At 43.5% G+C, this 65,662-nt stretch overlaps 2 protein-coding genes across 3 annotated transcripts in view; both read left to right on the top strand.

Annotated features, from left to right (window-relative positions):
• Nucleotides 1-38,596: 38,596 nt before the first annotated feature.
• On the top strand, nt 38,597-52,337 carry SRGN (serglycin). The gene is made up of 3 exons (XM_004386386.2): nt 38,597-38,754; nt 48,221-48,368; nt 51,436-52,337. Exons 1-3 carry the CDS (start codon nt 38,679-38,681, stop codon nt 51,683-51,685), a joined length of 474 nt encoding a protein of 157 aa, XP_004386443.1. The 5' UTR covers nt 38,597-38,678; the 3' UTR covers nt 51,686-52,337.
• Nucleotides 52,338-59,578: 7,241 nt separating this feature from the next.
• Nucleotides 59,579-65,662, top strand: part of VPS26A (VPS26 retromer complex component A) — a 35,924-nt gene continuing 29,840 nt past the window's right edge. Inside the window, exon 1 of one of the 2 annotated variants that reach the window (XM_004386385.2) lies at nt 59,579-59,689. In XM_004386385.2, the coding sequence (XP_004386442.1) occupies nt 59,687-59,689 (3 nt within the window). In that variant the 5' untranslated portion in view covers nt 59,579-59,686. Of the gene's footprint in view, nt 59,690-59,922; nt 60,040-65,662 lie in introns of those variants that run through there. The other variant, XM_004386384.2, reaches the window with a different exon arrangement.

Below are 65,662 nucleotides of genomic sequence, written 5' to 3'. Positions count from 1 at the left end.
TAACAATCTCACAACACATCAACAATATCCTTACTCAACCTTGGGTTCCCTATCACCAGCTTCCTTGTCCCCTTCTGCTTTCTGGCCCTTCTTGTGTATATTTTTAACAACAAATAAAATAAAAAAAAATTTATAGGAAAAAAAGAATGGGCAGGGAAGTCTTTGCAAGAATAAGCTGTAATTCATGTTTCCCCAGGTAGGCTCAAAGGCCCTAGAGGACAAAGACATATCTAATGCTAATGTAGTGATCCATTTTCAGCTACTTGAGAGACTAGAGTTCCAGATAACATTGATGAGTAGCTTTTGTGAGCAAGCCATTGCCAAAGACTCTGAGTAGTGGTTGGTAGTTTCCCAGCATCTTCTAACCCAAAGGAAGGGGCAGAACAGAATGCTTAGTGTATGCCAGGCACTGCTGTAGACTCTAGGGACACAATGATGAACATGACACAGACTTTGCCCCCATGGAGCTCATGTCCTAGAAATGGAGACAGACAGTCAACATATAGGTATATAATATAATGTCAGGTTGTGGCAAGTTGGGAAAGGGGATAGAGAGGTACAGAGTGGCAGAGGTGGTGGGCTGTTTTTGATAGGATGGGAAGGCTAGTCTGAGGTGACATTTAAGAATAGAACTGAATGAGGTGACAATGAGTCGCAAAAGTACCTGAGAGTGGAGAATTCAGAGCAGAGGCAAGAGCAAGTGCCAAGTCCCTGAGGCAGGCACATGCTTGATGAGTTCAAGGAACACAGGGAGAGTGCAGGGGATGTGGGCCGCCCACCCAAAGGGGCCAAGACCAGGATGGAAGTGTGAGGAGGCCTAGGCTGGGACATCTGGCTGGGGGTGGCATGGAGAGTTTTCCAAGGCCTCTGGCTCACAGATTTCCCTTCCTCCATCCCCCACTTCCTCCATTGTTTAGCTGGGGTGGAGGCTGGTTACCCATGGCTGGAGCTAGAGCAGTCCAATAGCCATTGTCACACTGTCTTTTCCAAACAATAATAAGAACAGAATTGAGTCTTTTCTTTGCTACTTGCTCTTGAAGCTCAAGGTCCTCAAACCCCATCCCCTATTTCTTCCTTGTTTCCCCCAGGGATTTGCCTGAGACTTTTCACTTTGCCTCCTTCACCTCCTTCAAGTTTTCTCTCAGTTGGAATCTTCTCAGCGAGCTTCCCTGACCACCTTATTGAAGAGGAGTGCACCCCACTTCCACAGCCCATCCATTTGTTTTGTACATTTCCCCCATAGCACTCAGCACCTTCTAATACACTGTATAATTTCCTTAAGTATGATGCTGTTGCTTATTGTTTTCTCTCCCCTTTCGCCCCATCCCACTAAAATGTAAACTCCATGAGGGCACAGATTTGCACCTTCTGTTCACGGATGTATCCCAGGCACCTAGAACAGTGCCTGGCACATAGTAGGCACTCAAAAAAAATTGTGGTCTGAAATGAATAAATGAGTGAATGGGTTGGGGAGCTGAATCCTAAACTAGAAGAGTCCAGAGAGATCTTCCCCCTGCCTCTTCCCCTGTAGGGAACTGACTTGCAAGACACAGAGGGGAATTTTTTAGAACACTTCTGAGAGTGTGCCAGGCTCAGTGCCAGAAGCAGAGCCTGCCGTCAAGGAGTTTGCATTCTGATTTGCAAAGCTTCAGGGGGCGCCATATTCATAGAACACCATTGTGCCCTGGTGTTGCGCAATGCAGTCGCCTGGGGTGAGGTAGGTGGGGAAGGGCTGTGGATGCGGGATGTCTGACCTCCTCTTCAGAGTGGGCGCCCACAGCTCCCTCCTTCCATTTCCCATCTCTGAGCAGAAGTGCACCTTCACTCCCCCATGGTAGCTGTTTGGCTTGTGGATTTCCTGTCTGCTATATTAGCCTGCTAGGGAAGGGACAACCTACACTTCGAGAAAGTAAGAAGGGCTTGGACTGGAGGAAAGCAGTAGTTCTCTGAGCTTCAGCTGAGTGCAAGTCAACCATCGGCTCTGTGCTGCCTTTTCACAATTTTGCCCCTGTTATTAGTATTTCGGCCACAGGCAAGAAAGGGGAGACCCATCGATTCCCCTAGGCACTCCTTTAGAACTCTTCTTCAACTTAGCCAAGCCACTTGGCCTGTGCAGACACAGGGGATAGAAACCTAAGCCATACACAGTCCCTGTCCTCTTGGAGTTCAGTCTTCTGAGGAAATCAGAGCTAAGAACTCAGTGTAGGAAGAGATTAAAAACCTGATAAAGGTTCAGAGTTGGAGGCTGGTGTGGGTGTGTGGAAAAAATCAGAAACAAACGGATTAATGTTAAACAATGCCTCCACACGCTCACATCCATTCCTTTGCTGTCTAGGTGGGCTGCTGAGTGAAAACAAGGCTGGAGCCAAGGCTGTTTAGTGCAGAGGAGAAGTAGAGGGGCAGGGAGGGGTGTCTGCCTCGTCACAGTGAGAAGACACCATTTCCAGGCAGCTCAACACAAAAGCCTTTGGCCCGCTTTCCTTTCACATTTCAGTGATGGTGTGCACTCTGGGGTCACAATGGTTTGGTTTTCAGTCAAACCCTGAATCCTTTCTCTGCCTGAGGAGAAAAGTCCTGGATAGAAAATAGGCTGGAGCCCTTCCCCACCTACCTCACCCCAAGGTGACTGCATTGCACAACTCCAGGGCTGGCCAATTCACAAATGTGTCCTTTGGGTCCATTCACTGTGGGCATACACACTTATGAGAGGCGCACACACCGGTGACCAGATGGTGAGAGGTGACAGAGTGTCACTGTGGTGGAACCTGACCTCTTGGCCCAGCACCTAAAACAATGCTTTGCTAAGCAACAAGAATAAAAGTTGTGGGTGATAGGAGTCCTGGAAGGCAAACAGCGTACTTTTAACAGCTGTCTGAGCTGTGAGTGGGGAGGTCACTGAGTAAGAGCCTGCATAAAACCCTGTCAAGCAACAGATCCAGGAAATAGCCACCATCTTGCCCAGAGTCAGAGAACAGGCCCTCAGAAATGACCTTTTTTCCTCATCTTTTTTTGTTTTTTTTAAATTGTAGTAAATATATATGTAAGACAGGGCTAGAGTCATAGAGCCATTTTTTCTTAGCCTCAAGACAGCCCCTCACCCAGACCATTTCCTGGAGTTTTTCCCTTCTCAGAACCTCCTTGAAGAGAAACAGCCAGGGGCTGGCCAAAACTGACTAAAACCAGTCCTGCCCCCCATCTTGGCACTCCAAATGACCCTTAACTCATTAACTGTCTCATGCATGGTACATTCTCCGCCCCTGGTTGGAGGGCTAACATGCTAATCAACAAAAATGGCTAGCTTCCTCCTGCAAGGGGAATCAAACCCAGGCATTAGAAAATGCTTACTCATTCTAAAACAATCCATGCCTGCGTGCATGGCATTATGTATTTTGAAACTGATCCTGCCTATATAAACCAGCCTCAACAAGCTGTGATGGCACACAGCCCCAAATGTCTCCTTGCTTGGCCAACTAATAAAGTTGCTTTTCATTCTTCCCAACTCTGTCTCTTTTTGGCGCTGATGGAGTCACGCTGAGCAGAACCCAGACTTCCTGGCAACATATGTAATAAAATATTTGCCACTTCAATAATCTTCACATTTTTCCCCTCATCTTTTGGGATCAGGAAACTCTTTCAGTCTTTGGTGAAGGCCACAGACCCTTCTTACCAAGAGAATACTTGTGTTATACACAATTCTGCACACTCTATCAAAGGTTCACATCTAAGGGGTGGAGAATCCCCATGTTTGGAAGACGAAGAAACAAAGCCAGAGAGGTGGAATGATTCCTCACACTCCCAGGTCCAGTGGCAGAGCCCAGGTCTCCTAGGTCTTAGTCTGATGCCCCTTCCCCTTCTCTTTACCGCCTCTCAAGAGGAGGAAGTGGGATGGGTGAAGGAGTAGGTCACACTTCCGGTTGTACTTCCGGTTCCACTTCCTGTCTATGTCAGGAAAACTGGTAAATATAAACATGCCTCCCTACTCCCATAGTAAGGGACCATTCCGAATGATGCAGAAGTGTCCATGACATCACAGGTACAAAAGGCAGCAGAGGTATGAGGATTTTCTCAGCGTTTTTACCCTTCTTCTGATTTCTTGATTCCAGAGCAAAAGACTAGCAGGTTTTCTCCCTGAGGCCATAACCTTCTTCCTCCTGGGGAAGTTAAAAAGAATCCTCTAACCTCTTCTTTATCCAAAACCTTCCTCAAGCAGAGAAAAGTTTCAAGGTTTTAACATGAACCGAACCACCGTGACCCCAGAATGTGCATGCTGGCTGAAATCTGAAAGTAAAGAGGACCAAAGGCTTTTGTGCCGGGCTGCCTGGAAATGTCTTCTCACCATAATCTCAGCAGTCCAGGACTTGGGGCCAGACTCCTCTCCACAGGAACGCACCGGAAATAAGTAGGGGATTGCCCACGGTCACCCAACTACCTTGACCTATGAATAAGAAAGACAGAGTGGGGAAAAGTGCTTCTGGTAAGCTGAATTCCCTCCACAGGCAGAGCTGACCTAAATCCCCAAATGGCTCAAGAGTGATTCAGGCTGGAGAGAGCTGTGCCCGTGAAACTGAAAAACCTGCCGCTATCGAGTCGATTCTGACTCATAACGACCCTAAAGGACAGAGTTGAACTGCCCTGTAGGGTTTCCAAGGAGCACCTAGGTGGATTCGAACTGCTGACCTTTTGGTTAACAGCCGTAGCTGTTAACCACTATGCCACCAGGGTTTCAGCTGTGCTCGTAGACCCTCAATTTTCTGAGTCAGTGCTGATTTCACAAATGCTAAATCTGTTGTCAAGTTATACTTCTGTTGTGTTCTGGTTATTGATTCAGAACATTTGTGGTTACTAAGGATCTGGGTGCTGCAGAAAACCTCTTTAAAGTGTTAAAAAGCAAAGATGTCACTCTGAGGACTAAGGTGCTTCTGGCTCAACCTGGTATTTTCAATTTCCTCATATGCATGCGAAAACTGGACAATGAATAAGGAAGACCAAAGAAGAGCTGATGCCTTTGAGTTATGGTGTTGGCAAAGAATATCGAATACACCATGGACTGCCAGAAGAACGAACAAGTCTGTCTTGGAAGAAGTACAGCTAGAATGCTCCTTAGATGTGAGGATGGTGAGACTTCTTCTCACGTACTTTGGACCAGTCCCTGGAGAAGGACATCATGCTTGGTAAAGTTAGAGGGGTCGGCAAAAAAGAGGAAGACTCTCGATGAGATGGATTGACACAGTGGCGGTAACAGTGGGCTCAAACATAGCAATGATTGTGAGGATGGCACGGGACCAAGCAGTGTTTCATTCCATTGTGCGTGGAATCACTGAGTCGGAATTGACTCTATTGCAACAACAACAACAAGAGTCTGGGGCAAAGTACTGGGGTATCTGGTATGGGCAGGGCTCAATGTTTCTCTTGGGAATGCATAGCTTTAAGAGTTCTGTCCCCGACCTTCACTCTCTAGGACCTGATTGGTTTCTGTTCAGAATTAATTCAGGGTGGACCAGTTCATTTCTCTTCTCTGTTTTCTCTGTTCCTTCTCCATTGCCCAATTTTCACCACCATCAAAGGGAAGCCAAATCCCTCTTCCTGCCTCCACATCAAAGTCAAATTTTACTAATTTGGGGCAAAATATAGATTGATAGTGAAGACTCTGTCTTGAAAATATTTGGAGAAAGGAATCTGGATAAGAATAGTTTTTAATTAACATGTTTGTTGAATAAACTGAGGTCTTAGAAAAGTTAGTTCTCTTAAATCATAAAAAATCCCCCTCTGCCATTGTTTACATAACTCTTTTGCTCTATCTCAGAAAGAGTTCTAAGAAAAGGTAAATTCAGCTTGGCCTCTTCCAAAATGAGTGAGGTTTCTCTGAGCGTAGAATACTTTTGGGTGGTTTTTCTGTGGAAAATTCAACACTCCAGGAAGCTCAAAGACAATAAGCCTTGTAGACCACCTGCCCCACACAGCTGCTACCTATTGGAAATGCCACAGAGAAAATGTTAAAACCACTTTAAAAAATACACATGGCTTTTGTTTTCGGATTCCTGTTCATTGCAATAGAAAAATCCTTTTACCCCGCCTGTTAATACGAATAAGCAACTCTTCCTTAATGAAGCTCACTTGAAGAACAAACACCTTTCAAAGGCATTTTATTATTTCGCACACACACTTTTTTTAAATTGTACTTTAGATGAAGGTTTACAGAACACGTAGTTCCTCATTAAACAGTTAATACACATATTGTTTTATGACAATGGTTAACAATCCCATGACATGTCAATACTGTCCCTTCTCAACCTTGGGTTCCCTATTACCAGCTTTCCTGTCCCCTCCTGTCTTCTAGTCCTTGTCCCTGGACTGTTGTGTCCCATTAGTCTCATTTTGTTTTATGGGGCTATCTAATCTTTGGCTGAATGGTGAACCTCGGGAGTGACTTCATTACTGAGCTAAAAGATGTCCAGGGACCATACTCGCGGGGTTTCTCCAGTCTCTGTCAGGCCAGTAAATCTGGTATTTTTTTGTGAGTTAGAATTTTGTTCTACATTTTTCTCCAGCTTTGTCCAGGACCCTCTGATGTGATCCCTGTCAGAGCAGTCAGTGGTGGTAGCCGGACACCATCTAGTTGTACTGGACTCAGTCTGGTGGAGGCTGTGGTGGAGGCCATGGTAGTTGTGGTCCGTTAGTCCTTTGGACTAATCTTTTCGTTGTATCTTATTTTCTTCATTCTCTCTTGCTCCCGAAGGGATGAGACCAGTGGAGTATCTTAGATGGCTGCTTATAGGCTTTTAAGACCCCAGATGCTACTCACCAAAGTAGAATGCAGAACATTTTCTTTATGAACTGCGTTATACCAACTGAGCTAGACGTTCCCCGAGACCACGGTCCCCACAGCCCTCCGCCCAGCAATTCAGTCCCTCAGAGAGTTTGGTTGTGTCTATGGAGCTTCCATGACCTTGCCTTGTACAAGTTGTGCTGGCTTCCCCAGTATCGTCTTGCACACACTTTTCAGGTTTTAGTATGGGACGTGGTCATCATGTGATCTTGTGGTCATCATCATCATTTTACAGCCTTTGTTTTAATTCGCAAATAATGCACAAAAGCCAACCTGCAAAACTTCTTAGGAATAGAGAAGAGCTTAGGAGTTGCAGTATTTCTGGACTTGTGGGCTGCAAGAAGGATGGTGAGGCATGGCAGTTGGGAAATTTCACAATCTCTGCTCATATGCATTACTTAATAATTTGCTGGGATGCAGTTAAATGCATACTTTCTGTTCTTGTTCACATTTCATAAAAATGGCAAAAGTAGTATCTGTGGAATTAATAAGGAAAAAAGCCCAAACAGCAAATTCTGTTCCATTCAAACCAGTGTACTCGATAGCGGTCAGAGGACATCTCCGGAGAGCTCGTTTTCCTTTTGATCTTGTGGACTTCCTGTACTTCGCTGCCTCTGCTGGGTGTGCTGCCCAGCATGGCTCCGCTCCTCTGTAGCACTGCCATGATGAACACGGTGGCAACCACCAGCTACGGAGTGCCTGCCATGCTTGAGCAAGAACCTCTGACTGTCATTGCTGAGCCCCGTGACAGCTCTGAAAGGCAGCTGCTCCTGCCCACCTTTCACAGAGGAGCAAAGGAGGCTCAGAGACAGAGCCTCGGTACCTGCCCCAGGTCAGGTGGCAGAGCTGGGGTACTACCCTAGACCTGTCTGGCTCCAGAGCCTGTGCTCTTTCAGCTCTATTCTCCCCCAGCCCTCACTACTCTACTAGTACTTTGCCTGAACTTGTTTTTCTTGCTAAACTTTTTTAGCAGTACAAGAATGAGAAGGCCTGGATCCAAGGAGCTCACAATCTAGTAAAGGAGGAAAGAGGACTACATAAAAAGTTTTTCTTCTCTGTACAAGGAAGGAGACTGACATTCAGGGATTCGAACTGGAGCGTCAAACCAGAGGAGCTAAACTGCAGGACGCTGGAACACAGCGCTATGGGAATGTTGGTTCATGTTAGTTGTGTGTATGCGGGGTGAGGGGCAGTGGTGGAAAACAGGGAAAGCTGCAGGGAGCAGGATTCCAGGAAGAGCAAAGAGCTTGTACCTTGAATGATGGACAAAGCATACACAATACAGCAGCAACTGTAACAGCTAGTATTTATCTGGGGCTTACCAGGTGCCAGGGACTGTATTAAGCACTTTATAAGTTTTCACCCCTTGAATCTTTGTTGAATCCACCCTAAAAAACAAACAAACAAACCCATTGCCCTCGAGTTGATTCGGATTCATAGTGACCCTGTAGGACAGAGTAGAACTACCCCATTTGATGTCCTAGGCTGTAATCTTTAAGGGGTGGGGGGTGGGGGCTAGTGATGCAGTGGTTAAGAGCTCAGGCTGCTAACCAAAATGTCAGCAGTTCGAATCCACCAGCTGCTCCTTGGAAATCCTATGGGGCAGTTCTACTCTGTCCTATAGGGTCGCTATGTGTCAGAATCGACTCGACAGCAATGGGTTTTTAATCTTTGTGGGAGCAGATCGCCAGGTCTTTTTTCCCACAGAGCCACTAGATGTGTTCTAACCGCCGAACTTCTGGTTAGCAGCTGAGCAATTAACCTCTGCGCCATCAGGGCTCCACCCTACAGCCCTCTAAGTAGGTACTATTACTCTCCCCACTTTCCACAGGAAGAAATGGAGACATAGGGAGAGCAGAAAACTTGCTCAGGTCCCACAACTAGTAGGTGGGGAGCTGGGATTTGAACTTGGGCAGGCTGGCTCCAAGTCCAAGTTCTTAATCACTACTCCGAGGACAAGGTAAGTTAACTTACAGCCTCTCATAGACTTTGTCATAGCACTTGTCAAAATTGTAATTATTTGCTTAATGTCTGCTTCCCACTAGACTGAAGTCTGCAAGGGTAGGCACTATGTCTGTCTTGCTCTCAGAGGTATTCCCAGGACCTAGACTAGTGACTGGCACATGGAAGGCCCTCAAAGGTTTTATAGAATGAATGAAATGCATTGGAGGAAAGCAGAGGTTCCCTTGCATGGGCAAACCCCTGAAGGTCTGCCATTCAATAGCAGGTGAATGTAAGCAAACCACCTTACTTCTCCCCACTCAGTGTCCCTATCAGCAAAATGAGAATAATAATGGAAGTGAAGCTTTGGAAAACATCATGACAGTTCCTCGGAAAATTAAACCTAGAGTTACCATACAACCCAGCAATTCTGCTCCTAGTTATATAAACTCAAAATAAACAAGCTCCTTGCCGTCAAGTTGATTCCAACTCATAACGACTCTATAGGACAGAATAGAACTGCCCCATAGGATTTCCAAGGAGCAGCTAGCTGGTGGATTCAAACCACTGACCAGGGCTTCAGGTATATACCCAAGAGAATTGAAACCATGTGTCCACACAAAAACTTGTACGTGAATGTTCATTGCACCATTATTTACAATAGCTAAAAAATGTAAACAATCCAAGTGTCCATCAACAGAAGAATGGATGAACAAAATGTGGTATACACATACCATGGAATATTATTTGACCATAAAAAGAATGAAGTACTGATACATACCACAACATGGATGAACCTTGAAATATTATGCTAAGTGAAAGAAGCCAGACAAAAAAGGACAAAGATTTATGATTCCATTTATATGAAATATCCAGAATAGGCAAATCCATGGAGGCAGAAAGCTGATTAGTGATTGCCAGGAGGGAATGGGGAGTGACCGCTTATGGGGTTTCTTTTCAGAGTGGTAGAATGTTCTGGAATTAGATAGTGGTGATGGTTGTGAATATACTAAAACCCAATGACTTGTTCACTTCAAAAGAGTGAATATTATGGTATGTGAATTATATCTCAAGGAAAAAATATTAGAGGTGAAAACCATATACTAAGTTCTTCATAAATTTAAGTTTGCTACTTGTTTACATCTTGCAGGGAATTTGGGGGTTTGGGCATAGTCTCAAAAACAATTTCTTTTTTTGCCACTGACCTTGTTCTGATGTTGATTCCAAACGGAAGGGCAGGGAGGAGAAAGGAGAAAGGCAGGTTTGAGATTGGGATTCCAGTATTTGTAGTTCCAGAGCTTAATATGTGGGGGCGTGGTGGGGGGGGCAGTAGTGAAAAGAGCACTTGGGCTGGGGACCAGCCAGCTCTATACCTGACTTAGCCTAACGTCCCAGGCTGCTTTCTGCCCTTTGCCTCCATCTCCTCTGCCACCATCCTTTGAAAAGCCACCACCTTCTTGTGTATGAACTACTGCAGTTGCCTCTTAACTCGTCTTCCTGCTTCATTCGTTCCACAAATGCATATAGTACTGAACACCTACTAGTGTCGAGCAGCACTGTTCCAGGCCCTGGGGAGCAGCAGTGAACAAAACAGATAAAAACACCTGCTCTTAGGGGGCTGACATGCCAGCAGAGACAGATATAAACAAAAGAAGGTGCGTGTTATTAGATGTGTGCTGTGGGTATAAACAAAGCAGATGAGAGACCCAAGGCGTGCTGGGGGAGGGGCTGCAGTTTTCAATTTGGTGGTGGGATGGGCTTCATTGAGAAGGTACCATCTGAGCAAAGACTGAAGTAGGTGAGGGACTGCTCCATGTGGCTATCTGAGGGGAAAGTGTTCTAGGCGGAGGTAACAGCCAATGTGAAGGACTCAAGGCAAGAGCGGTCCTTAGTGTTTCTGTTTGTAGAACAGCAAGCAGGCCAGTGTGGCTGGGGGGCGGTGGGGAAGCAATGCAATCAAAGAGGTAAGGGGAGGGATCAGATCCCTTGTTGATTTCCATTCTTTCATCTGTACAGAACTCTCCAATGGCTCCCAATTCCTTCTAGCCTACAAGGTTCCACATCGTGTGGCCCCACCTGCTGCAGACCTTTGTGCCTCCAGCTCCCCCCTTCGCTTCTTTGTCAAGCTGTTTTCCTGCCACGGGACCTTTTCCTTTGCTATTTCCTCTGCCTGGAAAGCCCTTCCCCCCTCTTCTTGTGGCTGGCTTGTTCTTGTCATTTAGGTCTTATCTCAAACACCACCTGATCTTTGAATCCTTAGCTCCCCTCACCCTCCTCCTCCCTCCCCTTCCCCCCCCCCACTCCTTGATTCTCCCATTACCAGTTTCATTCTCTTGCTTTGTGACTACCTAAATTGACATTGCTTATTTTACGTGTGAATGGATTGTCTGTTCCTCCAAAAAGGAAGCCGCTTGAGGGGTCTTGTCCGGCTTGTTCACCTAGGTATCCTTAGAGCCTGCTTTAATAATATTTGTTGAGTGGGATTCTATGACTTCATTCTTCTGGGAATTAAAGGGATAGTTTCTGGTTGTCATCATAGCCCCAAGCTTTCCAGAGTGCTCATTACTACCTATCCAGACAACATTTGCCCTGGAAGGCTGATTGTATCTTGGACTCGGACTGAGAATTCTTGCCCTCTATCTCTCTCTCCCTGAGACCCTCAACAAGATGGATTGTCACAGGTACTGCAACAATGGGCTCAGACATAGCAATGATTGTGAGGATGGCGCAGGACTGGGCAGTGTTTCGTTCTGTTGTACATAGTGTCGCTATGAATCAGAACCAACTCAAGGGTACCTAACAATAACAACATCTCTCCCAAGGACAAGTTTTTGTACCCGGGCCGCAGTGGTGGTTCTTGAGGGTGGGAAGATAATTCCTCCACCCTCTTTTCACCAGTAAGTACTTCCAAGGCCATGCATACTCATTTCAGCTGGCCAGCACTCCACCGACTGGGAGGACTTCCAGAAATCACTAATCTTTGAGACCTGAGAGGGCCTCAGGGACCATTTGGTCAAGGGATTCCAGTGAATGCATGTTACAGATGCGGAAACTGAGGCTTAGAGCAGGAAGGGTTGCGTCCATGAAAATTGGTGGCAGATCTCAGGTAGAAGTCATCAGACTGAGAGGTCTAACTCTGGGAGTTCATTAAAACCCCTAAAATTGTGAGAATAATTTTATGATGGCAGTCATTTTTCTGAGAAGAGGATTCGTCAGTGTGTTGAGTTCTACAATGCCCTCAGAGGTTAAGAACACTTTGAGGGAATCACCAACCCCTTTCAGAAAATTATGATTAAACTCCTTGGGAAGTCATGTTGTCATTCTTCCTCAGGTGCTTAACAGTACTAGGCTAATAGGAGATGCTCAAAATATTATCTATTGAATGAGGGAATGAATGGATAGATGAATGGATTGGTGAGTAAAACCATCTTCTCCATTCATTCCAATGCAAATCACAAATGCAAAAAGTTAAATGGAGCTCCAAAACGACGTTTGATATGAAGCCCCACGGCCCTGCCCCTCCAGGATGATCTCATCTCCCAGGCTGGCTGCACAGCTGTGCTTTCTGGGTTGGGCAGACCTAAGAAACAATCCCGAGACCCTCTGTTGGACTAGACTGTCAGCTGACCTGAAGGTGGTCCAATTGTATGCAAAAAACTCTTTAGGCTTTCCGAGTCTGAAAAGCCTAACCTTGTCCTCTGGAAGGGCAGGATTCTGAGCAAGCCCGAGACCATCCTCAGCTCTGGTCCTCGGCAGAGAGGTGTGGGCAGAGCAGGGACAAGGACAGGAACAGGAGCCAGAGAGAGGTGAGTGGCTAGAAGTCTGAACTTCTTTGTCCTTTCCGGGCATGGACTGTTAGGTGGTAGTTTGGTTTGGGACACAGTAAGGTCATTTAAAAAAAAATAAGATCACCAGATAGATCTTTGTGTTTTAGACCTCAGTTACTTTGGCCCAGAAATACGCAAACCAAGGAAAGCAATTGGGAAGAGTTGGGACCAAGGCAGGGGAGGCTGAGAGATCAGAAGTGTGTTGGGGGTTGACGACAGCCGCCGTTGACTTGATGGAAGTATCACTTGGATGGGCTGCTGGTTTCGGCTTCCTGCTCTGAGCAGTTGGGTGGGCTGTTACCTTTCTCTGTCACTGCAGTGGCTAGTGGGAAAGAGCATGGGACATGATGTCTGGAAGTATGCATCTGAGTCCTAGCTTGGCTACTTAAGAGCTGAAAGGACCAGTCTTCGGAGACAGAGCTGGGTTCAAACCCTGGCTCTCCCCTTGCCTGGCGTACATTCTGGGGAATTTGCTTCATTTTCTGAGCCTCAGTTTCCTGGTCTGTAAGAGGATGACCCTGATCCGTATGGATCCCCACACTCTGTTTGGTACTTGGTGGGAGGAGGGATTGCCCTGAGGGCAGCAGGATACACTTGATTGCTTCCGGATCTGGAAGGACACTTCTTTGTTTAATGTTGAGGCCTCCAGTGACGTGCTTGGGGCCATAAGAAAGTGAAATACTGTCTTTGAGGAAACTCTTCACACCCAATGACATCCCTGATGTGTCTGTTTGAGCCTTTGTTCGTTCTCCAGCCTCATTTTCTTCCTTTCCTTCCCAGTTGCCCTTCACAACACTATTCTGAGGCCACTATTTACTGAGGCTTTAGGCAAGAAATGTGAGGAGTTCTGTGCCTGTCACTCCTTTTAACTACTTCTCCAGGCTTCTTGGGGACCCAAGGGAACTGAGGTAATGATTTGGAGGTACAGGGCAAGCTGGTGGCAGAGCAAGAAGCTTGGATTTTATAAAAGCAGCTGATTAGAACTATTTTCTTCCTTAAACAACGGAGCTATCCTCCACGGGCCCCGGGGGTGGGGGGTTGTGTAGTAGAGGTAAGACATTTCTTACATCCCTACTTATTTCAGAGAAAGCTTTTTGGATTTGTTAAGGCACCTCAGGTGATCCCAATGTGCAGTCAGGTTTGAGAACTAAGAGACTAGAGTGGGGGCGGGGTGCTTCTAAGCCTGGGTTCCCAGAAGACCACCCATCAACATAATGAGTAGTACGTGGGATGGGGGCATGTGGGGAGAGCTGTGGAGCAAGGAGCCAAGAGACTCGGTCCCAATCCTAGTCCTTCTCTGGGACTCTGCAGCCTTGGGCAAGGCACAGCCCTCTGAAAGGCCTCCTGACTTGCACAAGGAAGGGACTGGACCCAAACCTTGACTAGCACCAGAATCTCCTGGGAAGCCTATAAGAAACAAAAAACAGGCTCCTAGGGCCTAATTCAGGAGGTCTGCAGCTGGTGCTGGAGTCTTGTTTTTCTCCCAGAGTTCCTCAGGTGACCCATGTACAGTCAAGTTTGGGAACCACTAACTTTAGCTAGTATGCACCAGAACAGCTGCAAGGTGTTTGTTAAAAGACCAGGTGCTGACCCACCTTCAGATTTTCTGTTTCTGGAGGTCTCTGGTGGGGCTCAAGAATGTGCATTTCTAACAAGTTCCCTGGTGTTGGAGGTGATGCTGGGCTGTACTACCCTTGGTACTACCCTACTTAGAGTTATAAGTGGAGAGGAGGAAAGAAAGGTCTGGAGAGGCCAGCCCATGGACACAGGCCTGACTAGACACAGATCCAGACTAGAGCGATGGGGCTCAGCCTTGGCTGGACAGTGGAATCACCTGGGAGCGCTTGCAAATCCCAGTGTACAGGTGCACCAATTAAGTCAGAATCTCTGCAGTGGCACCAGGCATCAGGATTTTCTCCCCCAACATTGCATTATGAAAATGACCAAATATATAGCAAAATTGAAAGAATTCTATAGCGGACACTCGTATACCCAACAGCTAGAGTCTACTATGGCCATCTGAGTATATTTACTTTATCACACATCTGTCCATCCACACATTCCCCTAACCTCTTGATTAGGAAACTCCCAAACCTGTTGCTGTGGAGTTGATTCTGACTCATAGCGACCCTATAGGACAGAGTAGAATTGCCCCATGGGTTTTCCAAAGTTGTAATCTTTATGGAAGCCGACTGCCACATCTTTTTCCCGTGGAGCAGCTGATGGGTTCAAACTGCCGACCTTTTGGTTAGCAGCTGAATGCTTAACCACCGTGCCACCAGGGCTCCTAGGAAACTCCCAGTTTCCTAATATTCAGCCAAGTTTGAGAACCAGGAGCTATAATTTCTGGGATTCTTCTGCAGATGCCCCTCCTGGGGTTAGCCAGGACAGAAGATACACACTTATTCAATACCTACTGAGTACCATCGGGGGGATTCCCTTCCCTTAAAGAGCTGAGTCTAGTGGGAGATTGCATTTTCTGAGATGTTTTAAAGCCAGAGAAGTTCAGACCGAGGAGTCTAGTGTACTTACTATGTGGCCCCCTATTGGTGGGGAGGGTCTCTGTTTCCCCCGACCCCCTGGACTTGACTGGATCTGGATGTGACTTGTCCTGGGTTCCTTATCTAATAAAGACTGGGAAGGGATGAAGCTTCCAGAGAGGGTCCCTTATTTACTGATTCCAGGAATTCGTTAAACTGTACTTCACAGTACAGCTCCTGAGTGATAAGTGCTCTGCTAAATCTTCTAAGGTTTACAAAGCTCTGGAGATAGCTTTTGGAGCTGGCCCTGGAGGGAAAACTGACTAAGGGCTCTGCCTTATGGAAGCTTCCAGAAGGGCAGGTCTGATCAATAATCACCCCTTCCTCCCCTCACAACACTGGGTGCACAGCTGGTCCTGCGAGGCCTCAGAGTCCAGAGGAAGCTGGGGGGAACCCACAAACACATAAACTTGCCCAAGGCTGCTTTTTCCCAAGGCCTGTATTTTCCAGCTGGGCTGTGGCCCTTTGGTTATGCTTCTATGTCAGTTTCTGGCAGCTGGGATGTGGTGAGGACCACAGAATTGGATTTTATGGGGCAGACAGCCTTGGTGGTGTGGTGTAGAGTGAGTGAATATGTATTTTCATTCTGTATGTCTAAGGAAACAGTGGAAAGAAAGGTGCTTTCATGAGGAAGTCAAAGCTGTGCTTCTCTTCCTGGGGTTACGTTTCTGCCCCCTACTTAGAGTTATAAGTGGAGAGGAGGAGAGAAAGGTCTGGAGAGGCCAGCCCATGGACACAGGCCTGAGCTTGCTCTCCCAGTGGGCAGGAGTACAGCCTGGGATTTTCTGGCTGGTCAATAGGGTTAGTGAGTTCACTGGGAAGTAAAAGTGGGTTTTCCTTCAGTTGCTAATAAGATCAGAAGCGTAGCCCTTTAGATATATGACTTTATGTGGAGGTAGTTTCAGCCCTGCTGGTGACTAAAACTTGGGAGCTGGGACTTCCTCAAACACTTCATTTCAGTCATTTTGAAAATGTATAACTATTGTGGGGTTCTCAGACTTGAGTCCCTTTTGCTGGGGCTTTTAGCGTGATTCATTTTGGTATGTCTTCCAAGATGTCTTTGCACTTTACTGAACTTGTTTGCGGTGTGCCTTGGGATTTTAACGCCCAAGGAGACCTTAAGCTCTGTGAGGGAAGGGACCGTGCCTGGCTGTTTGCCCCCCAGACCCCCAGGACCTAGACAGAGTTGGTGCTCCTCAGGCATCGCTGAGCTGGTGACCACCGCACTGTTTTCCACAAACCCTCCAGAGCAGGAAAGGGCAACAGGGACTAGTTTAGTAATTCTGACACATGAACCAGGATTACAGGAACCAGGATAGAATATCATGTTGTTGTTGTTGGGTGCTGTCAACTCGCTTTTTGACTTACAGTGACCCCATTGACAGAGTAGAACTGCCCCATAGGGTTTCTTAGTCTGTAAATCTTTACAGGAGCAGATCGCCAGGTCTTTTCTCCCAAGAGAACAGCTGAGTGGGTTTGAACCGAGTTAGCAGCCACGTGCTTAACCATTGCACCACTAGGGCTCTTTTTGTAAAGTTTATGGGAAGAAATTGACTCCACAGAGCACAACAACAATCTTACTGAAGCAGATCGCCAGTTCTTTCTCTTGCGGTTCAAACCCACCAGCTGCTCCTCAGGAGAAAAGACCTGGCTGTCTGTTCCCGTAAAGATTACAGTCCTGGAAACCCTATAGGGCAGCTCTACTCTGTCCTATACCATTAAAAACAAACAAACAAACTCATTGCCGTTGAGTCAATTCTGACTCATAGCGACCCTACAGGACAGAGTAGAACTGCCCCATGGAGTTTCCAAGGAGTGCCTGGTGGGGTTGAACTGCTGACCTTTTGGTTAGTAGCCGTAGCACTTAACTACTACGCCACCAGGGTTTCCACTCTGTCCTATAGGGTCCCTATTAGTTGAAATCAACTCAACAGCGTACAACAGCTACTTGCGTAAATAAAATCACAAAAGAGGAGAAAAAAGCCCTTTGTCAGATATGGGATCCCATTCGGGGTTCAGGGTCCAGTGAGGGTGATAAGGTGTGCCCTTAGGGAAAAGTGACTGCCCAGCTGATGTCCCGTTTCAGTCCAGGCCCCGAAACCAATACCTGCCGTCCACTTCCCTCTTTCTCCAAGCTTGAGCATCTGTGGAGCCAGGCAGCAGAGCATTTGTTTCCTTTTTTTCCGTGGGACCTAGTGCTTATGTCGACAGCAATACCAGCCTGGCCAAGGGTTTTATGTCAGGACATGGGAGGATGCGGTTTGGGGTGGGGAGCAAGTAGGGTGTCTGTCTTAGTTATCTAGTGCTGCTATAAGAGAAATATCTCAAGTGGTTGGCTTTAACAAAGAGAAATTTATTCTCTCACAGTCTAGTAGGCTACAAGTCCGAATTCAAGGCACCAGCTCCAGGGGAAGGCTTTCTCTCTCTGGCGGCTCTACAGGAAAGTTCTGGTTGAGGAGCTTCTCAGTGCACGGACCCCGGGTCCAAAGGATGCGCTATTCCCCTGGCTCTTGTTTCTTGGTGGTATGAGGTCCTGTGTCTCTCTCCTTGCTTCTCTCTTTCATATCGTAAAAGAGATTGGTTTAAAACCTAACCTAATCTTGTAGATTGAGTCCTGCCTCATTAACATAGCTGCCTCTAATCCTGCCTCATTAACATCACAGAGGTAATATTTACAACACGTAGGAAAATCGCATCAGATGACAAAATGGAGAACAATCACACAATACTGGGAATCACGGCCTAGCCCAGTTGACAGATATTTTTTGGGGGACACAGTTCAATCCATAACAGTTTTTTTGGCTTGGTTTGGCACTTGCTAACTAAAGTAGAAGGAGCCCTGGTGGTGCACTGGTTAAGAGCTATGGCTGCTAACCAAAAGACTGGCAGTTCTAATCCACAAGCTGCTCCTTGGAAACCCTATGAGGCAGTTCTACTCTGTCCTATAGTATCACTATGAGTCAGAATCGACTTGATGGCAATGGGTTTGATTTTAAACTCCATAAGGAGTCCCTGGGTGGTGCAAATGGTACACGCACTCAGACGTTAACTGAAAATCGGAAGGTTGGAGTCCACCCAGAGATGCCTCGGAAGAAAGGCCTGGTGACCTACCTCCCAAAAATCAGCCATTGAAAATTCTATGGAGGACAATTCTACTCTGACACGCATAAGGTCGCCATGAATTGGAATGCACTCAGTGGCAACTTGTAACTTGTTACCCTCCTAATGTTCCCCCCTTTAACAGAAGTGGAAACTGGAGTACAGGAAGGTTAAGTAGGCCTTCCAAGGCAATGGAGCCAGCAAAAGTCAGAACGGGGATGTAAACCCAGGCAGCTCGGCTGCAGAGGCCATGCTTTTAACCATCATGCTGTATATGAGTGTTGAATCCAGTTGTGTCTCATTTCAAAGCCCATGCTTGTCCACTCCACAAAAATGTCCTGAGAGCCTGCTGGGTGCAGGCACATGCAGTTACAGTGGGGACCTGGCATAGTCCCTGCCCTCAAGGAACGTGTGTGCTGGTGTCATTGCACCCGCTTGGTGTGGAGACAGGCCAGAGTGGGGAAAGGGTTGGGGATGGCCAGGAGTAGGCCATCAGAAGACACTGGCCCCAGACAGGGAGCTGCTTTGCCTCCCATCTCTCCCTGCCTGTGGAGGGCAATCGGAGATGACCCTAACCTCATCCTTGTGGCTACGCTGAGGTAATGATTATCCTCTCTGGGAGACTGAAACAAGAGGTCAGGTGTCTCAAGGACCTGCTTATCTCTGGGAGCTGGGCCTCTGTGGGTCTTGCCTCACACACATTGTGGGGCCTTCCCTGTCTCTGCTTCCCAGACCCACCACAGCAGAGAGGTGCTATCAATGGGTCCTATCAGAGAAGCTTCCCACCGAGAAGATTTTGAGGGCAGGATTATCAAAACCAAAGCAAGCCAACCGCCATCGAGTTGATCCTGACTCGTAGCGACCCTATAGGACAGAGTAGAACTGCCCCACAGGGTTGTCCAAGAAGCAGCTGGTAGATTTGAACTGCCGACATTCTGGTTAGCAGCTGAGCTCTTAACCATTGCGCCACTGGGGCTCCAAGGCCAGGATTAAGAGGCCCTAAATTGAACTTTCTGCTAGGAACAAATTGTGCTTGACTAGGTGGCCCTGCCTTTGGAGGGTCTGGAGGGTGTGGTAGGATCTGATTTGTGTTTTAACAAGCTGCTCTGGCTACTGGGTGATGTGGGATAGGTGGCCTGAGACTGGACTCCCTCCCCTGTGGGGTCAGCCCTGCAGGAGTCCCCCTCAGCTTGAGCTTGGGGAAGCCTGGCCTGGATTAGAGAGTGCCCCTGTGTTCTGTACTCCTGGGGCTGGGCCTCAGCTGATCACATCAGGTCCTCAGCAGCTCAGCTTCCTCAACAGTACCATCCTATGGGACTGCGGAGAGGATCATATATGTGGATATATGCAAAGAGCTTAGAGTAGTGCCTGGTTCGAGTTTTAACGTGTGAGTGATTATTAAACTGCATGTGGGCTAGTGAACAGAGAGGCACAGAAACCAGAGTCCTGTCCTGCCTCCTTCCCCTTTACCAGCCAGGCTTGAGCCTTGATTCTCACCTGTGGGGTGGGGATGGTAAGGTCAATCTGGCAGAATTGTGTGAAGGTCAGGTGAGAGCACACATAGTAGGTGCCCTGTCACCTGCTTAAAGAGGATGAAATAAATCAGGTTTAAGATATCTCAGGAAGGTTTACTCCTGTTGTTTTCCTTCCAAACTTCTCAACTGTCCACCCTCTCACCTCCACTATTGCCAGCTTTCCCATCCTTCAGTTCCCTGATCTAGTGGGTCTCATAGCTTCTGTCAAAACTAAGGCTTATCCTTTGGTCTCCACTCCAGCCCTCCACCTGTGGCAAATAACCTATTCCTTCAAGAACTTCTAATTCATCTACCCTAATAGTACGATTGCATATTTACTGGGTACTCCCTGCGTTAACACCCCAGGTTAACTAATCAAAAGGTTAGTTAAGGCTGCTAACCAAAAGGTTGGTGTTTCGAGTCTACCCAGAGGCGACCTGAAAGAAAAACCTGGTGATCTACTGAAAAATCAGCCTCTGAATGTCCTATGGAGCACAGTTCTACCCTGACATACCTGGGATCTCCAGGTTTTGTTTTTGACCACGTGCCAGGACTTCGGGTGTCAGATCTTCACCAGCATAGGCTTGTTACCCTCACAGTGTTCCTATGAGGTTGGTGTGGTTATCGTCTCCATTTAAAAGATAGAGAAACTGAGGCAACAAGGGCATTAAACAGCTTGCCCAGCGCGGCAGCTAGGAAGTGGCAGGTTTGATCCCAAGCAGTCTGACCCCAAGCCCTAGCTCCCAACTATTACATTTTATTGCCATCATATAACCCTAATGTCTAGAGCCCATAGGAATTTTTTCTAAATCTGATTGAACTCTCTTGGACTCAAAATAGACATATTTTCTCTTGTTTTGTCACCTGTGGAGTTGGAAAAGAGCTGATCAGCATGTTCTTCCACATGCTTGAAAGTACTCTTAAAATGTCTCAAAAAATCTCTGAGCCTGTTCTTCTCTAAAGCAACGAGGGGCCTGGCTCCTTTCCACTAGCCTAATTTTCTGTTCCCAGCCCTGAGTAAAATGTCCAGAATGTTCCAGGCCCAGTCCTTCCACTGGGCTATGAGGACCACACGTTGGGTGTCCACAGGGTCCAAAGGAAACCACTCTGTTTGGGGCCCTCTGCCCTTGCTCAGAATTTTATTTTAGTTTACTTCATTATTTTCATAGTTTAGAACATTTAGAAATAAAAGTGTAAAACCAAAAAAAAAAAAAAAAAAACACCCAAACTCATTGCCACGGAGTTGATTCTGACTCATAGCTAGCCTCTAGAACAGAGTAGAAGTACCCCACAGGGTTTTCAAGGAGCTTCTGGTGGATTCTAACTGCCGACCTCTTGGTTAGCAGCCATAGCTCTTAACCAGTGTGCCACCCGGGCTCCTAAAAGTTTGAAGAAGTAGGGAAAAAAAGTTATCCCTGGTCTTCTTCCCTGACATTTTTTACCAGGTTAAGTAGAGTCTCTATGTGCTGGGCCCTTCAGGGGTGGGTGTGGGTGGAGGGTTGAGGGAGCAGTGGGTATGCAGTGAAGCACTCCCTGCCTTGAAGGTGCTTATAATCCCAGCTGGTGACCATCCAGAAAAGCTTTGAACAATTTCAGTTTCAACCAGTATTTATTACACACCTACTGTGGCCAGAACTCTTCCAGGCATTTGGGGTACATCAGTGAACAAAAGATCCCTGTCGTCATGGTGCTTATGCTCTGGTGGGGAAGGCAGACAGTGAGTTGATAAATGCTACGGAAAAAGGAAAACGAAGGGGGTTGGGATATGGTGCAGAGTGCATGTGGGGAGGCTGAGTATTAAATGGGGGGACAGGTAGCTGCCTTAAGAAGCTGAGATTTGAAGAAGGTGGGGGACTTAACCACGCAGGTGTCTGGGAAGTAGAGCATTTTAGGCTGAGGGAATAGCAAAGGCCTAAAGAAAGCAAAATCCAACACAAACATCCGGAAGGGGCCACAAGAAAGATAAGGAGCAGCCTGAGCAAGTGCCAAGGAAGGGAGGCAGGAGGGCTTCCGTGCCTATGCTAATTGCATTGTGACTGCTCTGTGGGTGGGGTGAATGACCCAACCTTGGGGATCAGACTCTGCCCAAAACTCTGGGCAAACGGAAATCAGACAAATGTGGCCGGTGGAAATAAGCTCTGATCCAGGCTCTTTCACAGCTAAGGCATGGCTTTGAGTAAGCCACTGGCTTCCTGAGCCTCAGTGGCCTTGTCTGTAAAACAGACTGAGAAAGTGCCCCTGCCTTGCAGCCACCTGAGTGCCCTTTGTAATAACAACAATAATAATGTTACAGAGAGATGCCAATTGCTGAGTCTTTCTGAGGGTGAATAAGGGGTTAATTATCCCTTATTACTGAGACTTTAAAATAAAAAGCAAAACCATCTGACTTCTGTGGTTTCTGAGGAAAAGAAACGCAAGAACATGGCCTTTGGTCAGGGAAAAAAATTAGGTGAAAGAAGCAAAAAGCTTCCTTTAACCGTCTTCACTTTGTAGGAACTGCGCTCCAAGAGCCCCTCTAGGCTGCTCCCTGAGAGCGTTTTCTTAACTGAGGCTTAGAACATACGCAAGCAGCCAACTACCCGTTGGAAAGGTTTGGAAAGCGTTACGCAAAGGGTGGAAAAAAAAAAAAACGGTCTCTTTGACAAATTAAAAAAAAAAAGGCCATGTTTCCTAGCCCTTAAGCTGCAGGAGCCGCAATGTTAAATTGTGGTCCCATGGTTCAGCAAGCTGCTAAAAGTAGGGATTTGGGAGCATCATAGTGGTAGACAGTTGGTTTTGCCCAAACTCCAGAATTTAGGGAGCTGTGATTCTAGGGAAGGGCTTTTCCTCTCCACAACAGACTGGCGTGTTTTGTTTTTAGTGCCAGGGCAGATGATACGGCTAGGTTGACTGGGGGAAACAGGACTAACAAAGGAAATCCCCCCCAGGAAAGCATGTCTAGAAAGGAGAGCTCAGGTGAGGGTCACAGAGCAGTTAAGGATCAGGGTCAGAATTCAGACTGCCAAAGATCAAATCCTAATTCCACTTGAACCTCTCTGTGCCTCAGTTTCCTCATCTGTAAAATAGGTATAAAAATGGCGCCTACTCCCCAGGGCAATTGTGATAATCAGGTGAATCAACACACACGAAGTCCTAACAACAGTGCCTGGAATGTCCTAGTGAAATAGCTGACAGTGTGTCCTGCGTGGGTTCTCTCTAACCAATTTTGAGAGTTCTTCATTCAGGACTACGTAGGTGACCTTTTTCTCAGCAAGCACACTTTCAGGTCATGTGTCTCTCTTCTTACTAACCAAGATTTTCTTTAGTCTTGAAAGACCCACCATTTTTCAAGTCCAATAGAAATGTAATGTGAGTCACAAATGCAGGTCACCATTGTAATTTCAAATTTTATAGTAGTCACATTAAAAAAGGAAATGGGTAAAATTAATTTGAATATCTTTTCAACCCAGTGTTATCCAAACTATTATCATTTCAACATGTAATCAATACAGAAGATTATTAATGAGATATTTTACGTTCTCTTCTCCTTACTAGATCTTCTAAATCCAATGTACATTTCACAATTACAGCATATCTCAATTTGGACTAGCCACATTTCAAGTACTTAATAGCTACATGTGGCTACCATATTGGACAGAGCAATTGTAAGCAACAGAAGTTTGGTTCTTGGGAGTGAGCTTGGTTGGACCTAGTCAGGCTGGGTCCTGACTCTCCCAGTCACCACTGTGTTAACCAGAAAGGCTTCTGAGATGAGGCCTCTGGTCAAACGGAACAAGAAGGATCCCAGTGCAAGCACTGCAATTCCAAAAGTGTGGTTTTAAATTGAGCAAGCTCTTGCTTACCTCTAACGGTCTTTTCTTCCCTATCCACCGCTTCCACCTTCCACCTCAAACTGCTAAGCAGCCTTGAATTCTAACACAATCATCAGCCTATCAGTGGTCATCATCCTCTATTAAGATGAAAATGTTGGGATAATACCTTTACTGAGGGAATTCTTGAGTACCAGCTGGAGACTAAGATAGGTATTTGAGGTAGATTAGAATGAGAATAGAATGAATGCCTTTTGAGTTCTGGTTGGGAGCTCTGAGAGGTGCATTGTTTGAAGCCAGCCAGCATTGAGAGCCTTTCTGCAGGGCCCAGACTTTAATGAGCACTTTCAGCACGAGTCACTTAGCTTTAACAGGAAACCTCATTAGCCAAAAGTAGCAGCTATGAGACAGCAAACATCAACATTTGGGCATCTTTGTTCTGTATCCTTCTAGACGACTGACTGAATTTGAAACCTTAAACCGGGTGTTCCTTGAAAGGAGAAATTTTGCAGACCTGTCCTGCCCACCTACTCCCACCAGTCTGGAAGGAGAGGGACACACTGTAAAAATGGCGTGGGGGCAGTGTCTGACCTCCTCTAACTTTATAAGGAGGAAGGAGGACCAAGATCAACAGCCCAAGGCTGATTGCTATGAGGCAGAGGTCTGACATGCCTCCTCTCTCTGCCATCTTTACCAATTCTGACACCATCTGTCCCTCTAATGACACTCTAGTTCTCTACTAGATTTGATAATTCATTGCAATGGCCACACAGAACTCAAGAGACCATACTTAGGTTTATGGGGTTTATTAGGGAAGTAACAGGTTACAATTTAGGTTCAGGAATGCTCTTCAATCAGGACAGCCTCTTTTCAGTTGTGCCCACCGGCACGCCTCTCTCTGGCCCCTCAGCCTCTGCCCTGCCCTGGCAAGTGTTATGAAACTCTTTTAGCTCTTTGGGTAAGTGCCCAGAGGCACCCCACTCTGCCAATAAGCCTCAGCAAGAAAGCCCTCAGCTCTAGCTCCTTAAATCGGCAGACCTAGCTCCACCAAGTGCCTGGAGGCACTGTATTCCACCAGCATGCCTCCTACCCAAAGGCACTCAGCTTTCTTGTTCTGTGGGCTCCTGGCCCACTGAGCTATCTCCTGCCGATCTCCTGCCTCTGCTGCCGCCATTTCTCTGCCACCGCTTCTCGCCATCTTCAGTGTTACAGCTCCCTCCCTTGGTCTCCTGCTTCCAGGAGCTTCTCAGAGCAGGGATCCTGTGTCCAGAGAACGGCTCCACTCCTGGCTCTTCTTCTTTGGTAGTGGTGGGATCCTCTTTCTGCTCTGGAATTGGCTTTTCTTTTAAGGCTAGCAAGATGGCAAAACTGACCAATACCCTTGGTAGGCCACAATACCTTATTTATTACAAGATCACGGAGAGAGTCCATACAAAAGCGATCATCGCACTGCGCGTGCACACACACACACACACATACACACACACGCACACACTTTCGCCATTGTAATAGTTAATGTTATGTGTCAAATGCCTAGGCCTTGATTCTCAGTATTATGTAATTATCCTCTGTTTTGTGATATAATGTAATCACCTCTATGATGTGATCTGATGTGATCAGCTATTCCATTGTAAGGGGAGTTTCCTGGGGGTGTGGCCTGCACCCAGTATGTGTATGGATGTTCTGGCAAAGCTTGCTTGCTTGCTCTGGATCCTATTTCCGACTTGTCATCATCTGACTTTTAGTTCTTGGGACTTGAGAGAGCAGCCTGTCATCTGATCTGCTGACTGGGATTTGCCAGCTTCTGAAGCCCTGTGAATCAGCAGCCTGCTGTCTGACCTGCTGATTCTGGGTTCGTTAGCCCCTACAACCATGTGAGTCAGAAGAAGTCTCCAGTCAAGCCTGACTCATGGACTTAGGGATTTGCCAGCCTCAACAACAACGTGAGCCATTTCCTTGAGATAAATCTCTCTCTCTGTCTCTCTTTTTATGTTCTCTAGAGAACCCAGCCTAAGACACTTGGTACCCAGAGTGGTTCTAGAGAAACAAAATCATAAGGATGAGTTTTCTAATTGGTTCGCAAGACTTCCTAGTCTTAAAAGCACTGACGACTCTGCCTCCAGTAGTAAAAAGGGCACTGCTAATCCATGGAATGAGGTGGTGATAATAATATGCAAAATATCAAGACCAGTAGATCCCGTATTGGTGAGAGGCAGGCTCTAGGTGAACGCATATTTGATAATTCTCTACAATTTTGTCAAAATGATAAGTATAAGGAAGCTAGTTGGTTGGCCCTGCTTTCACTAGACAAAGTGGTGAAAGAGATGAGCTCAGGGCTTCAGAGTGACAGCTCAAGTGCTATATAAACCACTTCAAAGGTGTCACTTGTGCCCTGGAAGAAAGCCTTATGTCTTGTAGTAACGGAGCTGATATTCCAAAAACCAAACGCAGAGTATTACTGTAAAAATAACTGAATTACAATGCCCATTAAATTCCCAACCTCAAATGGTGTCTGAAGTTAAGCTGAGCGCATTGATTGGGGAGAAATGGGATTTTAAAACTTAGGATTGGAACATATGGGCAGATAATGAGGAAGCTGGGGACATTGAGCCCATAAATTCCGTTGAATCACCCCTGCCAGCGGAACCAGCCCTCTAATCTGAAAATATTTCTCCATCTTTGTCAGCTAAGCCACCCTCCCCAGCAAAATCATTATCCCCTCTACCGTCATCTGATGAGATTAATTTAGCTGTGTCTGACAAGCCTTTGAGATAATTGCCTGGGGCAGCATCTGAGTCATTGCCTGAGGCATCATCTGGTGCTGATGCCTTACAAGACATTGCTACATGTCCCTAGGACACATCCCCACCACCCATTTTTGCTTCTAGACCTATAACTAGACTTAAGTCCCAGCAAGCCCTAAAGGTACAAAGTGTGACCAGGAGGAAGTATGTTACACTCCAGAACAACTGCTTGACTTTTCTAATATGTACAAACAGAAACCTGGGGAATATACGTGGGAATGGTTATTAAGGGTGTGGGATAATGGTGCAAGAAATACAAAGTTGGATCAGTCTGAGTTTATTGATACGGGTCCAGTAAGTACAGATCCTTCAATGTTTCAGCTTGAGAGGTTAGAAAAGAATCTAATAGTTTATTTAATTGTTTCTCTGAAGCATATATTAAGTGATGGCCTACACTAAATCAAGCTGAAGTGCCAGACCTGCCTTGGTATACACTAGAAGAAGGTATCCAAAGGCTTAGGGAAATTGGTATGTTAGAGTGGATTTATCAAGTTAGACCCAGAGATCCACACGTGGAGTGCCCAGATGACATATCTTTTACCACAACGTTGAGAAACAAATTTTGTGAAGGGAGCCCCAGCAGCCTTGAAGACTGCAGTAACTGCTATCTTATGTAAGTCAGATTTGACACTGGGAACTGTCCTAATTGAATTAAGATGCCTAACTACAATAGGGCTGATTGGACCTGGTGGGTGTAGGGACAAAGTGGTGACACTTAATCAGCAAAGACAACGTGGGTGTGGTTACTGTAATGGACAGCAGAGTCAATGCATTAATCAGAATAATCTTACTCGTATAGACTTGTGGTTTGGCTACTTAGTCATGCTGTCCCTAGGAATGAAATAGATGGGAGACTACTAAATATTTACTTGATCTGTACAAGTGGAAGAATACTAGGTTAAGTGAATGGCAGTCAAACTCGAATCGTCAGAATAGAGTCACATCCCCTAAGTGAATTCCCAGACTTGAGCCAGTTTACAGATCTACAACCCCCGGAATGAAGGGTAGGCCAGGTCCCCTGAAGGAAGGACCTCCATTGCACTGCCAAAAATTTGTACTGTGAATCTTTCTCCCAGCCTTCCTCAAAGGGACCTACTGCCTTTTATGAGAGTGAGTGTTCACTGGGGAAAAGTAAATAATCAGAATTTTCAGGGATTACTAGACACTGGATCTGAACTCACACTAATTGCAGGAGACCCAAAGCATCACTGTGGCCCACCAGTCAGAGTGGGGGCATATGGAGGTCAGGTCTTTAATGGAATCTTAGCTCAGTTCCATCTCACAGTGGGTCCAGTGAGTCCCTGAACCCATCCTGTACCGATTATCCCAGTTCCAGAATGCATACTTAGAATAGACATACTCAGCAACTGGCAGAACCCCCACATTTGATCTCTGACATGTGGAGTAAGGGCTATTATGGTAGGAAAAGCCAAATCAAAGCCATTAGAACTGTCTCTACCTAGGAAAATAGTAAACCAAAAGCAATATGGTATTCCCGGACAGATTGCAGAGATTACTGTCACCTTCAAGGACTTGATTCCCACCACATCCCCATTCAACTCGCCATTTGACCTGTGTAAAAAACAGACAGATCTTGGAGAATGACAGTAGATTATTGTAAACTTAACCAGGTGGCGACTCCAATTTCAGCTGCTGTTCCCTATGTGGTTTCATTGCTTGAGCAAATTAATACAGTATGCAGCTGGTACGCAGCTATTTATCTGGTCAATGCCTTTTTCTTGATTCTGTTTTTGAAGGAACACCAGAAGCAGTTTGTCTTCAGTTGGCAAGGTCAGCAATGCACCTTGACTGCCCTACCTCAGAGGTACATCAACTCTCTAGCTCTATATCATAATTTAGTCCTCAAGGAACTTGATTGCCTTTCCCTTCCACAAGATGTCACACAGGCCCATTACATTGATGACATTATCCTGATTGAACCTAGTAAGGAAGAAGTGTCAATGACTCTGGACTTATTGGTAAGACATTCACATGCTAGAGGGTGGGAAATTAATCCGAAAAAAATTCAGGCATCTTCCACCTCAGTGAAATTTCTAGGAGTCTAGTGGTATGGGGCATGTTGAGATATTCCTTCTAAAGTGAAGGATAAGTTGTTACATCTGGCTCCTCCTACAACTAAAAAAGAGGCACAATACCTAGTGGGCCTCTTTGGATTTCAGAGGCAACATATCTACTCTGGTCTATTTATCAAGTGACCCAAAAACTGTTAGTTTTGAGTAAGGCCCAAACAAGAGAAGACTGTAACAGGTTCACAATGCCATGCAAGCCACTCTACCACTTGGGCCATATGATCCAACTGATCCAGTAGTGCTTAAAGTGGCAGATAGAGATGCTGTTTGGAGTCTCTGGCAGGCCCCTATTGGTTAATCACAGCACAGACGCTTAGGATTTTGGAGCAAAACCTTGCCATCCTCTGCAGATAACTACTCTCTTTTTGAGAAACAACTTTTGACTTGTTACTGGGTCTTAGTGTAGAGACTAAATGCCTAACCATGGGTCACCAAGTCACCATGTAGCCTGAGGTGCCCATCATGAACTGGGCATTGTCTGACCCACAGAGCCATAAAGTCGGATGTGCACAGCAGCACTCTATCATTAAATGGAAGTGGTATATACAGTACTGTGCTCGAGCAGGACCGGAAAACACAAATAAGTTGCATGAGGAAGTGGTTCAAATGCCCATGGTCTCCACTCCTGTCACATCACCTTCCCCCTCTCAGTCTGCATGGCCTCATGGGGATTTCCTTATGATCAGTTGACTGAGGAAGAGAAAAATGATACCAGGTTTACATATGGTTCTGTGAAATATGCAGGCACCACTTGAAAGTGGACAGTGGCAGCACTGAAGCCCCTTTCTAGACTTCCCTGAAGGACAGTGGTGAAGGGAAATTCTCCCAAGGGGTAGAACTTCAAGCAGTGCACCTAGTTGTTCACTTTGCTTGGAAGGAGAAATGACCAGATATGCAATTGTATACTGATTCATGGGCTGTGGCCAATTGTGGGGATATATGCCATTTAAACATGGCTGTACTATTGACAACTGCAGCCCCCACAGGCCTCTATGCTGCACAGCATGTTGAGACTTGTCTCCAACATGTCGAGACTTGTCCGGATGTGTTCTCCCAAACCCTATTGTCCCTTTACTGATTGACTTGTTTACCTGAATTCCTTCTTCCTTGCCCGTACTCAAAGCCCATTGTTTTGTTAATTGCCTTATTGATTGCTGTATTGACTATAAAATAAACTCCTGGGACTGAAGTGGGGGTCGACTCCTCAGAGTGACCCTCCTGGCCCCACTTCTCTGTAAGAGTTGTGCAGTTGGTTGCTGTCTTCGCCATCCCGATTACCGTCGCCGCTGCGACAGCCAATGGTTTGTTTGGATGGTCATGGACTTGGAAGGAACATGATTGGAAAATTGGTGACAAGGAGGTATGGGGAAGAGGTATGCTGATAGACCTCTCTGAATGGGCCAAAGAAGTGAAGATATTTGTGCCTCAAGTGAATGTTCACCAAAGGGTGACCTTGGCAGAGGAGGACTTTAACAATCAAGTGGATAGGATGACATGTTCTGTGGAAACCAGTCATCCTCTTTCCCCAGCCACTCCTGTCATTGCCTAATAGGTCATGAACAAGGTGGCCATGGTGGCAGGGATGGAGGTTATGCATGGGCTCAGCCACATGGGCTTCCATTCACCAAGGCTGACTTGGCTACAGCTACTGCTGGATGACCAATCTTCCAGCAACCGAGACCAATATGGCAGGTTCCTCAAGGTAATCAGCCAGCGACCTAGTGGCAGATTTATTACATTGGACCACTTTCATCATGGAAAGGGCTGTATTTCATCCACATTGAGATAGATGCTTACTCTGGATACAGATTTGCCTTCCCTGCATGTAATGCTTGTGCCAAAACTACCATCTGTGGATCACAGAATGCCTTATCAACCATCATGGTATCTCACACAGGATTTCCTCAGATCAAGGGACTCAATTCACAGCAAATGCAGTGTGCCAGTGGGCCCATGCTTGTGGAATTCCCTGGTCTTACCATGTTCCCCATCACCCTGAAGCAGCTGACTAACGATGGAATATCCTCCTAAAGACACAATTACAGTGCCAGCTAGGTGGCAATACTTGGCAAGGTTGGAGCAATGTTCTCCAGAGGCTGCATATGCTCTAAACCAGCATCCAATATATGGTGCTGTTTCTTCCATGGCCAGGATTCATGGGTCCAGGAACCAAGGGGTGGAAATGGGAGTGGTGCCACTCACAATTACCCTTAATGACTAAGTTGTAAAATTTTTGCTTCCTGTCAAATTGTAGAGGTTATAATTGAATTCAGAAAGAGAGTAACCAATTCAAGCAGTAGCTAATATTTTTTGGGTGGAGGGTGGCTGTATCCTTTCATTTTTCATTCCTGTTGTTATCTGCCATCACGTAGGCCCTGACTCATGGCGACCCCCTGCACAATGGGACAGACTGCTGCCTGGTCCTGTGCCATCTCCATGATCAGTTTCAGATCAGATAATTGTGATCCACACAGTTTTCATTGGCTGATTTTTGGAAGTAGATCACCAGGCTTCTCTTCTTAGTCCATCTTAGTCTGGATCAGCCACTGAAACCTGTTCAGCTGAATCATAGCAACAGGCAAGCCTCCACAGACAGATGGGTGGTGGCTGTACATGAGGTGCACCGGCCAGGAATCAAACCCGTGTCTCTGGCATGAAAGGCAAGAATTTACCACTGAACCACCACTGTCCCCAGTTATTCTTTCGGGGGAGTTAAAAGTTAAAATTCATCATGAGAAATTTTTTTTACCAACTCAATTAATAAAGGTGACCAAGCCGTGAAGCTTCTAAGTTGCATTTCACTAAGTGTCTCTATTCATTACCGTATTTGTGACCAAGTCCAAAAATAAACAAGTCAATAAAAAAGCCTAGACTCTGGCACAAAAATAAGAACTGACCGAAGTGCGGTAATTTAGCTGGTAACTGTGGTCACCTTCCGGGGATTGAAATCAAAAGGCCGTTGGAGTTCTGGTTGATGTTCTGTGGTTACAAATGAAGTAGCAAGAATTTCTCTCTGATAACCTCAGATGTAATTGCAGGCATGTGAGTGCAATTTTGGTTTATGTGTGTTCTTGGGAGTAGGAAGTAGGAATGAGGTTGTGTTGTAAAGCCTAGGAAATACTGTCACTGAGTTTGGGAACTTGGATAGTTTTCTTATATCCAGAGGTCGTTCAGAGGGGGTAGAATTGATGGATGAGTTATGAATTGGCTGGATATGGAGAGGTAAGTTAGTTCCAGAAATACCTGTGGGGCTAAGTAGTGCCACAGGGTAGGGTATAAAATAAAGGCAATGAAGGGTGTTGAGAACCCAGTGTGCTAGAGAATGGTGTGCCACTTTGAATTACCCAAGGAAGAACATACCAAAAAACATGACAGTAATCTGGGTGGGAGATGCCAAGTGATCCACTGATTTGTCTTTTAAGTCCTCACTTACCATCCCCAAACTTACACTTTTATATTAAAAAAAAAAACCAAAAAAACAGTTGCTGGCAAGTGGTTTCCAACTCATGGTGACTCCATGTATGTCAGAATAAAATTACTCCATAGGGTTTTCAACGGCTGATTTTTTTTTTTTTAGGAAGCAGATCACCAGGCCTTTCTTCTGACACACCTCAGGGTGAACTCAAACCACCAACCTCTCCATTAGTAACTGAACAAGTTAACCATTTGCACCATTTTCTATAGTAAGCATTTGTTAATTTCTTAATTAGAAAAGATAATAAAGATATGCAAATAACCTTAAAATAGTGTTGCTATTCCATCTTGAGAAAAAGACTTAAGAAGTCAAATAAGAGCCTCCCTTCATGATTCGTTGTTAAAGGACCTGGTTTCCCCTAACCCACGTGTTCACTCCTGTTCCTGTATTTCTGAAAGTTTCCCTAAGAGATTTTTTCCAATGTTTTTGATCCCTGTGAAAATATTCCCAAGAGAAGTAACTCATTCCCCTGTTCCCAGTTATTTATATCAATAATATTCAGCGTGTAGCTCTTCATTCAACTTTTGGTTCTTCAAAGCCCTATAACTTCTGAATTGGGACATATTCTATTAGACTCTAAATGGCATTTGAGAAGTTCTTTTATGCCTTGTTTTTCTTCTACTCAAATTACAGACTCAGATCATGAGCGGAGGGGCAGGCTCTCTCCCCACCCCCTTTCCCCGTCCAAGATTAAAGCACCAAGTTCCTAAACACCAGGGCAACACTTAGGGAGGATTCTAGCCCAGGACTGTGGAGACCTTTATGAACAAGCGGGACTCCTGCTCTTAAGTAGCTGATCTGTGGCTACAGTGATGAGAAAGGAAGTTAGGAAAGGAAGCACACTGGGCCCAGACAGGGATGCCCTTGAGCTTGTGTCCTTTCCCAGAGTCCTGTGCTGCAGGCACCCATCCACTGTTAAGTGCTGAGATGACCAAGAACACAGTAGTAGCTGCTCCCTTGGGACCAGATGCATCAAGGTATGTTTCTGTCTTGGCCACATTCTCTCCATTTGCTAAAGGGGAGGGAATGAGAATGAGACTAGGCCTGAAAGAATAGGAACTCCAAGATGCCTGAGATCCATGAATCAACAAGTTGATTTTAAAGAAAATATACCTTTTTCCTCCCGCAAATTCCTTCTTCTCTTTTTTTAAAGCCAGGAGATGTTGTTATGGGTTGAATTGTGTCCCCCCAAAATTTGTGTCAACTTGGCTAGGCCAGATTCCCAGTATTGTATGATTATCCACCATTCTGTCATCTGATGTGATTTTCCTATGTGTTGTAAATCCTACCTCTATGATGTTAATAAGGCAGGACTCAATCTGCAAGATTAGGTTGTATCTTGCTTGAGTCAATCCCTTTTGAGATATAAAACGGAGAAGTGAGCAAAGAGACAGGGGGATCTCCTACCACCAAGAAAGCAGAGCCAGAAGCAGAGTGTATCCTTTGGACTTGAGGTCCCTGCACTGAGAAGCTCCTACACAAGGGAAAGATTGATGACAAGGAACTTCCCCCAGAGTCGACAGAGAGAGAAAGACTTCCCTGGAGCTGGCACCTTGAATCTGGACTTCCAGCCTCCTAAACTGTGAGAGAATAAAATTTCTCTTTGTTAAAGCCATCCACTTGTGATGTTTCTGTTATAGCAGCCCTAGATGACTGAGACAGATGTCTTCTTGTTGATATGGGTTCTGTCATGGTTTGAATTATGTCCCCCCAAAAATGTGTATATCAGTTTGGCTGGGCCATGATTCCCAGAATTGTGTGGTTGGCCTCCATTGTGTGATTGTAATTTTATGTTAAAGAGGATTAGGGTGGGATTGTAACACCACCTTTACCCAGGTCACATCCCTGATCCAATGTGAAGGGAGTTTCCCTGGGGTGTGGCCTGCACCACCTTTTATCTCTCAAAGATAAAAGGAAAGGAAGAAAACAGAGAGTTGGGGACCTCATACCATCAAGAAAGCAATGCCAGGAGCAGAGCACGTCCTTTGGACCGGGGTCCCTGTGCCAAGAAGCTCCTAGTCTGGGGGAACACTGATGAGAAGGCCGAGAGACAGAAAGCCTTCCCCTGGAGCTGACACCCTGAATTTGGACTTTTAGCCTACTTTACTGTAAGGAAATAGACTTCTCTTTGTTAAAACCATCCACTTGTGGTATTTCTGTTATAGCAGCCCTAGATAACTAAGACAGGTTCCAAGTAAGATAATGATACTTTTAAAAATAATTTAAAAATATATTTTATTATGGTAATTATCAAACATACATAAGAGTAGGGAAAATAACATAAGGAACCTCCATTTACCCATTACTCACCTTCAACAATCATCAACCCAACACTATACCGACTCGTCTTCCCTCCTCAAACTGAATCATTTTGAAGCAAATCTTTAATCTTGTTTCCCTTTTGTTTCTCATCTATCCCTGGACTATGAACTAAAAAACTTGAGTTCCAGGTCTGTGTTTTTTGACACTTACCAGCTGATTTTGACATTCACCAGATGATTTTCGCACTTACCAGGGGCAAGTTGTATAATCATTCTGGACTCTCATTTTTTTCACCTCAGTGGGTGAACTAGATGACTTCTAAGGTTCCTTCAAGTTTTAGAAACCAAAAATTCTTTCCAGGGTTATCCTTTAAGCCTCCAGAGACATACCAATTTGGTACAGGATCTATTTGCTGTTTTTTTTTTTTTTTTAATTAATCAATTAATTAATTTTGGTGCAATGCCCAATTTAGAGTCGAGACCCTCTCAAGAGAGAGTCAAGAAAAAGTCCTAGAAGCTGCTGAGTGGTGGGATCTTAAACTTAGGGCTTTAGAAAATAAATGAGCATTTGAAGCTGTCCCTTGAAAACAATTTTGTGCTGCCCTCAGTGTCTCTTCTGAAAACTTCAATCTCTCTTAAACATGTGATGCTGGGAAGGTTCAAATTCTCAAAATAGATTCCCCTTTTATTATTAGTATTATTTTTATTTTTTATTGTGCTTTAGGTGAAAGTTTACACTCAAGTTAATTCCTCATTCAAATAATTTATACACACATTATTTTGTGACATTGGTTGCAATCCCCACAATGTGACAGCATGCTCCCCCTTTCCATCTTGGGTTCCCTGTGTCCATTCGTCCAGCTCCTGTCCCTTCCTACCTTGTTATCCTGCTTTTGGACGGGAGCTGCCCATTCGATCTCTTACGTTTGATTGAACTAAGAAGCACGTTCCGCATGTGTGTTATTGTTTGTTTAATAGGCCTGTCTAAGCTTTGTCTGAAAAGTGGGCTTGAGGAATGGTTTCAGTTCTGGGTTAACAGAGCATCTGGGAGCCATAGTTTTGGGGGTTCCTCCAGTCTCTGTCAGACCAGTAAATCTGATCTTTTTATGTGAATTTGAATTCTGTTCTACATTTTTCTCCTGCTCCGTCTGGGACTGTCTGTTGTGATCCCTGTCAGGATGATCGTTGGTGGTAGCCAGGCACCATCCAGTTCTTCTGGACTCAGGCTGGTGGAATCTGTGGTTCATGTGGTCCTTTAGTCCTTTGGGTTAGTATTTTCCTTGTGTCTTTGGTTTTCTTCATTCTCCATTGCTTTTGCGGGGATGGGACCAACAGATGTATCTTAGATGGCCACTTGCAGGCTTTTAAGACCCCAGACACTACTCATCAAAGTGAAATATAGAACATTTTCTTTATAAACGTTGTTATGCCAACTGACCTAGGTGTTCCCTGAGACTATGGTCCCCATAGATTCCCCTTTTAAAAACACCAGCCTGAAACCAATAGCTAGGGAAAAGGCAAAGTCTATATTCCTTTTTGGGGGCTGTCTTAGGCTGGGTTCCCTAGAGAAGCAAAACCTGTAAAACATATAAATATATATATAGAGAGATTTATATCAAGGAAACAGCTCATGTGATTGTAGAGGCTAGAACGTCCCAAGTACATGGATAAAGGTAGAGGTCACTCCCAACTCACGCAGCCACAGAAGCTGGAGAGCCCAAGATCGGCAGCTCAGAGAGCGGGGCTCCTGCTCACAGTCTGTGAAGGTCGATGAATTCTAAGATCAGCAGGCAAGACAGCAAGGTTTCTCCTGATTCACATAGCTGCAGGGGCTGGCGCACCCAGGATTGGTAGGTCAGGGAACAGGGCTCTGCTCACAGGCTGTGAAGATCAATTAATCCCAAGTTCGGCGGATAAACTGACAGCTCAAGTCCTAAGAACCGGAGGTCAGATGAACAGGAGGCAGCCACAGGATCCAGAATGAGCAAAAAGCCAGAATGTCTGCTTATATTCAGCTGCAGGCCACACCCTCAGGGAAACTCCCTTTCCACTGATTGGCTACTCACAGCATATTCAATCATGGAAGTGATCACATATAAACACTGAGAATCATGGCCCAGCCAAGTTGACATACAATCTTAACCATCGCAGGGGGTTACATTACTTTCTTAGCCAACAAGGAACTGATTTCTGTAAGGCTCCAGGATAACTGGTATGGAGTAAGGATATCTATTTCATAGGCAAATAAACTGAATGTGAAGTGAAGAGGGTGTATTTAAGATTGCCTGATAAATGAAGGTTTAATTTTGGAATAGAATGTGTCTTTTAGAATTAATAGAAAACATGCTTATGGTACAGGTTGAGGCTTAGGGGAAGACATGAGTCCCCTTTGGTTAATGGAGGAGTCTTTGAACAAGAAGATGGTACTTAGCCCAGAGATGCCAACAAGAGCGACCCTCATAGTCTTTGCCATGTGCCCTCCTGCGTTTCTCACCTCATTGTCAGAATGATGGAACCCTGAAGAATAAGTGGTCCAGCATCACCCAGCTGGAAAATGAGGGAGCCGGGCTGTCACCCAGGACTTCTTGCTGCTGGTGTGAATTTGTCCTGCTCCTCTATAGCTTGAAAGAGGGCCAAGAAAATGAGACTAGAGGAGACTATCTGGAAAAAGAAACTACTAGTTGTCAGTGTGGTGGGAGAAGAGCAAACGCTTATGAATACTGCAGAAGTTTATTTAAAAAATCACTAAGACCCAGAGAAAAAGAAAGTGAAGTCCCCTAAAATTACCATTTTTAAAGCATAAGCTCTAATCAGCTCTGAGAGTTTGCAGGGTACTATTCACAGCAACTACTGTTTTGGTGCTAAGGTTTGAAATTGGGGGTTAGGTTTAAAAGTGACCAAAGATGAGGGCTGATATTTCAAGCTGAAACCAATATTCCATAATAGGGAGCTTGCAGGGTTTGTGATTTTTGGGGTTGGTTGCCATACTCAGGAATCCCTGGATGGCAGGGCACACTTCTGGCTGGTTCTGAGGAGGGTCAAAATGTGCACCCTTTGTGTCCTTCCACCACAGCTACTCAGCAGTTAGTTTCTGAGGCCAGCTCTTGGCAGGAAATGGTAAAGGAATCTGCAGGAAGTCTAAAACAAGGGAAGGGAAACTCCTCCCTCCTATCAAAGAACAGGCAAGAATGAGGAGGAAAATGGAAAGTGGGGCATGAGTCTTGAGCTGTCTGGGGGAGCTGTAGGGATAGATGGTGTTGAAATGGAAAGTGGTTGAATCCTGAAAGGAAGTACAGATAAAGTACGTGCCCCCAGGGGAAGGGTGTGTGATAAACTGTTGTATTTATTGTGTGACTTTAACATGGAGCCTCTATCTGGTGTTCTTCGGCCCTCTAGAAATCTGCACACCATCCCTGAGACCAGGGAAAATGTCTTCCTTTACTTATAGGGGAGCCCTGGTGGCGAAGTGGTTAAGGGCTCAGGCTGTTCACCAAAAGCTAGGCAGTTCAAATCCAGCTGATCCTTGGAAACCCTATTTGGCAGTTCTCCTATGTCCTATAGGGTCGCTATGAGTTGGAATCGACTCGACGGCAACGGTTTTGGTTTTTGGTTTACTTACAGGGGGCAGTGGTTTGTGTGTTTTCTGGGGTCCATCAGCCCGCTGAGAGGAGAAATACCCTTGTTCCTGATTTCCAGCTCATTCAAGACAAAAAGGATCCACAAATCAAGTTGGATGATTTTACCAGGAGAAAAGAAAAAAGTATAAATGGAATCAAATCATAAGAAATACTTGGTTTGAAGGAGCAGAGGAATGTAAAAGTTTTCTGTTCTACCAAGTTCTTTGTAAGTGAAAATCCTTAGTAGATTCCTGAGGTAGAGGGGGCCGGTGATCCAATGGGAGAAACTGAGTCTGAGAAGAAGCTGTTTGTTTGAAATCCAACAACTCATTCTTGTAGATTACAGCAGCTTCGAAGCTTCATTTCTCCAGCTTGGTTCAGTGAGCTATGCTTCTCTCTGATGAAAAAGAAAATTAGGAATATCTTATGTTGATGGCACTCAGTGATGGAAAGGTGATTGGATCCCTTGTCTCAACAACAGTGCAGTGGATTCTTAACGTGAGCAAGCTCGTGTTTAGATTGTTACCGGAAGAAAGTAAAAACAAACTGCCCTGAATGCTGATTTTGCTGTTTCAGTGGGAAAACATTTTTAACAGGCAAGTGGCAAAAAAAAAAAAAAAAAGCTTTTGAAAAAAGCAGACCTGGGGAGAGCTGAGTGCAGTTTCATAATGGGTATGAATAGTTATTTTGCTTCTGGGTTGTTTTTTTGGTTTTGATGTGGATCTTTTTCTATTTGTTCAGGAAATTGTGACGTGTGTGTTGGGCAGGGTTTGAGGTTTTGGAACCTTTTCTAAAAGGGACAGAGATAACCTTGCCCCGCTTCCTAATCGTGAAGTTGGAGTGCAGGCAGCTGGAGCTACAGTGTGCTGGTCACCATGGAGAAGCTCCTCAAGTGCAACAAACTGGTCCTGGCTCTCTCCCTCATCCTGCTTCTGGAATCTTCGGTTCAAGGTAAGACCTTGGAGTGGCTGGTTGTTCCTTCTCTGCTATTCTTTGTAAGCCCGAGGGCCTCACAAATGACTATGTTCACTTTAAGGCATCCGTATAATATTGTGGAAAAGTAGAAGAGTCGTAGTAGAAGAGGCAGGATCTGGGGTGGCTGAAATCCTTGTGTGAGTTTGGCTCTAAGTTTGGTAACAAGAAAAATTAAACTCTGAAGCAGATGCAGCCTTGTGAACTCTTACAATGACTGATATATGTTAGTTTATCCTGGTGTGAAAATCTGTGGCTTATAAATAAAAAAGCTTAGGAAAGGTACGTGGAAAATGACCCATGTGTTCATCGCATGGAAGAGATGGCAACTTTGAGTGTTCTGGAGTTTCTACATCAACCCCAAGTTTTAATGCATTGCTGTGGTGTCGTGTATTTTAACACTGGGGACTGCTCTTTTTAAATAAGGGTAAGTTTGACTGTACATATACATGTATTTCTTTTAATTCGGTTCTCAGTGAATGTTCACGTCGGGGTAGGCATAACTAATGCGATCTCTTTCAGTGAGATTTTTAAAAAGAGAGGCCAATGTGTTTTAATATTTGTGCTGCGACTCAGAAACATCTCTTGGCAATTTCTTGTTAAATTTCTCTATCATTTAGGGTTCTTTAGTTATACTGAAGCAACTTACAACCTTTCATGACTAAGAAAGTGAAAACGATCAGTTTGTAAGAAAAATACAATTTCTGCTCCTTCGGTAAATAAAGGATCACGTCTAAATAAGGCAGAAGGCCATGGGCGGCCAAATGGATAACAGAATTTATAGTAGAAAAATAGTTCCCCCAAAATCGTAAAGGAAATGTTGAGTCACAGTGACACACATCCTCAATTTGTTTCTTCGAAGCAACTTCCAGTTATGTTCTTATTTATGGTGGAAGTGAAATCTTACAGATGATCTCAGATACGTTCATCATCTATTGGAAATTTTTAAGATTATTTTCTTCTAGTTATGTTATTATTGAAGAAAAAAATGACAAGTAATGTTGACAAAGCATTTTCATTAATCTATTTCTTAAGAAAGTAAACTGAAACCTATGACAGCTGGAACTTGACAGGACTGCCTTGTTTTTCTGGGTCTCGCAAGTTTTCTGCCTTTGACAGGGCAGAGTCTCACCACTTTTTTATCACTGTTAGTGGAAAATAACCTCTGCCAGGTTTCTGCCTTACACAAGTTCCGGTTTTTGCAAGTTTTACTGTAGAAAACATTGTTGATTGTAGGGAACAGGCTTTACTTGGGTCTTTTAGGAAAAATCTTCAACTTGTTGAAATAATTCCCTAATAACTATGTGCTCTGGTGAGTTTGAGATCCGTGACTGCAGCACAGAGTTGAGTGGCCAGTTGGTGCTGGGAATACCCTGACCAGAGGCAGATAAGTCTTTATATTTTCAAAACTTCCCAAAAGTGCTGCTTTCCCCACTTAGATTCCATAGGTCAAATAGAATTAAAACAGACCCAAAAAAAAAAAAAAAATTCCTTTTGTAGTATGTATTATTCATTGGAAAGAAGGGAAGAAGTGAAAAGAGAAAGAAACCAAAACAACACAAAATTGGATAAAATACTAACATTTATGTCATCACCTGGTAGATTCAGATCTTTGTTGCAAAAGGAAGCCAAGAAGGAGACAATAAATGAACTGAAAAACACGGAAGCTTCTAAAAGAAAACGGCACTTTGCCTTGTGTTCAAGGCCCTGACAGGTGTCCCCATCTGAAAACAAAGGGAAACAGATGCTGCAGTGTAATGGATTGCTTTTTGTGTGGCCTTTCTAGCCATGGTCTTGTAACTCCCACCCAAGTGATTGGGTGGACTGTGCGGTAAGGTAATTGTGGCCCACTAAGGGGATTGGTCAGTTTTGCCATTCCACTGGGCTTGAAATGAGCCACCCTAGAGGCAGGAAAGAGAAGAGCCCACCCCCACCAAGGAAGGAGAGACCCACAGGAGATGGTGCAGTGGGCTCCCTGGTGCACGGAGCAAGAAAGCTTAGTGCCTTAGGTCAGAGACTGAGGGCCAGGGAGAAGCGTACGCCTGACCCACGAATTTGGGACTTGCCAGCCTCCACAACCACATAAACCATTTCCTTTATATTCTGTGAGACACTGCAGCGAATTAGGAAACCCAAAGACAGGAGGGAGAGTACCGAGGCCAGAGGGAGTAGTTGATGTTAGAAATGATGGAGTGGTACAGCAGCCTGGAAAAGTTAGACATTTGGGACATCTTTAACCTCCGCCTCATAGGAACCAGCTTTGTGCTGAGCCTTATAAAAGAAATTATTCATTTACCTGGCAACCCCTGGCTGCCTGTGTAAGTGATAGCAACACAGCCTATAATACAGTCATGCCACCATTTCATCCTATGCCCATGTGATGCTAAGTATGATTTGATAACATTCTTTTCCCACCTTTTACAATTTTTTTTTACTTAACTCATTGGTTTGACTGAACTGTACAACTTAATTAGACTTGTTATTTGCTTTTTCTGGGCATATTCCAGGCATTTATATTAATCTAAGACAACTCGAAGTAAAGACATGTTGCAAAACTTGTCTAGGGATTGCGGAGTGAAAGGGAAGTTTACAACGTGTGTGAGCTCCTGGACAGCGTAGATGGCTAATCTATTTCATTTAGAGCTCAGAGGATTATTGATGAGGCCTATGAGGCCTGAACTGTTTTATTGCCTCTCTGTTTCAAAGATGCCCAGAAAGAGAGAAAATGGAAAATCTAAGAGCAAGTGTAGCCAGACTAAGTGTCTGCTCGACACTGTCTCCTAGATCACAGTAGAGATGGTAATTGCACACGTGTGGTACTGTTTGGTGATTTCACATTCATTCTCTGGTAATGGTCATTGTCTTCCCTCTGAGGATGAATTAGCACTAATTTATCGAGGCAAAAACAGAATCTTAGCTTCACCCTCGCTTTTGCTCCTTACATCAGCCTTATGCAAAAGTTTAAGAGACTTACCCAAGACTCTTTGCAACTAATTAATGGCTGAACTGTACAACTAATTAATGGCTGAATTGGTTGCCCTATTTTAAGGTTAGAGTTAACTTTATATTGCAACTCAGCAGTCTTCTTAGGTGGATTGGAAGTTTTCCTTACTTAAAACAAAAAGCAAAAAACCTTCCTTTGCCAGTAGCCTGGCTGTAACATTTACCACTGACTTGAGGGATTAGTTGTAGTTGTTATGTGCTGTCAAGTGGATTCTGACTCATAGCGAACCCATGTGACAGTAGAACTGCTCCATAGGGTTTCCTAGGCTGTAATCTTTATGGAAGCGGATTGCCAGGTTGCCAGGTCTTTTCTCCCGCGGGGCTGCTGGTGGCTTCAAGCTGTTGACCTTTGGGTTATTGGCTAAGCGCTTAACTACCATGCCACCAGTGCTCCTTACTTGAGGATTTTTTTCTTTTTCTTCTGTTACTGACTCATAGTGGCTCTATAGGAGGGAGAAATAGAGAGTAAACTTGGAGCTTTTTGTAGCCTGTTAAACCACACAGGGGTGGAGGGGAACCTTATCCATCTTGTGGAACCGATAGGCCAGAAGGAAGTAACTCCAGCTTAGATAATGAAGGCTGCTCTTTAAGAGTTACCATTTTGAATGACTTAAAATGGTCTTTTTTTTTTTTTTCTTTAACATGGCATTTTCTTCTTAAGTTTCTCTAACATGCATGCTGTAAGTCTCCATTAAGAACAGGAAATTAGTAAATTATGATAACAAATAAACAAACCAAACAGTTGCCATCAAGTCAATTCCAACTCATGTCTGCCCTGTGTGTTGCAGAGTAGAACTGCACTTCATAGAGTTTTCAAGGCTATGACCCTTTGGAAGCAGATTGCCAGACCTTTCTTCTGATGCATCTCTGGGTTGGTTCGAACCACCTACCTTTTGTTTAGTGGTCAGGCACTTAACTATTTGTGCCACCCAAGGATTCCAAATTGTGGTTATGTTGTGGAAAAATCAGTACTGCAATATAGAAAGATACAGATTCAACTGGGGAAAGTTATTTGCTCTGGTAACATTTGCTTATATAAAGTTCTTGGTAAAGTAGGGCTAGTGACCTTTGTGTGGGAGTGGTGGGAGGCAGAAGATAGGCAGTAAGGGAAGGAATTCCAAGCAAAAATCATTCTTTCCCTCGGAATCCACCACAAAATCAACCACCAGATGCTGTAAGTAGGCCTTTCCGGAAGATAACATTTCTTTCCATGAACATACTTTATTTTATTTTTTAAATTATGATAGTAACAAGATGTTTATCTTAAGCAAGATGGAGTCAAGATACTCCCAGATCAAGGGACAGCCTCACTAGTGAATTTTCATATCTTGCCAACACCCTTGAATAGATACTTCAGGAATTTTGCGTCTGTAACGATGTTCTTTATTTTAGAGTACATTTAAAATCATCAACCCCAAATTTAGACAGACTTTTGGGATGGAGGTATTCTACCTTCAATTTCTGTATAAATTTTAAAAGCTGAGATTCTAGACTCTGCGAGAATTTCGTATTTTAGGAATTTTCTTTTTTTTTAAACTATGTGCCAAAATTGTGTTTGTTATACCAGTGAAGAGATGCGGTCTTTTATTTGGATACCTCCTCCTAACAGGAATTTTATTTTTTCTGTTTCACTTCGTATCCAAGCAAAATTTTCTTTAGCTTGATTTTCAGTGTAACAGCTCCATGTAGAGGAGACAGCCTAGACCTGTGCTGTCCAATATGGTAGCCGCCAGTCACCTGTGGCTATTGAGCACCAGAAATGTGACAAGTCCCAATGGAGACGTGTGTAAGTGCAAAATAGACACCAGATGTCAAAGACTTAGTATGAAAAAAGGAATGTAAACTATCCCATTAATAACTTTTATATTGATGATATGTTAAAATGATGATATTTCAAATATGTTGGGCTAAATATATATATTTAAATGAATATTACGTGTTTCTTTTTTTTAAATTGTGCTTTAGGTGAAAGTTTACACCTCAAGTTAATTTCTCATTCAAAAATTTACACCTGATTCTTTTTAAAATGTGGGTACAAGAACATTTAAAATCCCGTGTGTGGGTCAGCTTATAGTCGCATGGAGCAGCGCTGGTCTAGGCAGCAGAGGGTGTGAAGACGTCGCCCTCTGCTGGAGAAGAAGTTGGACTTTTATCCCAACTGCAAGAAGGAGCTGCTTAGTTCTTAGATGCCAAACCAAAGCCTACCGTGTATGACGGACCGTGCTAGGTGCTTCACATACTTTTATCTCATTTAAACAGGAACTCTTTGGGGTATAATAATAATAATACATAAAATATATTTGAAATATGAGAATTTGAGAATCAGAGAGGTAGTAAGTTGTAGAATGGGAATTTAAATTCTGGTCTGTCTTACAAGCTGTCTACCACCAGAAACGGATTGTCATCCTCTTTCTCCCCCTCACCAGAGCAACTAGTGCTGTTGTGCCCCTGGGTGGTGCAAACGGTTAAGTGCTCGACTGCTAACTGATAAGTTGGTGGTTTGATTCTACCCAGAAGCACTTTGGAATAAAGGCCTGGCTGGCAATCTACTTCCGAAAGATCATATAGTCATTGAAAATCCTACGGAGTGCAGTTCTATTCTGAAGTTCATGGGGTACTATGAGTCAGAATTGATCAACGGCAAGTGGTTTAGCTGGCTTATCATGGTGCTAGGTTCTGTTCTAAGAAGCTAACATTTATTATCTCATTTATTCCTCTAATCAACCCCAAAGGATAGTCTATTACCATCCTCATTTTACAGATGAGGAAATGGAGGTACAGAGAGGTTAAGTAAGTTGGCCAAGGTCACACAGCCAGTAAGAGGCAGACCTTGTGATGTCATCTTGCCTGCCTTATCCCCAGCCTCCAGACAGAGACAAGAGCTGACCCATTGGACAACTAGCGGTCCCAGACCAGACATTGTAAGCTACGTTGAGGAACTATGGGGAAGACGGTGATAGAATAGGAATTCTAAAGAAAAAGAAAGAAAGAGAAAAAGCCAGTGGGAGAATATTTACCTTTTTTCTACTTTAGAGTCTTTTGAATGCTTACATTTTTAAAGTAATATTGCTTATCACAGCAATTTGGAAAACAGAATGAGGGGAAAAACATCACCAATAATTCTACCATCTTAATACCACCGTTGCTATTTATGTGTATTACCACCTATTTTTCCCCCAATAGCTGTTTAAGTAGTTGTAATTATTATGCATACAAAGTGGTATTCGGCTTTTTTCATCTACTTTTAAATATAGGTTTCCATATGATGCTGCGTAATCTTCACAACCACTACTTTCTTACTGTTTGATTAATATTTTCTTATTAGGAGTGAATGTCTCATAATTTATTTGAGTATTTACTAATGTTGATTAGATTGCTTCCTATGTTTTCCTATTGTAAATAAGACTAAGGTGAACAGTTTTGTGTATCTTTTATATTTTACTGATATGATAATTTGACAATACTGTATTTATAAGATTAATCAGAGATATTGGCTAGGACAAAATTGAGTATCAATAGAGATAATCATGAGTCATGAGGGAAAAGAACATTTTGAAAAAATTCCCTGACTCTGCACTCTTTTAAGAACAAAGTCACTGGGGATCCCATCGAGATGTAAAGTGAAGTGTGGATTTTGAAATGGGCTCCCCTTTTACACCTCTGTTAGTTACTTGTGCGTACTCACCTATAAACACAGGTGCCTAAGAGGGAAAAATCGAAAGCAAAACTCAAATGCATGGTCTTTGGGTGGTTGAGTAATGAGATAAAGAATAATGTTCTTTTTGTTTTCTACATTTTCCAAAATTTTCTGTAATGAACACGTTCCTTTTATAACATAAATATTATTTTTCAAAATTGCAGTGAAAGCAGTCTAGATGTAAGAAATATCCAAATTGACTCTCCACTTCTAGGGGAGAATACTGCAAAAGGTAGAGACCCTTCTCTGCTAGTCCCTGAGTTAAAGCCAGGGAACCCTTTGACAAGTTGCTGTATGAGTCTATTTATATAAAATTCTAGAAAATATAAACTAATCTACAGGAATCTAAAGCAGATTTGGGGTTATCTGGGGGAAGGAGGGACCATGACGAAGGAAGGAAAAGGGGAGAATTACAAAGGGGCAGAGGGAAACCTTTGGGGGTTATGGACATGTTCATTATGTTGGTTGTAGTGGTGGTTCTATGAGTATATAACATACATAGAACATTAAATTGTACACTTTAAATAAGTGCAACTTATTCTATGTCAATGCAACCTTAATAAAGCTGTTAAAAATAAGAATAATTCATTTTGAATAGGTAATACATACATATAGCTCAAAAAATCAAAAAATTCAAAATGACATGCAGGGAAAAGTTGGTCTCCTTCATTCTCCTCTCCCCCAGTGTGTTCACAAAGGCCACCAGTTTGTTGTGTATCTTTTCAGAGATGTTCCATACGTTAAGCATGTATGTAAATATATTCTTAAAAAATGCAAAGGCACACTAATGGTAACACACTATGCATATACCGCTCCTTGCTTTTTTTTTTTTTACTTAATAATACAGCTTGGAGAGAAGTCAAATGGTTAACTCGCTCAGCTGTTAACTGAAAGGTTGGAGGTTCAAGTCCACCCAGAGGCACCTCAGAAGAAAGGCCTGGCAGTCTACTTCTGAAAAGTCAGCCATAGAAAACCCTATGGGGCACAGCCTATTCTGACACACATGGGGTCACCATGAGTCAGAATCAACTCAATGGCAACTCTTATACCTCAGAATTTATTCTGTATCAGTACACAAAGAGCTGCCTCATTCTTTTTAATAGCTGCCTCATTCTTTTTAATAGCTGCCTCATTCTTTTTAATAGCTGCATAGCACTGTAGGGCTGTACTTTAATTTATTTAACCACTTTGTGGTTAATAAACATTTAATTTTCCCATCTGTTGCTATTACAAACAATGCTGCAGTGATTGCCTATAGCACTGGTTTTTGTCTTTTTTTTTTTTTTCTTTTTGGTTCTTACCATTTACACTCCAATCTGTAGGGAAGAACCACGTGCTGGGCTTTAAAATCACTTTTCCTGCTTTTCAAGAATTCTAGACAGCTCTTTTTTTGATAGGTGGTTATTAATAGCACCTGTTTGAATAAAGGATATGAATGATGTGGGGAGGAGATGAACTCTTCAAAGGGTGGTGACGGATTTCTCACCAGCCCTCAGTCCTGGCAAAGTCGAGGAATGAAGAATTTATGTCAGGCTAATAAAGGGCCTCTTGTAGAACTTCCTAACAGCAGGTTTGGAGTTTTTTTTGTAGAAATTAAAATTTTAAAAAAAGCTGTGACAGACTAGGATGTTAAAATCTGTTCCTCTGTGAATAGAAGAGGCTTGTTCTTGTGAAATTTCTGACTGTTCTGAGTGTACATAGAACATAGAGGATGAGTTTTTAGCTACTTTTCACTCCTAAGAATGCCTTATGGCCCTAAAACATGAGGACTAAGGCTTTGTAATATCTCAGGTACTTTTCAATATATTCCTTAACTTTTCTGAACATGATTCAACTCACCTGTATAAAAAGAGGTGGGCTTTGGAGTTAGATATGGGTTTGAATCCCGGGTCCTGTACTGCGTGACCTGTTTTCCGTTGTGTAAAATGGGGAAAATGGTACAAAAATAATAATAGTTAATATTACCAAGTGTTTACTGTGTGCCTGGCATCATGCTAAGGTCTTTACATATGTTTTCTCATTTAATTTTGGGACAAATTTATGAGATAGAGATACCGTTAGTACTTCATTTTGCAGTGAGGGCATAGGAAAGTTGAGGTTTCACAGCTACTACAGATCTCCTGGTTCCAAAGGCCGCTGATTCCAAAGCCTACTCTAACTTTAAACCCTCTGCTGCATTACAGGGGTGTTGTGAAAAGGACAAACAATGTATATACGATTTGTTGTTGTGGGTTGCCGTTGAGTTGATTCTGACTCACGGCAACCCCACGTGTTACAGAGCAGAACTGCTCTGTAGGGTTTTCTTAGCTGTAATCTTTACAGAAGCAGATCACCAGGCCTTTTCTTCTGCAGTACCGCTGGGTAGGTTCGAACCACCGACCTTTAGGTTAGCAGTCACAGAGCAGAACTGCTCTGTAGGGTTTTCTTAGCTGTAATCTTTACAGAAGCAGATCACCAGGCCTTTTCTTCTGCAGTACCGCTGGGTAGGTTCGAACCACCAACCTTTAGGTTAGCAGTCAAGGGCTAATCATTTGCACCACCTAAGGACCTTGTCTGTACAAATAATGTATATATAAGGCTGGCACGTGGTGAGTGATGCTGTTATATTAATGGGCATAAAGCTTATCCACACCCTACCTCCTACCGCGTTTAGAATGTATTTAATTAAAAAATTTCTCAAGGACAGTGTGATTAGAAGCTGTGTAAGACATACTCATTAACCACATGGGTACCTTATTTGGGCAGGTTATCCTATGCGGAGAGCCAGGTACCAGTGGGTACGCTGCAATCCAGACAGTAATTCTGCCAACTGCATTGATGAACAGGGACCAGTGTTCGACCTACTTCCAGGCGAATCCAACAGGATTCTACATCCGAGGACTGACCCTTTTTCGTAAGTGGACTTTCTCTGATTTTAAAGTGATCATAACTTCTGCTGAGATCCTGGCATGGGGTGGGAGGATTGTTTAGAGTATTTCCTTCAAGCTCCTGCTTTGCCGGTTTGGTTTTTATTGCAATCCTCAAAATGCAGCTTGGCAGTCCTGTGCCTGTGTTCTTAATCTAAATCCACAGTATTGAGTTTGAACCATCGCTACTGTGCTTTCCTTCTGTCCCTCTGGATGAATGATCCCTGCTTTTGTGCCGATCCTGGGCCTGTTTGCCCTCAGATCCATTCCTTGTCCTTCTCTGGCCCTGTTCTGTATCAAGGGGAACTGACCCCTGTGGACTGCATTTCTCAGGCTCCGGATTTGTGGCTGAGTTAAGCTAATGGAAGGAGAGATTGCAGAGCATGGAAGAAAGGAGACACCAGGGTGTTTCCCCTTACTCTCTGCCGTGGTGGCACCTCTGGCAGGGTTGTGTCTCGTCCATGGCTTCAGCTTTCACCAGGTGGCCAATCCCTGGGCTCAGGTAACACCACCTCCTTCCATCTTCCCCCCAACCCAACGATCAAAGTGTCTTCTTGCTGTTGCTAATCTTTGAGTTACCTCACCATCTCATATTTGGCTTCGTTTCTCTTCCATCACATGTAGAACCAATTCCCTCTGTGTTCACTACTCAAAGAAATTTCCTTGTTGGACCTTGAGTGTTGCAGCTTCTTTTTTGTTCCCCCCATACAAAATTTTATACATACATTGTTAAGTGACTCTAATTGCTCTCCCCATGCTGTGACAGCACACTCCACCTTTCCATCCCTGATTCCCCATGTCCATTCAACCAGCCCCTAACCCTCTCTGCCTTCCCATCTCACCTCCGGACAGAAGGTGCCCGTTTAGTCTCTTGTATCTATTTGAGCTAAGAGGCACACTCCTCACGAGTATCACCGTATGTCCCACAGTCCAGTCCAATCCCTGTCTGAAGAGTTGGCCTCGGAAATTGTTTTAGTTCTGGGGTGATATTGAATCCAGGGGCCATGCTTTCCGGGGTTCCTCCAGTCTCAGTCAGACCATTAAGTCTGGTCTTCTTACTAGAATTTAAGTTCTGCACCCCACCTTTCTCCTGCTCCATCCGTGGCATTGCAGCTTCTAAGGCCATTCCTCACTTGTGTGGATCCCCACATACCTTCTCCAGGACTTCAGTCCTGCAGTTAACCCCTCTGAACTCCTCAGCATCTTCATCTCACCAACATGTAAACCTTCTCTAGTATCTCCTGTGTTTAGGTAAAAAGCCCTCCTTTGACTCTGCTTCCCTCCATCTGTTGCCCATTCTTTGTTCCTCTTCACAGTAACCCTTCCTGCGAGTGTTGCGGTTATTTGCTGTCACCACCCTCTTCTCAACCACCTTCCGTGAGACGTCTGTTAAGGTCACAGTTACTCCAGGTTGACACATCCACTGGTCACTTCTCTGTTTTTACCTCACTTGATTTCTTAAGTTCCTTCAAAAACAGTTGACCACTACCTCCTTTGAAATACTTTCTTCTCTGGGCTTCTATGACCTCACTTCTCCTGGGTTCCCACCCACTTCCCTGGCTGTTCTTTCTCTTCTGCTCAACTTATAATATGTTGGCATGCCCCTGGCTCTGTCCTGGGCCCCCTTATCTAACTACATCCTTTTCCTAGTGACCTCATTCCATTCCATGGCATTTAACACCATATATGTCAGTAAAGGAGCACTGGTGGCACAGTGGTTAAAGCGCTCAGCTGCTAACCAAGAGGTGAGTGGTTTGAACCCACCAGCCACCTCGTGGAAGAAAGATGTGGCAGTCTGCTTCCATAAAGACATACAGCTGTGGAAACCCTATGGGGCAGTTCTACTCTGATCACTTTTCTCTGATTCCTCAGTCTAAAGTAGCTACCTGGTCACCCTCTATCTATTAGTCTATTTTATTTCTCTGCATAGCACTTAGCACAACCTAATATTTTCCTGGTTTATTTATTTGCTTCTTATTGTCTGTCTTTCCCATTAGATTATAAACTTCTTGAGAGCAGGGACCTTGTTTGCCTGTCACTGTTCCTTCCCTGCCATTCAGAAGAGGGACCAGATGTTCAATAAATTATTATTGATTGCTTGCATGTTGTATGGCCTGTGGTTTATTATTTTCATAGAGAAAATTACCCAGAGGCTGTGAAACTCACCTCTTCACTCTGATGCTTTGTGTTTCTGCCACTTAGGGGTGGCACCATTGCTCTGATTATTTGGCGCTCAGGGGACTTCTAATACTACACTCAACCCAGACACATTAGCCCTACCTTTCAGCCCTCTTCAGATAAATGAATGCCCATTGAAGGCAGAATACTTTTTGGATATATTTTTTGGGAGGAAATTCAATGTTATCTGCTGACAAACATAATACTTCACTGTTACAAAGAATGTCTCAGGAGTGAGGTTTGTTGAAGCACTGTAAATTACTAGAACTTTTTGGAAAATTTTAAATTAAGAGAAAATATCATCCGTTTAGACTTACTTAGGTGTTTGTCCTTTTCTTTAGTGGGAGAAATGGAAGACGGGCTCTTGTTTGTTTTTAATAAATGACTCCTTAAGTAAATTCCAAATATAAGGATTGCTAACGGTTAAGCGCCAGACTACTAGCTGAAAGGTTGGTGGTCTGAACCCACCCAGAGGCACCTTGGAAGACAGGTGTTGTGATCTGCTTCCGAAAGGTCACAGCCTTGAAACCCCTACGGAGCTGTTCTGCTCTGCACACGTGGGGTCGCCATGAGTCGGAATTGACTCAACGCAACTAACAACAACATGCTAAGGATAAGAAAATTAACACTGTTTATATGAGTCTGCAGTGGGTATACACGGAATTGATAAGTGGCACGAGTTAGGTAAGATAAGTATAGCTGAACTCATGGGAAGGCCTGACTTATATTTTTTTGCTTTAAATTGGGAAGCTTTTACTCTTTTAATTTGAGCAACTAGTGCCTGCATTTGTTTCCTTATCTTAAAATTTATTAAGATTCTTTTCCTTTTGTCTCAAACTTTACTGTGTTTTGTTTTGTTTTCCTGTCATGCTTCAGAATGACAAAGTTCCAGAACTTGCAAGATGTCTTCCCTCTTTCTGAGGACTTATCTGGATCAGGCTCGGGCTCTGGATCCGGCTCGGGCTCAGGCTCGGAAAGTGTCTTCCCTACTGAAATGGACCAAGAAGACCAACCAGCAGATAAAAATGATGCTATCTATCACCACTTTAGGTCTCGTGGGAGGAATCTGCCCTCAGACAAGCAGAACTTGGGTCAAGATGGAACAGAAGAGGATCTTACTATGTAAAAGAGAGGGTTTCCCCACCTTGACACCAGGCAATGTGTTCAATACCTTTTGTATACCATAGTTAAATGATTAATCTTGAGAACAAAAAGTTTTATAAAAATTTTTAAACATCTGAAAAAGAAGCTTAAATTTGTATCACTTTTCTTTTTCTCATAAAGTTTTCAAAAGACATAAGCTTATGCTTTAATGCTGTTGTCTATCCTCTTATTCTGGAAAATACTTGCATTTCCTATTATATTCAACCAACCTTACTATGAAGTTAACAAGGCTCCCATGTCTATAAAACTGCTTTAAAGAATAAATTATACTTTAAAAAAAATCAGTTTGAGAAGCAAATTGGCAGGCCATGCCTATTTGTTGTCAGGAAGCCAACTCTGTGAAGGACAGTTATGCCTCTTTTCTTATGAAAAACAAATCAAGATGCAACACAGTGAATTTACAGAGTGGGTATTTGTATTTTACAATGTGAAGTGTATTACCATGATATTACCATTGGATGTGTTGGCAGAGCAGTAGACATTGTTTATTAGAGGTAGGACTGCTGTTACTGTTGGAAACTTAAGACCCAAGTTGAGGCACAGTTGTGCTCTCAGTACCTCATACTGCTTTACTTTTTTTTTTTTTCTGGATATCTGTGTATTTTCAAATGTTACTCTATTAAAGCAGAAGTATAACCAAAGATTTAAGCTGTCTGCTATCTCTGTTCTAAACTCAGTGCATAATCATTTTGGTTCAGATGTTTCTAGAAGTCTTATTGACAAAATACCTTCAAAATTATTTTACAATCAGTACCAATTTTTTTTTTAAGTAGAATCAAATCATATTAATGAGCATATGATGAAAGCGATCATGCCTTAGCAAGAACGTTGTACTTATCAAAGGACTTCCTTTACCTGAGGATATTCACTATCTGTTCCTTTTAGTTCTGAAAATCCTGTCAGCATCACAGTTGTGGATTCTGTTCTGCCCTGTCCATTTTCATTCTTCAGAACTGAGGACATACTCAAATTAGTCTCTGCTGAAGAGAGCCACTTTGTCCAAATTCATGCCCCTTCCCAGGGAAGCCTGAATCCAATGATGGGTTGATGCGGGTATATAAAAAGCTGGCCCCTCACTGAACTTGGGCAACTCTCTGAGCACAGATTCAGAGCTCCTTGAGGGCTCATGTGAGGCTTTGTTGGGACTGTTTTGCAGCTCAGTTTCTTCCTTTACTCGTTCTTGCTTCTTTCCACTGCCCTCCCAGGTATTTATCCCAAGAGCATTCCCTTAGAAAATTTCTGCACACTAGTCTCTATCTCAGAGCTTGCTTCATGGAGAATCCAACCTGTGACAGATGGTGCCAGGAGGGGTAGAAGGCCAATGCTAAGGTGGGATTTTGAAGCTAGATCACTTGCTGCCTGGCTGGCAATGAGGACCTCATCCCTGGCTGCAGATGGCTGTAGATGCAGGCACAAGACGCATTGCAATTGTTCAGCTTTCACTGGTGATGAACGGAGATGGTATACCAGTGGAAGGAAGTGTACTAGGGTACAATATACCAGGCATTTGAGAAATATGGGGAAATAGTAACTCGAAAGACAATGGAATTGGATGGCTTTGCTGGAGGTAATTAATGCTTTTGAAAGAGACAATGAAAGGCAGAATATTAAAAAACTCTTCTCCTGTTTCAGAAGAGCAGAGAAAGCTCTGGACCAGGATTAATCATAAGAATAGCAGAGTTCCAAGAATGTTAAATTGTCAACATATGCAAGTCAACTATGCAAGGTCAAGGTCCTGATTAGGAAAGAATGGAACCCTAAGATATGGCACAACTGGAGTGATTACTTCATATCTTGAATCCCCAGACTCTCCTGAACCTTTGAGTCTATAGAAGAGACCCACTTCTCCTTAAGAACTAATGCTTTCCTCTCTCTTGAAGATGATTAAGAGGCCCATGTCCTTCAAGATAACGTGTACCTTCCCCTCAAGATCTGTCCCTGTCTCCGCTCCTGGCCACTAGGGCAATAACTGAAGATAAGTTGCAGTATGAACCAGTGCAGGAAGCGCTGGGCCTACTAAGTAGGAAAGGTAATATACCCAGAAGATTTTGCAGAACCTAGCTAGCATGTACCTTAGAAGTCGGGAATGTCTATGAGATTTGATTCTAAGAGTACTGGATCGAGGATGGAGGTGGAACATAAAGTTGCACAAGGGAGTGTCTTAGGTTGCCAGTGCTGCCATAACACAGATACTGCAAGTGAGTGGCTTTAAAGGACAGAAATTAATTTTCTCACAGTTCAGGAGGCTAGAAGTCCAAATTAAGAGAGAGGTCCTTCCTTGTCTCTTTCAGCTTCTAGCAGCTGCCAGCAATCTTGGTGTTTGTGGGCTTGTAGGTGGATCTGTCTCGTTCGTCTGTCTTCCTTTTCCCCCCATGTGTGTTCCCCTGTGACGCCAGCGGTAGTGACAGGGGCTGCAGTTAATTCCACTGACCTTCCTCTTAGAAGTTTTCCTCAGGAACAGAGCCCTCCAGGGTCCTGAAGGTGCGATCCCCAAAATTTATATGAAGCAAATGGATCTTAGTGGTGCAAGAGGTGGACTGTTACGGGTGCTGTGCTGTGTCACTCAGAGTTCCCCTTCAGTACTGGAGGACATAATCTCCCAGCCACTGGGAAGTTGGCTGACAGCGGCAAGCTCTTCGATGGACAGAGCCACCCCATCCAAGGCCATGCTCCCTTCTCTAGACAGCTCACAGCTAAAGACATCTATGCAGGCATATAAAGGCTTGGACCTCATGCCCTCTTGGAACAACTTTGAAGGACCATCCCAACTTCAGAACTACCTATGGAGTCATCTAAGGCCTTGTGATTACACTGCAGTTGTATTTATTCCTCTGTCTAATCCTGCTTCCTTCTGGTCCTGCACAAGTGTTGCACCTAAAACCACTCCCTAATAAACTTCCATGCTATTCTTCATCTCAGAGTCTGCTTCCCATAGGACCCAACTTACAGCAATCATCTTTATAGCATTTTACTTTTGGTGACAGTTGTTAAATTATACCCAGATCCTTTTGTTAATGAATCTATTTCTGATTATTTAACATATTTATCATGAACTTAGTGAGTTTTTATGCCCAGTAGGGTGTTACTGTCACAAAACTTAATTTTTTGGCTCTTGTGACTATTATAGCAGAGAAAATAAGGCATGCTGCTTTTTGTTCTGTAGTTAAGTGCTAGGTTTAACACATTTGAAGAAGGGGATAGGTAGTTTAGGTTGGTGTCATGGATTGAATTAGGTCCCCCCAAAAATCTATCAGTTTGGCTAGGCCATGATTCCCAGTATTGTGTGGTTGTCCTCCATTCTGTGATTGTAATTTTACATTAAAGAGGATTAGGGTGGAATTGTAACACTACCCTTACCCAGGTCACATCCCTGGTCCAATGTGAAGGGAGTTTCCCTGGGGTGTGACCTGCACCACCTTTTATCTTACAAGAGATTAAAGGAAAGGGAAGCAAGCAGAGAGTTGGGGACCTCTTACCACCAAGAAAGCACTGCCGGGAGCAGAGCACGTCCTTTGGACCTGGGGTCCCTGCGTGGAGAAGCTCCTAGTCTGGGAGAAGATTGAGTGAAAGCCTTGCCCTGGAGCTGACACCCTGAATTTGGACTTCTAGCCTACCAGACTGTGAGAAAATAAATTTCTCTTTGTTAAAGCCATCCACTTGTGGTATTTGTTAGAGCAGTACCAGATGACTAAGACAATTGGCTTTATAAAAAAATGACACTCTTATGGAGAAAGATCTTAAGTTTGCCACAAAAGAAGCATAGAAGACTTCTATCTTTGGAGAGGTAATTAGACTACTGGAAAGAGTATGAGCTTTAGAATGGCAAAGTCTTGGATTAAATACCAGTTTCACTCTTTGTTAGCTGTGTGACTTTACGCAGGTTACTTAATTTAGCTAAGCTTTTCAAATGAGAGCAGTGTAGTGAACGGGTTAATTGCATGGACTCTAGAGCCAGGTCACCAGGGGTTCAAAGTTCTGTCACTTACCACCTAGGTAATCTTAGATGCATTACCTCAGTTTCCTCCTCTTTAAAATGAGGGTAATCTCATTTTAAAGTACCTACTTTGTAGGTTTGTTGAGAGAATTAAATAAGTTAATATATGAAGTGCTTGGAACAATATTATTAAGTGGCCAATAAACATGGGCTATCAATATTATCCGTACTATAGGTTAACGATACTTGCTCATGGGGTCGTGGTGAGGATTATATGATACAGTGTATGTGATATGATTAGCTTAGTGCACAGCACATAGCAAGATCTAAAATTTAAAATTATAAAAATATGTGTCATAGCTACTTCCTAAGATTATTTAAAGGATTCCTTCTATATGCCAGGCACTCGTAGATGCTGGGGATCCCGAGGGAAAATGAAGACACACCAGATGGCCTTTGTCCTCAAGTTTAGAATCACTCAGGGATTGAATGAGAGTGATTGTAATCTGTTAGTCTTTCCTGGCACAAAGGAAGGTAGATAGATGGAAGTAAATATTACCTGGCACATAAGAGAAATAGCACATCACTCATGTAGGTTCTTCGTAATTACTCTTTTGGGTTCTGTTCGTTAATCAACCAACTATTTACCATGATTACAGGGTTTTTTCTTTGTGTGTGTTGGGGGGGTGGGGGAGCTTCTTCCAATTTTGAGTAACTCTCTGAATTCATAATAATTTTTTAAAATCTGATATTATACAATCAATAAAAATGGACCAAGCCACCAGGAATAAACAGTTAAGACTGCTTACAATTTAGTGGAAGAAACACATAAATAACTGTAATACACTTTACATTATAGACATTTTTCCAAATCTACAATAACTATAAACAAAGTGCGAAGGTAGCAAAAAGAATGATTAATTTTGCAGAAGCTTTTTGTCTGCATTCCCTGAATATCTTCTGTTTTACCATTCGAGTCATTGCTTAAAATATTAATATAATTGATTTTTCAGAACTCTATTTGTCTTCTTAGGTTTACACTAAACCAGGATTTCTCAATCTCAGCATTATTGACATTCTGGACAGGATATTTCTTTCTTGCAGTGGGCTGTGCTTTGCATTGTAGCATATTCGACAGCATTTCTGATCTTTACTCACTAGATTCCAGTAGCACTCCCCCAAACCTGACAATCAAAAATGTTTCCAGGCGTTGCCAAATGTCCCTTGGGCGGAAAAATCCTCTCTTCTTGAGACTCACTATGTTAAAGCAACAATTATTTTTGGATTAAAGTCTTATCATTTATGTCCCTACCTTATAATGGTATAGTATGATTTATCATTTTTCTACAATATTTACTAAGGTTATTGATCCATAGGAATTAGGAACTTTATTATTGCAATAATTCAGCTACATGATAACGTGATTTTGTTACACCCTGGGTTCAGCTCCTTACCATGTAGACCTCTGCTTTGGGATCCTTGCGCATCCTCATGATATGGAAGCTAGCTTTCCTCGGAGTAAGTGATCCAAGCAGCCTCGGAAGTCACATACTATCACTTCCCTTATTCGGTTGGTCATAAAGACCAATTCTAATAGAATCTGAGAATGAACTACACATGGATATGAATACTGGGGGACAAGAATCATTATGTGCCATCTGAGGAGCTGGCTACCATCGTACAGTGATAAAAACTCATTGTAAGAGTTGGAATATAAAATTGGGGAAATCACTTAGAAAGGAGAACAGAAAGACAAATAGATGGAAAATAGGAAAGAAAAAATAGGAAAATTACACAATCAATTTAGGGGACTTAATATTATATTTTTGTGCAAATAACATGCTCTTTCTATATTTGTTTGCCAACTACTCCCTCCTCTCACAAAGCATTTTCACAAGCACCTGCTATGCCAATTTTTTTTCACATGTTGCTGTAAAAAAAAAAAAAAAATTAGCATAGAGTGCTGACGAAAATAGCTCATGAGGGGGGAAGGGAGCGGTTGGCAAACAGAAGGTCTGCACCATTTGCATTATTTTCTAGCTATCTTCTTATTGATTTCTAGTTTAGTTCTGTTAGGATTAGAGAACAAACTCTGAAAACTCTAAAATATGGTATATGACTCAAGATCTAGGAAGAAAGAGGAGTGCATAGAGGGCATAGAGATGGGAGAAAATTATCAAATATATTTTGCAAGGTGGCAAGATAAAAAGTCAATATAAAAAATCATACACATACACAAGCAATAATCTGTTTATTGGAAACCCTGTTTATTGGAAACTATGCCACCAGGGTTTCCAATAAACAATTAGAAAACGAAAATTTTAAATTCCATTTACAATATAAATAAATATAATAATATAAATACCTAGGCATAAATTTAACAAAAGATATATAAGACTCCTGCACTGAAAATTATAAAACATTGCTGAGAGAAATTTTTAAAAAGACCTAACAGAGAAATATACCATGTTCATGGATTGGAAGGCTCAATATTGTTAGGATGTCAATTTTCCCTAAATTGAGCTATAGGTTCAACTCAATCCCAATAGCTTTTTTTTTTGGTAAAAATGGATTAACAATTCAAAAATTTATATGGAAATACAAAGGATATAGAACAATCAAAGCATTCTCAAAAAAAAACAAAGTTGGAATTATTATACTACCTTATTTCAAGGCTTACTATAAACCCATAGTAATCAAGACAGTGTGACATTGCGTAGAGACAAATAGATCGATGAAACAGAATAGAAAGTTCAGAAATAGACCTACAATTATACAGTCAATAGATTTTTGCCAAATGCATAGAGCAGTTTATTATTTTTAAATTTTCATTGATTTCTTCTTTGACCCAGAGGTTTAGAATTATGTTGCTTAGTTTCCAAACATTTGGGGATTTTCTAGCTATCTTCTTACTGATTTCTAGTCTACTTTTATTAGGATTAGAGAACAAACTCTGATTTCAATCCTCTTAAATTTGAGACTTGCCTTATGGCCCTGCTTCACAAACTTGATTTTATTTTGTTATGATGGGAGAATTATAGTCCATTTAGAGTATGTTTTTCTTCCTGCTTTGGTTAAGTGTAGGGTGCACTGTGGTGGGTCAACACCAGGTTTTAGGTTTTTAAGTTCTAAACAGTATTTCGTTTTTTGGAGGTCTCCAAGCTTACACTATAATGACTTAGGATGCTGTTAAGGCCAGAGGAGTTCTTAGCAGCATCTCTGGACTCTTCCCCCCTCACAGGATATCATTTGTTTTGGGCAGGGAGTTACCATTGATTTGTGGGTCCTCTATTGCTCAGGGTAGAAAGTTTATAGAACTATCTGTGGACTTCAGGAGCCAACGGATGTAGAACCCTAAGATTTTTCGACTGGTATCTTCAGAGGCGATAAATCACAGAGCTAACAAATTTTAACAACACAAAAGCTCTCAGAGGAAGGGTAAAGTGTGTACAGTTCAAGAAAGGTGGAAGAACGCCTTATCCCCGGATTAAGAGCGCACGTCTCACCGCGAGGCCTCAGGAACCAGAGCCTCCGGTAACAGTTCCCATTCTCCTCCGCGACCCAGTTCCCCACCCATGGAGAACACCTCCCGAACAAACACTTCCTTCCTTCCAGCCACTCAAACTTCCACAGCCAAGAGGCCCAGGGTGTAGTAAAGTAGCCAGTCAGCCACCCGCCGGTCACGTGACAGAAGAGAAAGCGAGGAGAACCTGGGGAGAGTACGTGCTCCCAGGCCTCTCCCTTTTGTCGTACACCGCAGTGGTCCCGCCCCCTCCGCCTAAGGGTGGAGCACTAGGCCCCGCCTCCAAACGGCATCTCCTCGGAGGGACCTGGCAGGCTTTTAGGGCGGGGCGAGGGGCCGGGAAGGGGGGGCGGGTACGGGAGGAAGGGAGGAAAGGAAAGGGGGGGTCACGTGCAGCAGGCGGCCCGAGGTCACGTGACGGGGCGCCGGGGCGGAGGAGCCGGGACTGGGAGTTTTCCTGAGGCAAGAGGAGTGAAGGGGGGGGTGCGGCGGTGGCGGTGCTGACAATGGTGAGTGCATGGCGGCCCGCGCGCTCGCTTCCAGTCCTCGCCCCGGAGCGCGCGGCAGGACGTCTAACGGCGGGCCCGGCTTTGCGGGAGGGGCCGCGGGGAGCTGGAGGAGGGGGCGGGCGAGCAGGGCGGGCAGCGGGGTTAGGCCTGTCGGGCCACCCCGGGGTCCGGGAAGAGCGGGTGGGGCTGCTTCTTCCTGGTCTCGGCGAGGCCCGAGCACCTGCAGGCGGCAGTGTGCTCTTCTGGCCATGTCGGAGCCTGTGCCCGCTTTCCTCGACCGGCTGTGGGGGCCCTGGCTGGGTACTCGGACCCCGCCCCTGCGGGGGCTCGCTGTCGCCTCCCCTTCCAAGGTAGCTAGTCCCTCCGCTCCTCCCGGGCAGCCTCACTTCCCTTCAGGTTGGGTGACCCGTGAGTCCCCCAGTTCCGGACTCTGGAGGACTTGGTCACTCTCCGCCAGTGTGTCACGAGCTTGATTTTTAAACCTGGATATAGTGACATTCTGCAATTTCGTAAGCCTAGTTCAGGCTTGGTGTTAACACTTGTAGAGTGGGCGAAAAAAAGGAAAAGGACGTTGGAAGGGGAGACGTCTTTAACTCAGAAGACACTAGTTTTGTGCCCGCGTTTTAAAGCATTGACTCTCATTTCCTTCCCCAAGCCATTTTTATAAATTTAACGTTTTGGGGTGTTGAAATGGTCTAGAAAGCAGAGGAGAGAGGGAAATTACAATACTCTAACCATAGTTAATGGGAAGTACAGCGTAGGCACGATGGCGTTTAACTTTCTGTGTCGACCGTCTCTAGATGGGATCTCATTTGGGTCATTTTCTTGGAGTATTCGTTTCATTTGGCAAGCGTACGTTGATCGTCTATTGTTTGCTCTTTTATTACTTGAACACCCAGAGCTCACTGATTCTATAAACTCTTGAGATTTTTGACTAAAGGCCAAGCTAGGTTTATTTAAAAAAAAAACAACTTTGAATGAAGAACTTTTAAAGTTAGAAATCGTGTTATTTTAATTAAAAAAAAAGTACCTGTACATCTTAAACTTGGAGCCTTTTTTTCTTTCTTTCTACAAATAATTAGTTTTTTGCCCAGGGTCTGTGAGCAAGACTTAAACAGCCCTTATTCTTTTGTAGTTTACAGTCTAGGTGGGGATAAACATTTGTGTAATTTCTTGAATGTGTCAATTATAATTGTGATAAATACTAAGAAGGAAATATTGGAGGACCTTGCCTCATCAAGGAGTTAGGGAAGACTTCAACTGAGTATCATTTGAAAAGAAAACTTAAAAGGCCCTCTTATTTTTTGCTTACATTTATAATTAATTGCTTTTCATAAGCTTTTGAGTCATGTTCAAGAGCAATTTATTTTCAAGCTACTCATCAAGCACAAACTAAATTTTAAAGCTTTAAAACATTGAAATGGGCACAAATGTAACACACGTATGAAAATTTGCTGTTTCATTGCTTGTGTATGGGCTAAGTAAATAAATTTTGAGAGCCTCCCTTCCATCCCACCTTGAGTTACATTTCTTTACATCCTCTGGATTTGGTGAATTTCTTCAGTGAGGGCTAAAAAGTTTGTCGTCTTTTTATATGTCCACATGTAATTTTCCTAGGTGGTGATGCTCAAAATTAGGGTTACAAATTATATGAAAAACCTTAAATTAATTTTAAATCAGTGATAGGAGGTTTAGGCTGAGACGAGAAAACTGTAAAAGTAATTGCTATAATGGTTGAATAGTCATATATATTGCAGTCTAGTTACTTAAAAGGTACCCAAGATTTTTTAAACTTATATATTGATTGTATAGTATTACTCCTGAAAATTTCATTCTGAATGCTCACCTGAAGATGCCTTTTCCCAAAGAACTGAGTAGCAGTCTTATACTTAAAAGTTCTCGAAACTGTGTTTTGTAATTTCAGCAAGTCTGCATTACTGTAAAATTTTTATTCCCTTTCCTTTTTCTAGTCTTCATCATCCTGACACATCTGTATTATGCTTTTTCTTTACATATTGGAAATATAATTTCACAGTGAATAATTTTAAAAAGTTTTTTTTATTGTGCTTTAAGTGACAGTTTACAATTCAAGTTAGTCTCTCATACAAAAATTTATACATACATTGTTTTGTGATGCTAGTTGCTCTCCCTATACTGTGACAACACACCCTTTCTTTCCACTCTGGATTTCCCATGCCCATTCAGCCAGCTCCTGACCCTCTCTGCCTTCTCATCTCACCTCTGGACAGGAGCTGCCTGTCTAGTCTCATGTATCTACTTGAGCTGAGACGCACTCTTCATGAGTATCGTTTTATGTTCCATAGTCCAGTCTAATCTTTGTCTGAAGAGTTGGCCTTGGGAATGGTTTTAGTTTTGGGCTAACAGAGAGTCCGGGGTCGTGTCTTCCGTAGTCCCTCCAGTCTCAGTCAAACCATTAAGTCTGGTCTTTTTTACTAGAATTTGAGTTCTGCACCCCACTTTTTTCCTGCTCCGTCAGGGACTCTATTGTGTTGCTTGTTAGGGCGGTCATTGTGGTAGCCAGGCACCATCTAGTTTTTCTGGTCTCAGGCTGATGAAGTCTCTGGTTTATGTGGCCCTTTCTGTCTCTTGGGCTAATACTTCCCTTGTGTCTTTGGTGTTCTTCATTCATGCAGAACATTTTCTTAGTAAACTTTGTTTGCCAGTTGACCTAGATGTCCCCTGAGACCATGGTCCCCAGACCCCTGCCCCTGCTACTCTGTCCCTCGAAGTGTTTGGTTGTATTCAGGAAACCTCTTGTGGTTTAGTCCAGTTGTGCTGACCTTCCCTGTAGTTTGTGTTGTCCTTCCCTTCACCTAATTCTTCTCCACTATCTGGTTAGTGAATACCCCTCTCTCTCCCTCCCCACCCTTGTAACCATCAAAGAATGTTGTCTTCTGTGTTTAAACCTTTTCTTGAGTTCTTATAATAGTGGTCTCATACAGTATTTGTCCTTTTGCGACTAAGTTCATTCAGCACAATACCTTCCAGATTCCTCCATGTTATGTTTCACAGATTCATTGTTGTTCTTTATCATTGCGTAGTATTCCATCGTATTAATATACCATAATTTGTTTATCCATTCATCTGTTGATGGGCACCTAGGTTGTTTCCATCTTTTTGCTATTGTGAACAGTCCTGCAGTGAACATGGGTGTGCGTATATCTCTTAGTATAACCGCTCTTCTCTAGGATATATTCCAAAGACCGGGATTGCTGGATCGTATGGTACTTCTGTTTCTAGCTTAATTTTGAAAAGATTTTAATTTCATAACTTTATTTGAAATGACAGAAGATGTACATCTTGAAATAAAAACTTAAAAAGCAAGACGTTAGGTAGAGAATCCTTTTCTTTGAACTCCTTTTAGAAGGAGAATAAAGACTAAAACCTCAGATTTTTTTCTTTCTGTTATCTACTTGTTAAATGTAAGACATTACAATTTTCTGGAGGTTTTAAGTATGGTAAGATAGTTCATTTTTGATGTGTCCTAATGTAAAAATCCTGATGTTACTCTAATGCTAAATTCTCATGGCATAACCTTGTTAAAGTATTGTAGTTTGTTACTCAACCTTTACTCTTCTTTATATGCTATCCCAATATTTTTTAAATACCGTCTTCTGTCTCCCAAATTCAGTGCTTTGATTGTGTTGAAAAGTAAGTCTACCAACTCCTGAGACTATGGCCCTAAGACACTCTTCTGAACTGGAACTGAAGCCATTCCCAGAGACCACCTTTCAGCCAAACAATAGACAGGCCCATAAAATAAACAGTAATACCCAAGAGGAATGTATCCCTTTGAACAGTCATTTATACGAGATCAGAAGGATAACATTTGCCCAAAAGGCAAAGATGAGAAGGCAGGAATGGGTAGAAAATCTGACAAAAGGAAACGGGGAACCTGGGGCAGAAATGGGGAGAGTGCTGATACGTGGTGAGGAATGCAACCAGTGTCATGGAATACTTTATGTACAAACTATCAAATGGGAAACTAATTTGCTCTGTAAACTTTCACCTAAAGCACAATAAAAAGTAAAAATTAAAAAGAAAGGAAAGTAAATCTACTAATTATGAAATACATCATGCATACAGAAAATAAGGGGCTAACACATAGTTTTTATATATATTTTTAATGTTTAGGAATTTTTTTTTTAAATTTTTTGCCTTCAAACTACAAATGTTTATTGAATGCACACCATATGCCAGGCACGTAGGATAAAACAGGGAATTTTTAATTTTTAGAATGGTGTCAAAATTCTTTTTTTCTTTCCAAAATTCTTAAAAGAAGTGAAATTAGACTCATTGTATAGTTATAATTGCATTATTGATTATAAAGTTGTGTAAAACTATGTCTATACCATTTTAATTAGTGGCAATTTTATTTTTTTGATTATTTGATCTTTTAATATCAGCTATCAAATCCCAGGTTCAGCTCTGTGTGTTAAGTGTATACATATATATATGTGTGGAAAAAAAATTACAATATTTCAATAGTTCAGTAGTAGATTCTTGCCTTCTATGTGGGAGACGCTGGTTCCAATGCACCTTACATGCAGCTACCACCCATCTGCCAGTGGAGGCTTGTATGTTGCTGTGATGCTGAACGGATTTCTACGGTGCTTCCAAACTCAGGTGGACTAGGAAGAAAGTCCTGGCAATCTACTTCTGAAAAATCAGCCAGTGAAAACCCTATGGATCACAATGGTCCTAGCGCATTGTGCATGGGGTCACCATGAGTTAGTGGCCAACTCGACAGCAGCTAAGAACAACAAATCTATAAAACAATTTTTATAGTTTTCCAATCTCGTTTTTCCTTGAAGCAGCTCTGGGAAGTGTTAGGGGGAGTGAGAAAATTAATTTTAATTTTCCTGCCTCCATTTTGTAACATTTAATGTTGTGTCATAAGAAAGGAGAGCTCATTCTCTTACTGCTCTCATCGCTAATTGGCAGTAATCTTTTTATGTATCTAATTTTGTTTCTGCGTCTAAAATGGCTACTCAGAGTCATTGTCGTCCACCCTTGTATAGTTGCTCCTTCCACCGCAGCCCTCCCTATCCTGCTTTGCTGGCTCAGTGCTTTGCACATAGTTGATAATTGGTAAATATCAGCTGATTGATTTTGAGCTTGTGACCCTAGCTGCTTAATGTGACAGCACACTCCTCCTTTCCTCCCCAGATTTCTCGTGTCCATTCAACCAGCTCCTGTCGCTTTTTGCCTTTTCATCTCGCCTCCAGACAAGAGCTGCCCGTTTAGTCTCATGTATCTACTTAAGCTAAGAAGCACACTGTTCACGAGTATTATTGTATGTCCCATAGTCCAGTCTAATCTTTGAAGAGTTGGTTTCGGGAAAGGTTTTAGTTCTGGGCCAACAGAGAGTCTGGAGGCCATGTCTTCTGGGGTCCCTCCAGTCTCAGTCAGACCATTAAGTCTGGTCTTTTTACTAGAATTTGAGTTCTACACCCTACTTTTTTCCTGCTCTGTCAGGGACTCTGTGTTGTGTTTCCCTGTCAGGGCAGTCATTGGTGGTAGCCAGGCACCATCTAGTTCTTCTGGTCTCAGGCTGATGAAATCTCTGGTTTATGTGGCCCTTTCTGTCTCTTGGGCTACTATAGTACTTTCCTTGTGTCTTTGGTGTTCTTCATTCACCTTTGCTCCAGGTGGGTTGGGACCAATTGATGTATCTTAGATGGCCGCTAGCTAGCTTTTAAAACTCCAGACGCCACTCACTAAAGTGGGATGCAGAACAGTTTCTTTTTTTAAATTTTTTCCCATATGAAAACTTACACATTGTTATGTGACTCTAGTTGCTCTCCCCATACTGTGACAGCACACTCCTCCTTTCCACCCCTGATTCCCCATGTCCGTTCAACCAGCTCCCAACCCTCTCTGCCTTTCCATCTCAACTCCGGACAGAAGCTGTCCATTTAGTCACTTGTATCTACTTGAGCTAAGAGGCAC

Source organism: Trichechus manatus, unplaced genomic scaffold (assembly GCF_000243295.1).
Source record: "Trichechus manatus latirostris isolate Lorelei unplaced genomic scaffold, TriManLat1.0 scaffold00163, whole genome shotgun sequence".
NCBI classification, from domain to species: Eukaryota; Metazoa; Chordata; class Mammalia; order Sirenia; family Trichechidae; genus Trichechus; species Trichechus manatus.
This window is presented reverse-complemented; position numbering and strand designations above follow the sequence as displayed.

Bases quoted from the DNA above. Each gene is read 5' to 3' on its own strand.
- SRGN (XM_004386386.2), top strand. From the start codon at position 38,679: ATGGAGAAGCTCCTCAAGTGCAACAAACTGGTCCTGGCTCTCTCCCTC. The intron at 38,755-48,220 runs GTAAGACCTTGG...TTATTTGGGCAG, and splicing joins TCTGGAATCTTCGGTTCAAG to GTTATCCTATGCGGAGAGCC. The intron at 48,369-51,435 runs GTAAGTGGACTT...GTCATGCTTCAG, and splicing joins CCGAGGACTGACCCTTTTTC to AATGACAAAGTTCCAGAACT.